Here is a 72,089-nt window from a genome sequence, read left to right as displayed (position 1 = left end):
GTGATAGTCACTTTTATACTCACTCTGCTCAGGTTTTGTAAATGAATGTTATATATTTTAAGTATAAATATGTTGGCAGTACTGTGACATGTGTGCTAGTTTGTGATGGTAGTTTGTGATTACTATGATATGTCACCCGGTACCAAATGGATTGCTTTTCAAAGGCAGTTCTCCTTTAGATTATAAATTCTCAGACAGCAGGAATTATGCTTGTCTAAATCACTAGCGCTTAGCATAAACTTAGAGCTTAGCTAGTAGAAATGGGAATGTTACCAAGGCTTGAGAGGAAGAGGAGGATTGATTGATGGACCAATTGCTGAGTTGAGCAACAGAGCTGAATTCTCTCCTAGAGCTTCTTGCTTTCTTCTTCATTTCTTTCCCAATGAAAGCGACTTCTGTGAATTTCAGCCTGTTCAGTTTGCTAGTAAACAAGTCATGAGGTGGATGCGGAATTGTATGTGCTGTTGGCTCATGGGGGAGTCATGGAACAGTGACAGCCATCAAATCTTAGTGGTCCAGTAGGTAGAGGACAGGCTGGGAGTCTCCCAGCAAAAGCAAAAGGAAAGAAATAGCTTCATTATCGATGTTACTTTAACATTCACCAAACAGCAGCCTCCTAAAAACTGGACAAATCTGGCTTAAGAAAGTGTGTGTGAGTGAATTTCAGGGCAGCGAAACCACGGTGTGTGACACTACAATGGTAGATGCGTGTCATTATACATTGGTCCAGACCATGGAATATACAGCACCAAGAGTGAACCCTAATGTAAACTACAGACATTGGATGATAATGTTGTGCCGATGTAGGGTCATCACTTGTAACAAATGTACCGATCTGGTCCCGATGTTAATAATGGAGGAGGCCATGCATGTGTGGAGACATGGGGTATGTGGGAAATCTCTGTACCTTTCACTTAATTTTTCTGTAAACCTAAAATTGTTGTAGAAAATACAGTCTATTAATAATTAAAAATGACATGTATGTAATTAACTGTGGACAGGATTTTAAATTATTTCTAAAATGTACATTGAGTTGGACTACAAAAGAAAAAAAGTGTGTGTATGTGTGTGTCTATAAGTGCACAAAGGATTCCATGAAGATATTTAGTTTATCCTTTAAAAATTTTTTTTTAAAAACATTTATTAATTTTTGAAAGACAGAGAGAGACAGAGCCTGAGTGGGGGAGGGGCAGAGAGAGGAAGTCACAGAATCCAAAGCAGGCTCTAGGCTCTGAGCTGTCAGCATAGAGCCTGACACGGGGCTGGAACACACAAACCACGAGATCATGACTTGAGCCAAAGTCTCACGCTCAACCAACTGAGCCACCCAGGCGCCCCTTCGGTTTAATCTTAAAACTGATTTATTCCCTGAATCCTGGCCTACAATCTTAGCTGGAGGACAAATTGTCCATTGCCTATCTTTTTGAATCTTAAACTTATTTTGCTGTGTATATATTTTACTTTTTAAACTAAAAATATGTTTAAATTTTATTTACATGGTATTTACCTTCTGGTACATTTTACTTATTTTGTCTACAAATAACTTTTCAAATTTTAATGTATTTAATAATATTAAGTACTTGGAAATTGTTTTGTTACCTTTGTAGGAGGAAGAGGATTATTTTTACTCACAAGAGACTTCTGAGGTGACCCAGTAACTGTCATTCAAAGTTTTCTGGTTAGGAAATTGGGGCAGAAAGAAGCAAACTTATTTATTGATTGACATACTGAAAATCAGCGAAAGGAACAGACTGAGATCTTGCAGCCCCCAAATTTACTGACTGGGTACATTCGGTATGGTAGCATGTTCTCCCAAACAGTATCAGTTAAAATGGGTGGCTGGGCTGGATTCAGGTGTCAAACATGATAGTTCTGAGAAGACACACCTTCAGAGAAGAGTTTAATATGTGGAAATATACCATGTTGTCTAAGCCCTTGGGTAGAAATAAATAACCTCTTCTACCCAGCAAAGACTTTGGATGAGTAGCGAGTGATCAAGGGGTTAGAATGGTACACTGAGAGGCCTGTGATCTTGCCTGTCAACAGCGGAAAGGATATATGTGAACAGACAATGAATCCAACGCGTTCAAATCTTAAGACTGATCAGTATACTTCACTTCAGCTGGAGGGCTGGTCTTTATTAATAAGCTAAGGTAGAAATGGCTGTGTGGTAAAAAGCAGATGAAGAACCATTCTTCATTTGCTGACAGCAGCATCCATAATAATGATGATTCTAAGAAGTAGTGAAGAATTAGTGTTCTTTGGGACATTACATTAATCATAGAATCGATTTCTCCTTCCTTCAGTAGAAAATGGCCAAAAGGCACCTGACATTACTTACCAGCTTCCCTGGAAACTAACTTGTGACTAGGACGTGCAGGTTAGGCCAAACCCCACTCTAACTAACCAACTTCTATCAAAAACTCTTCCTAGTGTTTTGTCGTATGGATTTTTGTCGCATAAATAATACTGAATTGTGCCTTGGATATTAGTTTTTGTGGCAGTTTAATCTGGGCATTAATAATGTTTAAAATGAAATTTTTATTCTGCAAATGATGAATTATCACAATTCTGTTGAAGACTGAGAGAAAAATCCTAGTTTTAAATTCTGAAGGGTAAAGGCGATTATTACCCTAGGTACTTAAAGCTTAAAATAAGCTGTTACAAAATGCAATATTTTTCCATAACTTTCCTGTTACAATTAAATACATATTTCTGTTCTCTTTTGGAGTTAGCTGACTGTGAGGGAGACCCAGGCTCCCATCACCTGCTCAGTGGCCAATATCTGGGTGATCAAGTCGGGAATTTAGGATTGCAAAAGGTAATATGATATCTCACTTGCGTGCACTCGATGCAAATTCAAAGAACACATCCCCTGATGGTGGTGGAGAGACCTGTTACAATTGGATTAGCAGCATTTGAAAATGTTGACTCACTGGATGCAAATTCACTAACACCAAAAGAAGAGATGAATTAGTAAGCAGTGCCTTGTGGTTGTGCTTACAAGCAGAAAACCCACCTGCCGTCCCTTGATGCATTTTGGGTTTGATGTGAAAAGCAATGGCTCAGTCTTTCAGGGGAAAGCTTCCAGGCAGCTTTTGTCTTGTCTTCTGGACTATCTCCTGAGAGGCAGTCTTGTCAGCCTCGAGTCAAATAAATCCAGACTTCGAGATTCAGAGGAGAAGATGAGCTATGTCTTTGCTCTCTTGGCATTCATCTGGGGACTTGTGTGAAAATCCTTCTCATAAGACGAAAGGGCCCTCAAGGTCTTTCACTAAAGGAAAGTAAACGGTACTCATAAAAATTAAATGGTAGCATTCCAGATAATGACAAAGGGGTCTCTCTCTCTCTCTCTCTCTCTCTCTCTCTCTCTCTCTCTCGTTTAATTCAGGAATTCAATGCTTTAGGTTTTAGTGATGCTCTGTGCATATATAGATCAAGGAGCTAACATATCAGAAAGTATGTTTTTGTCTACTTTTTTTTTAAGATTCAAATAGGGAAGTACTTTTCCGGGCAGACCAATACAAGTGTTTGTCAGCCACAATAAAAATGCTCAGATAATAGTATCAAACATCCAAGAAATGTCCAAAAGCAGTAACAACAGAAATAAAATTCTGGTGATTAGACAAAACAGACCAACGGGATTGTTGTCCTAAAGCCAGAAACAGAATAAAACTTAGATTGGTTGAAATTTTCTATGTAAACTGAGAGATAGACTGGCTTTCTGAAGTGGTGTCATAGACAAATACTCATTAGCCACTCTGAGGAGTAATCCTCCATAAGCTCTTTCCTTGAAAACTAGATACTATGCTGGGGCGCCTGGTGGCTCAGCTGGTTAAGCTTCTGACTTTGGCTCACGTCATGATCTTGTGGTTCGTGAGTTCAAGCCCCACGTCAGGCTCTGTGCTGACAGCTCAGAGCTTGGAGCTTGCTTCGGATATTGTGTCTCCCTCTCTCTCTGCCCATGCCCCACTCACACTATGTCTCTCTCTCCCTCTCTTTCAAAAATTAAAATTAAAATTAAGAAAATAAAGAAAATTAGAGATTGCAGTTCCAAATTCTACCTTCGCTTCTAAAAGAGTAGAGATAGGACCAGGGAAAACAAAATGCAGATGGGGAAGAGAGACTCACAAAGTCTCCTAAAAACCTTTTGCAAAACCTAATCTGCCAGACACCTGACAGCAGTGGGCTGGATGGGCAGAAACAACCTCTAGGTGACACTTTGTTTGTCTCCACTGGATGTAAGAAGCAATCAGCAAGGGAAAGAAAAACTAATCGGATGAAAAGGACCCGTAGAGACGACAGAGAAGTGATCCTTCTGGAAACCAAGGTCCCTGGCTAGCCATGCACGAGGGTCCTCCTCTCAATGCAGAGCTCTTAAGGACCAGCATCCTCGAGAGCTTGCAAGCTCACCACCTAAGGGCAGCCTACCCTGGTAGCCTTGAGTACTTTCCTTCATGCACACTCCACTGGGATTAAAGCTGTCAGTCCTGGTCTCCCTACTGTCAAAGAAGTTTGTTGCAGTGAATTGTTTCCTGTAATGACTCTAGGGAAGAGACTCTAGGGAAGAGTTTATTAATTCCATCAGTGCTTGGCACAGAGTCTAGCTAAATGAATTAACAAATACACACACAGACAGACACAGACACACACACGTGCACACACACACACACACACACACACACACACACATAGAGAGAGAGAGAGCTTATACATATATAAGCTCTCTAGAGTTTAGTGAGATGCCTGGCTCATAGCAATCACTCGATACCTTCTAAGTAAAATCGGACTTTGAATCATTATAAAGCTCTGATTTTGTTTGTTTAAAATTTATTTAGATCTCTTGCAAAAGGCAGTCAATTGATGGATTTTTTTCCCCTCTGGTAGCCCCAAAAGAACAAAATAATCTTCTACCTCATAGAAGTTTGAAATGATAGTTTGAAAAATCTTTTCTCAAGTATTTCAATTACACTTTTTTCTTTCTGGTTGTTTTTGTCTGGTTAACTTTTTCGCATACAATGATGATCACCTTTATTCAAGCTGATTGAATAAGGATATATACCAGTTCTGTCATCAACATCCTAAATTATCTTTAATTCATCTGCAATCTAACTAGACAGCTAATCTTTGACCTTCTCAAATAGAGAAGGTCAGTACACATAGGCCAAAATGATTGCTAACATCATTGTTTTTTCTTTGCCATTTTTAAAAATAAATTATATATATTTTTAGCTTCTAAGGAACTAGGTGATAATAATCAGGAGGAATATTGAAACTTTTTTTAAAAATTTAAAATTTATTTAAACTAAAAAATAAAAATAGCTCACCCATTTTTCCCACCACTCCCTCTCTCCCACGAGAGAACTTAGATTTTTGTACCTATACTTATATATACAAAATTTAAATATTTTAAGTTTTAATTAAATTAAATTTAATTAAATATTTTAAATTTTATATATGAGATAGGCCATATGGGATTTATTTTTTTCTGACTTATTTCACTTAGCATAATGCCCCTGAGGACCATCCACATTGTTGCAAATGGCAATATTTCCTTCTTTTTTTAATGGCTGAATAATATTTCATTATATACACATACCACAATTTCTTTACGTATTCATCCATTGGTGGACACTTGTTTTTTTTTTTTTCATATTTTGGCTATCTTAAACAATGCTGCAAAAAACATGGGGGTTCATATATCTTTTTGAATTAATTTTCCTATTTTCTTTGGATAAACAAATTGCTGGATCATACCATAGTTCTAGTTAAATTTCTACTTTATTCCATGGTGGCTCCACCAATTTACGTTCCCACCGACAGTGCACAAGGGTTCCCTTTTCTCTACATTCTTGCTAAATTTGATATTTCTAATCTTTTTGATAATAACCATCCTAATACGCGTGAGGCAATACCTCATTGTGGCTTTGATTTGCATTTTACTGATGATTAATGATACAGAACATCTTTTCATGTACCTATTGGCCATCTGTATATCTTCTATGGGAAAATGTCTATTAAGACCTTCTGCCCATTTTTTTTAAAATTTTTTTTAACATTTATTTACTTTTGAGACAGAGAGAGACAGAGCATGAATTGGGGAGGGTCAGAGAGAGGGAGACACAGAATCCGAAACAGGCTCCAGGCTCTGAGCTGTCAGCACAGAGCCTGACGCGGGGCTCGAACTCACGGACTGCGAGATCGTGACCTGAGCCGAAGTCGGCCGCTCAACTGACTGAGCCACCCAGGCGCCCCCTTCTGCCCATTTTTTAATGATTATTATCACCGTTTTTGCTATTGAATCACATGATTTCTGTATATATTTTGGATACTAGCCCCCTGTCAGATACATGGTTTACAAATATCTTCTCCCATTCAGTAGGTTGCCTTTTCATTTTGTTAATGGTTTTCTTTGCTGTGCAGTAGGTTTTAAGTGTGATGTAGTCCCACTTGTTCATTTTTACTTTTGTTTTTTTGCTTTTGGTGTCAGATTCAAAATATCATCACTAACACCTATGTCAAGGAGCTTACTGCCTATATGTTCTTCTAGGATTTTATGGTTGCAGGTCGTTTGTTCAAGTCTTTAATCTATTTTGAATTAATTTTATATATCGAGTCAGATAGTGGTCCAGTTTCATTCCTTTGCATGTGGCTGTCCAGTTTTCTCTGCACCATTTATTGAAGAGATTGTCTTTTCTTCATTGTATATTCTTGGCTCCTTTGTTGTAAATTAATTGACCATTGTGTGTGGGTTTAATTCTGGGCTCTCTATTCTGTTCTACTCATCTATGTGTCTGTTTTTATGCTAATACCACAGTTTTAATTACTATACATTTATAACACAGTTTGAAATCTATATTAGAGTCTAATCTCTATTGGATTATGTGATGCCTCCAGCTTTGTTCTTTCTCAAAATGGCTTTAGCTACCTGGAGTCTTTTGTGGTTCCATACAGATTTTAGGACTTTTTGTTCTATTTTTGTGAAAAATGCCATTGGAATTTTGATAGGGATTATGTTGAATAGATTCACTAGGTAGTATGGACAGTTTAGCAATAGTAATTCTTCTAATCCATGAGCATGGGATATTTTTTCATTTATTTGTGTCTCCTTCAGTTAACGTCTTATAGTTTTCAATATACTGGTCTCTCACCTCCTTGGTTAAATTTATTCCTAGGTATTTTATTCTTGTTGATGCAAGAATGGGATTGTTTTTTTTACATTTAGTTTTCTGATAGTTCATTATCGCTATATAGGAATACAACAGATTTTTGTGTAGTGATTATGTATTGTACACCTTTACTGAATTTTTTTTATTAGTTCTAACAGTTTTTTGCCGGGGTCTTTAGAATTTTCTGTATATAATATCATGTTCTCAGCAAATAGTGACAGTTTTACTTCTTCCTTTACAATTTAAATGCATTTTATTTATTTTTTCTTACCTGATTGCTCTAGCTAGGACTTCCAACACTATGCTGAAAGAAGTGGCAGACTGAACATCCTTGTCTTGCCCCTGATCGTAGAGGAATAGCTTTCAGCTTTTCATCATTAACGGGCTTATAATAAATGACCTTTATTATGTTTAGATACACTCCCTCCATATCTGCTCTTTTGGGAGTTTTTAATTATAAATAGATGTTGTATTTTGTCAAATGCTTTTTCTGCATCTATTGAAATAATCATGATTTTCCCTTTCTTATTCTTTCTTGTACCTTTCTTTTTTTTTTTTTTTTTTTTTATTTAATTTTTGGGACAGAGAGAGACAGAGCATGAACGGGGGAGGGGCAGAGAGAGAGGGAGACACAGAATCGGAAACAGGCTCCAGGCTCTGAGCCATCAGCCCAGAGCCTGACGCGGGGCTCGAACTCACGGACCGGGAGATCGTGACCTGGCTGAAGTCGGACGCTTAACCGACTGCGCCACCCAGGCGCCCCTCTTGTACCTTTCTTATTCCAATGCCTTAAAATCATGGCTTGGGTCCTTGGAAGCCTCTCTTGCTTGCCAAAGTAAATCAAATAAAAAAGAGAGACATATACAGTTGTGAGAATGTGAAGCCAGCAGACAACTACTTTGGAGTTTGCAAGACAAAATAAACCATACCTATTCTGGAGAGTGCATTTAAGGGTTAATTAGTTTAAGACTGAAGAGTGCTTGTAAAAGGCATTGTGGTACATGGAGGCTAATCAATAAAATATATATTTCATAAACATTTTAACCACCTAGTCCCAGTACTCCTCTCTACCAAAACAGTGCTAGTTTATTTTTGTATTATTTACTTGCATCTATCAGGTTTAATAAAGTACTTCTTTTATTGTTTCAGTATCAATATTTTATCAAGTTTTTCTTTTTTCAGCAAATACAAATTGCATTTGCACTGAAACATTTCTATAGCTCAATCTTTTTAAAAATAAAAATGGCAAAAGAAAGAGTTATATAGTCCCAATTTATCAAGAAGAAAATAAAACTCAGATGGCTTTCAGTCTATTATCACGTAAAGTATGAAATATCAGGAAATGGCTTGTGTTTTACACATGTTTACTTTATATTAAAATGAAATTTTCACAATGTTCTTTAAAATACAATCCAATTAAATTTTCAATGTCTCTGTTTTCACATTCCTGGATGGAGCTTTTGAAAAGCCCACATTGTAGTAATAACCATAAAACCACCTTGCTAAGGAAATGCTACCAAGCTTAGAAATAATATCTTTATAGTCTGTGTGGGAATACAGAAGTCTAGAATCTTCAGCAGGTGATTACACTGATTGAGTTCTCATTTCCTTCCTGTTGTGTCCTTTTTTATGGAGGACACATTCGGAATTGCACTTGGCTGCTAAGTGGGTAGAATGAGGGAGGCATGAATCTATTTGAGAAATCACAAATCACAGATTATTTGAGAATATTGAGCCTAGAGAGTTTGAGGGATTTTCCCCAAATCGTAGAGCTGACAACAGGTTCAAGTCCCCAGGTCTTCTTTGCAATAACTTCTACTTCCTTGATGATTTCTTCTGTTCGTGGGTAATTCTTAGCCTTCTGCTAAGACTGGGGCCAGTTTTTCAGGGACAGCCAAGACATTTTACTTAGACATGGTCAAGTCCATAGCAACTCACTTCTATATGACACTGGTTATATGGCAGATATCATGCTAAGAACTTTTATAGACATTGTCTCTTTTGCTCTTCATAAGCACCCTGTAAAGAGGGACTCCACTAGTGTACCATTCTACAGATGAGAAACTGAAAACCACAGAGGCCAGATAACTTGTTCAAAGTCACACATGTATGGAAGTGGTCAAACAGAAACTGAAACTAAGTCATTCTGATTTGAAAGCCCATGCATTAAACCACTTTACTACATTGCCTTTCCACACAAACAAGAACATGCCAAACAGAATGAAAATCCACATTATTATTTTAAAACAAGCACATTTTCATGTCTATTTTTAAAAGACAGGTACATGCGAACAATGGCAATATGAAGTGTTTCTGAAATATGAGTTCAAATTTTGGGAATGCACATCTCAAGAACTCAGTACTTTATTTATTAAATTTTTTTTTCTTTAATGCTTATTTATTTTTGAGACAGAGAAGGGGGGTAGAGGGAGAGAGAGAGGGAGACAGAGAGAGAGACAGAGAATTAGCAGGGGAGAGGCAGAGACAGAGGGAGACACAGAATCCAAAGCAGGCTCCAGGCTCTGAGCTGTCAGCACAGAGCCTGACAGGGGGCTTGAACTCATGAACTGTTTGAGATCATGACGTGAGCCGAGGTCAGACGCTCAATCGACTGAGCCACCCAGGCGCCCTGAGAACTCAGTACTTTAGTGTCTAGGGATGCTCATGGTGGTTTTACATAAATACACCCTTTCTGCAGGTAAAATATCAAATGATGTGTAAGACACATGTGTAGATTATTTTTGCACAGGTATTAGCTACTATTTGTAAAATCCTATTAAGAAATTGTTGCCAACAACAGCTAGCACCGGGGAGCTGAACCAGTTCTTTAGTCATGTCAGTGATGTTCTTGTAGCTGACAGAATATTTATTCCCAGAGGTAACTGCTATAAATTGCATTTTGCCCCTTCAGTTGCTACAAGCTTGAGATGGTGAGTAGGCGGAGAGGACAACCTGTAATTCAGGATGGTTTGGAAGCTAGTTGCCTAGGAAACTGGGAAAAGTAACATCATGCACACCAAGACTGTCAACAGGAGAAAGGATTTTTTTTTTGATCCATGTTGCTTTCCAAATACATATTTTGTGACTTTTGTGAGTCTGATTAGGGCCATTGGTCCTTGGTGGGCAGTGCACGCCAAGTGGGACAAAGGTTAGTCAGAAAGGACGGGAAATTCTTTATAAATATTGTGCTGACAGAATACTGAGGGGGAAGAGATAATGGTGTAGTTCAAATGAGTTTATAAGATGACAAAGTTATCAACAGGTGAATATTTCACACAATGTGACATGCAAGCAATTCTTAGTCATAATTTACATCTAAATTTATAGCAGTGAAAACTTACTTTTTTTTAACATAAAAGTTTTATTTGCTGCAACCCACTCTTTGCTGCTTTTATGCTACTTACACCAGAAATTTTGGTTTACAAGGGAGTAGTTATTTTCAAGGGTAGCACTTGGAAATTCACAAATATTTGATGAAAATAATTTCTTAATATTTTAAAAATATGCATATTTAATTTTTTGTTTTTAAATGTATCACACATGTACACATATACATTTTATAAGTGTGTATATGTGTGCACACTATTTAAGTAAATCATATGAAATTGCTGATTTTAGCCTATATTGGGTCTATAAAAATGACAATTTTATATATTTCAACTTATAAATAAATAGCAGAGATCACAGAAGGTATTTTTTTCTTGTCCTTCTTTTCTTGGGTCCCCATTCCCTCTTTTTTCACCTCCACCTTACCCCTACCCCATATCAGTACTACCCTACCCTTCTCATATATCCTCGCCCTATTCTTGCCTCACATGAATAACCTAGTATACATCTCTGGGCTCACAGAATCATGACCAGGTGCAAATATGCCTGTGCATCTATGTATGTGTTAGTGACAAAAACTTACGGTGTAGAATCTTAGGCTTCCAGATTAATTTTTTCCCATTGATATTTATAGCTAAATATTCTCTTTCCTGTATTTGAATACTGCTTATCTTCTCTTCCTTGCACTTATTCTTAATGAATCTCAGCCTAATTTTAAGTAGTTTCTTCACTTTTGACATTCATTCACTTGAATTCTATTTCTCTCATATGTGGTAGCAACAGCTCACAAATGACTCAAGCTGCAAAATGTGGCAACGTGTTGCACAGATGGATTAGTAATTATTTTCTGGTTTCCGGCTTTGCATCCACAGAATAACCTATTACTTTGTAAAGTAAAGAGTAAGGAAAAATGAAAAAGAAATACTTTGGATTATTCTACTGACCCTAGACCCAGAATTTCTCCTGCAAGGAAAAATGTCTTCCTCCAGCCATTTATCTGGTTTCCATCTGTCAGAACCAAGTTAATGATTGGTTAGGCAATGGAGTCATATGAAAAGACCTTAGAATTTATGTTATGGATGACACTGTTTGAAATCTTAAAGATGTACAGCTTCACTGAAGATGTGATAGGAGACCTGATGCTCTCACTGTCAGCCAAAGATGACTCTCCCTCCCTGCTACTGCAACTGCCATTGAATTCCATGTTCATCTTCAGAGACAGTATTTATTTTATTAGGCCATTGTGGCAGATTTCTGCTCGGTATGGTGGACAGATTCCCAAGATGCTGGCCAACTGGGCTATTCCATGACTACCCTACTCTGAGTTTTCTTACTAGAAAGTGAGTGTTGACAGAAGGAGAAGGAAATGAAGACTCAGTGGTTGGAGTTTTATGCCCTCTTCTCCAGTCTGCACTCACCCTCACCCCTCACATGCATCTGTTCCGGTCCAGGATGTTCTTTGGCCTCCACACAAATGCTACCACAAAGGGCTATTGCCCTTGGGCTACAGTCACTTCTCTTACTTGGAAAGGAAAGTGCTGTATAATGAAATAAAATGTGAATTCCTAGGAGTTTGGGGGTTGAAGTTCTCTTGGGATTAACTCAGAAGATGCCATTCCTGAGTTGTCATTTGTTTGCCTGATAGAGTTTCCTTGAGTGAGTCTTTTATCCTTAGCAGAGGATACCCTGGCCAGGGAGAATACGGATCATTCCAGTTCTTGTAGGTATGATTGAGGGCTGTTACGTATTTAGAAGCTGAGTCTGCCCTTTACCTGCCTGTCAAAAGGGCTTCAAAGCTGCTGCACCAGGAACTGTTTCAGATTACAGACTTCGGTAACTAATGACCCATGTCCTCCCTTCAGTCGTAAAATCCCAAAATGGTCCTAGGAGAGGAGAAGTAAATCCTGATGGCTGCTGAGAGGTCATCTTAGAACTAAATCTCAGGAGAAATGCTTTTAGGTTGAGAGAGAGAGGGCCCCCTCAAAAAAAGGAAAGGAAAAGAAAGGGGAAACATGAGACTAGTATACAGAAAGGTGTTTGCGGTTCACCCAGGTGTATTCTAAAGACCAAACCCCCACATCAGCAATTAGCAGGAAACCTTTGAGCTCTTCTACCTCTGGGGAAGCACGATGGAATCAGATAGCATGGGAAGCGTGGGCACACACACACACAAACACACACACACACTTCACCTGATTCTACCTGCCTGTCTCCATAGGAAAGGAGTTTCTGGGGGAGAGAGAATGAGAGCAGCTGACAGTCCAAGGAGGCCGTAATTTTAGCAGACCTACCAAGAACATTGATGTAGGAGGCTTGTTATTCTAAATCCCGGAAGCCTTTTTATTTTTTCTTTGGAAAGTACGTGAAGGGTTGTAATGCTGCTTTGCCCCCCAAACTGGACAGCGAGGTAAACAAGAGCAGCCACAACAACAGCAAGGAGCAGAAGCTCTCATCCTGACCACCATGGAGTTTCTTGAAAGAACTTATCTTGTGAATGACAAAGCCACTAAGATGTATGCCTTCACCCTAGACAGGTAACAGACATCTGTTTCTGCTTCACAATTTTCTGTCTTGACTAATCAGTAAACCCTTGGGTCCTACTGCTTCAAAATTGAGAACTTTTGCTGTGCAACTCAGAGGCATTTTGTAAAATTTGGTAAACTTTTGACTGACTTGTATAATTCAAATCCTGAAGAATTCATGATTTAATTCCTTAAATATCCTAAGTGCACAAAGGATACATTTTATTAATATATTTTTCATCTGTAGTTTATCTTCCAGAAAATAGGCATATATACGATCCAATGTGTTTACCTTTCTTTTCTTCAAGTTATTCCATTTTTAAAGTCCTAGGTAAATTTTACTAAATTACATTTAGAAAAAAATTAAGGCTTTTAAACTATGTGACTGAATTGTGATTATACTGATCTTTAAATTAATTGCTATTTTCTTAATCACAAAATAACATAATCAAATATATACAACTATAATAAATATAGCTGAATTTAATGTGATATATAGTTCTGGTTCCATTTAATATCTCCACATTACTACATGCAATATATTCATTCATTTTCCCCTTATTTAACTACTATTGATTAAATACACCTGGGTATATAAGAGGAAGAAGATATTCCTACTCTCAGATCTCTGTCCTCTTGAAATTTTGAGTCTAATGTGGAACCTATATAGGGAATAGGCAATTACAAAACATCATGCAAGTGTCATTCTGGTGGTGTTTAATGAGAATATCTCAAAGAAAAGGTATTAGCTAGGCTTTAAGGGTCAGAGAAAGCTTTTCAGAAGTGCTAGAGTAAGAACTGAAAAATAAAAAGGAGTTAGAGAGTAAGGTTAGGAAAACTCCACAGAGAAAATAGGGTTAGAGAGAGGGAGGCAAACCATAAGAAACTTTTAACTATAGAGAACAAACTGAGGGTTACTGGAGGGGAGGTGGGTGGGGGATGGGCTAAATGGGTGATGGGTATTAAGAAAGGCACTTGTGATGAGCACTGGGTGTTATATGTATGTGATGAATCACTAAATTCTACTCCTAAGACCAGTCTTATAGTATTTGCTAACCAGCTAGAATTTAAATAAAAATTTGAAACACACACAAACACAAAAGAGAGAGAGAGAGAGAGAGAAAATAAGGTTAGGGGACATTTTTCAGACTGAGATAATTGCCTGGAAAAAAACAGAGACATATAAGAATAAGAGTTTGGTGTATTTGAGGAGTTCAACCTGAATGAAGAGCAAAGAGAAACATGCTTAGTACATATGGATGAATGAATGGAAATATGAAATGAATTCATGTTAGGAGCAGAGCTTAAGAGAATACATACCCACTAATAATATGTATAATGTTTTTGTTTGTTTCGTGGAACCAAATTAATATTCTGAAGAGTAATAACATTGTGTTTGAGAGCATCAAATGTTTGAACGACAGTAAAGGGACTTTTTATAGGACATTTATAATTTTGGTTTAAAAATACATGATAGATTCTAGCACATCTATTATCTCACATTATAAAAATTATTTTTCTTAGAAAAATAATATTAGATGTGATTTATTAAGACCATAAATAACCAAACCTCATTTTAGGTCAGGCAGAAATTAAATTTTTTTTAACTTTATTCATTTTTGAGAGACAGAGAGAGACAGAGCATGAGCAGGAAAGGGGAAGAAAGAGAGGGAGACACAGAATCCGAAGCAGGCCCCAGGCTCCAAGCTGTCAGCACAGAGCCTAACGCAGGGCTTGAACTCATGAACTGTGAGATCATGACCTGAGCCAAAGTTGGACGCTCAACTGACTGAGCCACCCAGGCACCCAGGCAGAAATTTTAGACAACCAATTGTTAACACTATGGACACTATTAATAAAGCATCTCTATGTTATTAAAATAACACTATTTCCCTTCTCATTAAAATAGACCATTAACACTCTGTTACACAAATAAAGCCAATCATTTATAGTTACAGGGTCTCTTTCACTTCCTAAATGGGTATGATTTTCAGGATATGGTGATGATAAAAACTGTCAAACTCATTTTAATTTTGTTTTCATATAAAAACAGTTAAACCTGGGAGAGATGATTTATCCTGATTCCTGATTTATCAGTTAGGAACCTGAATGCCAAAGAGAAAAACTGCCTTTCTTAAGGTCAGATATCTAATTATGACAGAGTTGGGGTCTGGATCCATGCCTCCTGTTTGTGAATTCAGTGTCTGCTACCTCCTCCATATCTCCTGCACACACACTTTCATCTTGTGCCCTCCTGAATCCTTAATCTATTTCCTCCTGAGGTCACATAGACTTTGATTTCCTCAACAATCATTTTATTATTCGTAGTTCTGTGGGTCAGGATTTCCTCAAGGCCCCATATGAGGTCAGTGAGGTTTGCACATGAGGGTGCATTCTGCTGGTGTCTGAACTGTGCCAAAAGATACAAGATGGCTTTGCTCACATGTCTGGGAGCTTTGTGTCAGCTTTTGGTTAGTCTTCATTCTCCTTCCTATGGCCTTAAATATTCCCTCCCTGTAAAGGAGCCTGCTGTGGACTGGATATTTGTATCTCCCCCATCCCTCAAATTCATATGTTGAAGCCTGAACTCCCATGTGACTTTCCTGGAGACAGGACTTTTAAAAGGTGATTAAGGTTAAATGAAGTCATTAGGATAGAGCCCTGATATGGTAGAACTGCTGCCCTCATAAAAGAGGAAGAGACACCAGAGATCTCTCTCTCTCTCTCCACCACGTGAGGATGTAGCAAGGCAGCTATCTATAGAATAGGAAGAGAGCTTTTGCTAGAAACTGAATTTTCCAGCACTTTAATCATGGACTTTCAGACCATGAGAAAATAAATTTCTGTTGTTTAAGCTACCCAGTCTGTGTTATTTTGTTATAGCAGCTTAAGCAGACTAACAAATGGTCCAGCTTTAATTGGATGGGATTGTGGAGAGATTTATGCCTCAGGGCATTGTTGAAAACACTAATCAATAAATGATTACATAGGTCAACTGTTAGATATGATACCCATTTAAGCAGAGTATCCAGAAGCTTAACAATGAGACCATGGAAAGAGACAGTCACAGCAAACATGATTAAAAAAGATCAGCATCCCTGGGCTGGGGTGGGGGTAGGAGGTAATGATGACTGTGTGCATCCCCAAGGCTGCACCCTTTTGCAAATGATAACAGAAGCTGTACATGTAGGGGATGTCAGAGGAAATAGATTCCACTTAAGTAGACAAGTCATTGCTAAACAAATAAAAAAGCAAACAAGTAAACAGCAGCAACAACAGGCCCACAGGAGATCAATATCCAGAATTGCTATAGTGTATTATCTAAAACATCCAATTTTAGGCAAAATATTTTAAGACCTGCAAAGAAACAGTGAAGAATAACCATAAAAGAGCAAGTAATAGAAACTGCCTTTGAAAGGGCCCAGAAATGGAACTTAGAATTCAAAGATTTCAGAGCAGTCATTATAAATATGAGTAAAGAACTAAATGAAATCATGTTTAAAGAATTAAAGAGAGGTATGATGCAATGTTTCATCAAGGAGAGAATGTCAATAAAGAGACAGAAATCATAAAAAAGCAAAAGAACCAAATGGAAATTCTGAAGTTGAAAAGACAGCATTACCAACAATAGCCAAATTATGGAAAGAGACCAAATGTCCATCAACTGGTGAATGGATAAAGAAGATGTGGTGTGTGAGTACAATAGAATACTACTCGGCAATGAGAAAGAATAAAATCTTTCCATATAAAACAACGTGGATGGAACTGGAGGGCATTATGTTAAATAGAATAAGTCAGTCAGAGACAGACAGATATCATATATTTTCACTCATTGAGAAACCTAACAGAAGACCATAGGGGAAGGGAAGGTGAAAAACTAATTTCAAACAGAGGGAGGCAAACCATAAGAGACTCTTAAATACAGAGAACAAACTGAAGATTGATGGAGGGGTGGGAGAGAGGGGAAAATGGGTGATGGGCATTGAGGGGGGCACTTGTTGGGATGTGCACTGGGTGTTGTACGTAGGCGATGAATCATGGGAATCTACTCCTGAAGCCAAGAGCACACTATATACACTGTTAGCTAACTTGACAATAAATTACATATTAAAAAAAAGAAAAGGACAGTAAGTAGAATAAAAAAATTGTTAAAAGGGCTCAGCAGTAGATATGAGCTGGCAGAAGAATGAGTGAGCTTGAGGATAGATCAATAGATATGCAATATAAAGAACACAGAGAAAAAATAAGGAAGGAAATGTAACAGAACCTCAGGGAAATGTGGAAATCATTAAGTGCCCTAACATAAGCATAATGGGAGTACCAGAAGGAGAGGGAAAAAAAAGGAGGAGAAAAATATTTGAAGAAATAGTGGCTGGAATTTCCCAAAATTTGGTGACAATATTAATCCACACATCCACAATGGTCAACAGATTCTAAGAAGAATTAAGGAAAAATGGATCTACTCTGATATATCACAGTGAAAATGCTGAAAGGAAAACACAAAGAGAAAATCTTGAAAGCAGCAAGAGAGAAGAAAAAGATTCATCATGTTCAAGAGCATCTCAGTAAGATTCACAGCTGACTTCTAGCAGAAACAAAGGAGCTGGAAGGTGGTAGAATGTCATATTTAAAGGGCTAAAAGAAAGGGCTAAAAGAAAATGACAAAAAGGGCTGTCAACCAATCATCTTATATCCAGCAAAACTATCTTCTAAAATGAAGGTGAAATGAAGACATTCCCAGGTGAACAAAAACAGATGTTTTTTTGCTTGTAGACTTACATTTCAATAAATAGTAAAGAAAATTTTTCAAGCTGAAAATAAGACACCAGACATTAACTTGAATCAACACATAAAAACCAAATAGCATCAGTAAATGTAATTATAAAAGATAGTGTATTTACTTTTCTTTCTTCTCTTAACTGATAATAAATTGCATATATAAAATGTATATAATATTAGATGAAATGGAAAATTTATACAAAGATACAAACTACCAAACTAACTCAAGAGAAAATAGAAACTCTGTGTGGATCTATAATAAATAAAAATAATGAATTAGTAATAAGGAGATTTCATGCAAAGAAAATCCCAAACCCAGCTATCTTCACTGGTGGTTTTTACCAACATAAAAAGTAGAATTAATACCAATTCTTCACAAATTCTTCCAACAAATAAAAAAGAATGAGCATTTTCCAATTCATTTTATATTTCAATATTTCACCAATAGCAAAACACAAAACTATCACAAGAAAATAAAACTACAGGTCAATATACCTTATAAATATAGATTCAAAAATCCCTGCTCTTACTACTAACAAACTGAACACAGCAAGATATAAAAAAATTATAAACCATGGCAAAGTCAGATTTATCCCAGTAATGAATTCTTGATTTAACATTTGAAATATAATCAAAGTAATATACCATATTAATAGAATAAAGGACAAAAACCACCATATGATTATCTCATTAGATGCAGAAAAAGCATTCAACAAAATTCAACAGCCTTTCATTACAGTGTTCACCAAACAAGGAATAGAAGGTAACTTCTTCAACTTGATAAAAAGCATCTATGGAAAATCTGAAGCTAACATTATACTTAGTGGTAAGGCCTGAAAGCTTTCCCCTAATATCAGGAACAAGACAAGGATGCCCATTATCACCATTTCTACTCAGCAATTTATTGAGTGTTCTAGCCAAGGCAAACAGGCAAGACAGAAATAAAAATGAAAATAAAAGCCATCCAGATTGGAAAGGAAGACATAAAACTTAACACCACGTGCAGATAACATCAACTAGTATATAAAAATCCTAAGGGATCCACTAAAAATCTTTAGAGCTAATGAACAGGTTCAGTAAGGCTTCAGGTAGCAAGATAATATCCAAATAATAAATTGTATTTTTATATGGTAGCAATGACTAATCTGAAAATTCAATTAAGACAACAATTCAGTTTATAATAGCATGAAAAAGAATAAAATACTTAGGAATAAATTTAACAAAGTACAAAACTTGTACACTGAAAATAACAAAACACTGAAATTAAAGAAGATTTAGATCTTTATTTAGATCAATGTAAAGATATCCCATGTTTGTGTATTGAAAGACAATTTTAAGATGGCAATATTCTCCAATGTAATGTAGAGGTTCAGTGCAATCAGTACTAAAATCTCATCTGCCTTTTGAAGAAATTGACAAGATAATCCCACAATTCATATAGAAATAAAAGGGGCCTAGAAAAAGTGAAACACACTTGAAAAAAAATATTTGAAATCATTTCCTGATTTCAAAAGTTAATATAAAGCTACAACAAATGACAGCTAAATGTAAGAGCTAAAACTATAAAACTCTTAAAAGAAAACACAGGCATAAAACCTTATGACCTTGGGTTAGGCTATGGTTTCTTAATATGGCACCAAAAGCATAAGTGATAAAAAAATAGATAAATTACAGAGCATCAAAATTAAAATCTTTTGTTCTGAAAACAATACAACGAAGAAAATGAAAATACAAGCCACAAATTGAGAGGAAATATTTGCAAATTAAATATATCAGAATATATAAAGGACAATTACAACTCAATAATAAAAAGATAAATTGGCCAATTCAAAAATAGGCTTTGGATAGACACTTCTCCATGAAAATATACAAATGTGTAATAAACACATGAAAGATGTTTAACATCATTAGCCATCAGGGGAAATGCATGTCAAGACCACAATGAGATAGTACTTCATACCCACTAGGATGGCTATAATCAAAAAACCAAAAACAAATGTTGGTGAGGGTACAGAGAAATGATAGCTCTCAAGTATTGAATGTGGGAATGTATAATAACATAGTGTTTTGAAAAACATCCTGGCAATTTCTACAAAATGTTAAATATAGAGTTTCTTTATGACCCAGGAATTCTGCTAGGTATTTTTTCAATAAAAATGAAAACATACTTCCAAAAAAGCTTGTATACAAATTTTCATAGCAGCATAATTCATTATTATGAATAAAGTAAAAACCCCAAATCAAAACCACCTAAATACCCATCAAATGATTAAAGAAAATGTTGTATATCCATGCAATGGAGTGTTATTTGAAAATAAAAAGCAATAAAGTACTGATGTATTGATACTTTCTAAAACATGGATAAACCTTGAAAACATTATGCTAAGTGAAAGAAGTCATTCATAAAAACCACATGCTGTATGATTCCATTTACATGAAATGTCCAGAATGGGAAAATTTATGGAGGCAGAAAGCAAATTAGTGCTTGCCTAGGGTAAGGTTGTATGTAAGGAGATTGGGACATTGGGGAAATATTGCTAACGGGTACAAGGTTTCTTTTTGGGATGATGGAAATGTTCTAACTTATGGTGATGGTCGCACAACTCTGCAAATATGCTAAAACCCATTAAGTTGTATACATAAGTGGGTCATATGTGTGGTATATGAATTATACCTTAATAAACCTGTTTCAAAAAGGAGAGGGTAACTGAATTCCTGTTCTGGGATAAGAAATTACATCTGATGCTGCAAACATTTCTATTCTCCACTCCCTCTAGCTTTCCCCTCAAAACACTTCTTCACATCACTCATATATTTCATAAACATCGAATCAAGTATAATCTCAGCAAATATGTACTGATATTTACTGTGTTCAAGACAAGGTCCCAGGAGCTGAATACTTAGGACTCTTTCTAGTGCAGACAGAGCACAGTGGTTGATAAGGGGAAACGGGCCAGGAACAGCTAAGGGATTTATGACTGTTTTCTCCTTCTTTGACATTTATCCTCTCCTTAGGATTAGAGAATCAAGCCCCGGGGTCAATTAATACAAAACTGATGATTTGTATGATTTATTGTCATTGGAGTAGAATCTAGAATGATAGATGTGGACAAAGGGGCAACAAAAGAAAAGCCTGCTTTTTGTTTATTCAAGCTCTGTTATAAAAATGCTTAGCCTAAAAGTTATTTCACAGTAAAACTTGCTTTATTCTTTCTCAAGAACAATGACAATAATGTAGTTTGTGAAAATGGTAGACTAACTTAAAAATTCACATTTTTTGGTGAATTTACCTTGTTCCAAACACACTTTGAAATATTTATATGAATTAACTAAAATATCACAGCTGCCCTGTGAGAGAGGTGTTATCATTATCACCATTTTGCAGTGAGGAAATTGAGGCACAGAGAGGTTAAGTCATTTTCTTACAGTCATATGATTAGTGAGTGGTAAAGCTGGGAGGTGACTTAGCAATGGGATGTCAGAGCCCAAATTCGCAGCCCCCTCGCTGTGCTGCCAGTCACTCAGCCCATCTCTGCAACTGGTATTCCCTTATCCTAGCTGCTGTAACCAGAAATCCATGAGCCATCCTCCGGTCCCTCCCCTTCCTCATTCCCCCTTAACTGATGCTATTGATTAGTATGTCCTGTGGATCCTACGTCCCAAATAGCACTCAAATATGGCTACTTCTTCCCATTTACTTTGTCACCGCACTGGTCCAAATCATCAGCCTCTCTGCTTCAGCCAAACGTGGTCTCCATGTTTTGCCCCTTTATACTCAAACCTTCCAAGCATCACCCAAAGTGATCATTTTAGAAATGTGAACCACCTAATGTTACTTTCCTGCTCAAAACTTGCCAACTTCCTTCCTGTAGAATTTGAAGAAAAGTAAATCCTTTTTTATTATTTTTTAATGTTTATTTTTCAGAGAGAGAGAGAGAGAGAGGAGAGACAGAGACAGAGCATGAGCGGGGAAGGGGCAGAGAGAGAGGGAGACACAGAAACAAAAGCAGGCTCTTGGCTCTGAGCTGTCAGCACAGAGCCTGACATGGGGCTCGAACCCACTAACCGTGAGATCATGACCTGAGATGAAGTCTGGCGCTTAACTGACTGAGCCACCCAGGTGCCCAAGTGAATCCTTTTTTAATGGCTCAGAGTTGTGCATGAGCTAACATCTGCCTACTTCTCTGACATCATCCAATGTTACTCTTTCTTCACACCACAGTGACCACATATGTAGTTCCCTTTCCGTCAAGCCAAGCTTTTGAACAAGACAATCTCTTTCTTGCCTTTGTGCCCTTGCCCCAGCAACACCCTCCACTTGATGTTTCTCTTGCATGTAGGTCTACTCCCGGTTACCCTTGAACTCACCATGGCAGTATCTCTACAGAAGTGCACCCCCATTACCACTCTGTTTAAAGCAGCCCCACCTTCCCTCACCCAGTCACTGCCCATCATACCACACAGCCTCTGAAACTATCTGCTGGCTTACAGTTTGTGTCCCTCTGCTAGGATACAAGCTTCTTAGGTCAGGAGCTTAGTCTCAAAGACTATGGTGTCATTAGCACCTCTGATAGTGGAGGCATGCTGCAGGCATGCAGCACTTATCTGTTGAATGAATGAATGAATGAATGAATACATGAAGTGTGGGAAATGCATGGTGGGACCCAAGCTTTCATCTCCTGTTCTAACAGTCATAGTGACTGGAGGTTCTTGGGAGAAGTGATGTGAAAGTACAAAATGGGATTGATTTTATATGGTCAACATATGAAATAAGAGGGTGAAAAGTATTACCAGCTCTATTTTTAGAGACATAGAATAAAGGAGTTTAATGTCTATCATCAAGCAAAAATGAAATACAAAAGAAAAAGAGAGGCTTCCCCAAGATTACAAAACAAAGCTCCATTTTCTAATTCATATTTTAAGAAATAAACTCAAATTTGTAGGCTATTACAAGAAAAATTTGGAATATTTCCCTATTTCTCCTGTTTTTCTCCCCCATTTTTTTTCTTTGATACTACAGTAAATTTTTTTGCTCGGGTCTACTATTCCTATCCTTCTGAGCTTCAACCATCTTTGAATTTGTGGGAATCTATGGTAATTTATTCACAATTCGTTTTTTGATGCATCATAGCATTTGCTTTTTAGAACCTTCTTAAAATTCTTAGGATTCACATCATTTTTTATATCAAGAGCCTATTCTGCATCTATAGGTACCCAGGCCATTTTGCTCTAATGAGGTGAAGAGAAATGTATTTTAATTTTGGATTTCAAGTTTGGGGAGGATTATGGACCCTTTTAGGAGCCCAGAGAAGACTGTGGGATCCTGCATCCCCTCCCCCCACCATAAAACACACACAGACACACATATGAACACATTGCATCCAATTTCAATGGACCCTCTGAAGCCCACCTTTGGATCCCCTGCTTAGTACCTCGAAGAGCAATCTCAGCTCAGAGTAAATCCATATTGGTTAATCTCAGAGTCTGGGACAACAAAGCAGGGTTTAAAAGTAAGATTGGCCAGATTCCTTGTACTTTTCTTCTTGTGGCATTGCCCAGAGGCTGCACCCTTAGTGGGATTCCTGCCTTGGTCTGCCTTCTGCACTGCTCCAGAATAAGTTCTTTCTCCTGGTCACCACCTGGTTTTCTCTGACCACAAGATTCATGAAAAGTATAAAATAAAGCAAAGCTTCCTATGGCTTCAGCAAATCATATGGTCATATGAACAGTGCCAGAACAATTGGTGACCTTGTCTTGGTCATGTTGCCTTCTCTGCACAAAGGAAGGGAAACTTCTATCATGCTTCCTTTTTAGTTCTCATGCTCCTCTGAGTTGATGGCCATTGGTGACCCACACTGCTACATGACATGTTTTTTTTATTATTATTATTCTAAGGGTATGTATCACATTACAAAGGCAAAGACTTATAGATATAAATATTCTATGTGCCTATTGCCAAATGGCTCCTATTCTAAAAAAGGAGATTATTTGGAACTGTTCAAAATCCTGAATGCTATTAACATCATCAGAATCCCAGTTCTGCTGTTTGCTGGCTATTTGGCCTCGGGCAATTACTTAACCTCTCTGAACCTTAATTACTTCAGCTAACTACAAATCAAAACCACACTGAGATATCACCTCACACCAGTCAGAGTGGCTAAAATGAACAACTCAGGAAATTTCAGATGCTGGCGAGGATGTGGAGAAATGGGAACCCTCTTGCACTGTTGGTGGGAATGCAAAGTGGTGCAGCCACTCTGGAAAACAGTGTGGAGGTTCCTCAAAAAATTAAAAATAGATCTACCCTATGACCCAGCAATAGCACTGCTAGGAATGTACCCCAGGGATACAGGATGCTGATGCATAGGGGCATGTGTACCCCAATGTTTATAGCAGCACTTTCAACAATAGCCAAATTATGAAAAGAGCCCAAATGTCCATCAACTGATAAATGGATAAAGAAGATGTGGTTTATATATACAACGGAATACTACTTGGCAATGAGAAAGACTGAAATCCTGCCATTTGCAGCTATGTGGATGGAACTGGAAGGTGCTGAGTGAAATAAGTCAGTCAGAGAAGGACAGATATCATATGTTTTCACTCATATGTGGATCTTGAAAAACTTAACAGAAGACCATGGGGAAGGGAAAGGGAAAAAAATGATTACAGAGAGGGAGGGAGGAAAACCATAGGAGATTCTTAAATATAGAGAAGAAACTGAGGGTGGATGGGGTGTGGGGGAGAGGGGAAAATGGGTGATGGGCACTGAGGAGGGTGCTTGTTGCCCTGGGTGCAAGCGATGAGCCACGGGAATCTACCCCAAAAAGCAAGAGTCCACTTTACACACTGTATGTTAGCCAGTTTGACAATAAATTGTATATATATATAAAAAGAAACTATGGGATTGACTAAATGGTATCTATAATCTTTCCATCTATGAAATGCTAGAATTCTATTCCAGCCTGTAAATAATGCTTTATACATGAGAAGAGCTGATATATACTGCCTGCTTTAGGAAGTGTAAGTAGGTTCAACTCACAATACAGCTTTGATAGATTGGTAGAGAGTGTGTGCAAAGCTGTGTTAAGAAGGATTCTGGGGGTCAACAGGAACTCAACAGGAGAAAGTGCTGTGATCTATTAACAGTGCTGGTGTGGAGAAGAAAGGAAGAGTTTGGGCATGTGATAGTATTTGAATCTTCAGACTGGCTCATACGCACATACCTAACATTGCTCTTCACCCCTGCTTTTTAAAATTTGTAACACAGGGTCCAAAATCCTTTCAAAGTGGAGTAATTTGTAAGGAAATGCATCAAAATGTATCTGCTTCCTTTCTCCTGTTCCTTTAACATCTCTTAATCACTGCTGGTATAGCTTGGCTGAATAAAAAAGCAAAACCTTTAGTAGTTGAGACTTCAGAAGGAAATTTCTTGCTTGTTCCTTACACTTGATATTTCTTATAGAAGGAGCTGTGAACTGTAACTTCCTATCTAGTTAGCAAATGTCCTTCTATCAGTTCTGAGAATGGGTAGGGCTGTCAGTGAGGTATTTGTTTGCAACCGTGTTCACTTCTTGCTTCTGTCAAACTCATCCATAGTGTGGAACTCCAGCAGAAATCCTTGAATAAAAATCAATGTCCTGGAGAGAAGCCAGAGGAGCTGGACTCAGGAGCCATCTATCACTGCCACAGCAACTCCAAGGCCACAGACAACAGAGCAAGCGAGCAAGTCTATGCCAAGTGGAAACTCTGTGCTGCTTCAGGAATATGCTTCGTTTTCATGATTGCAGAGGCCGTGGGTGAGTATTATTCAAAAAGACTTCTCTGATTAAACTAGGAAACAGACAAAACCCCACATCATTGCAGGAGGGTTACATAAGTTCTTCTTTTAAAGAAAGATTTCATATTTTCTGTAAGTATGGAGTAACAATATGCTCATTGTAGATAAGTTGGAAAATATTAAGAAACAAAATAAAATTCATTACCATCCCACATTCGAATACTAACCTCTAATAACATTGTGGAGTATTTTTTATACAATATATTTTTCTATTCAGAACTCAGTTTTTAAAATATAACTGAGGGCATACTGAATGCTTTTGACCACGCCATCAAATATCCTTCAAAAACATTTTTATGCCTGAACAATATTCTATAATATGCTCCACTGTAATTTACATAACCATGTCTCTACTGTTAGAAATTTAAGGAGTTTTTTTTTCCCCCTGCTGTGAACAATGCTGCAATGAAAACTCGTGAATAAAACTCCGCCTGCCTCTCTGGTTAATCCCTTGAAAGAGATTCCTAAAAGTGGAAAAATTGATTGAAGGATATAAATATTTTTATTACTTCTTGATTCATACTGCCAAACTGCTACCCAGAAAGCTTAAAACAATTCATATGTCTGCCTGCTGTACATGAGCATTACTGTCCAAATCTTTATCAAAACTTATTTTAATCTTTTATTTATTTTTTAAGCTTATTTATTTACTTTGAGAGAGAGAGAGAGAGAGAGAGCACAAGCTGAGGAGGAGTAGAGAGAGGGAGAGAGGGAGAGAAAGAGAGAGAGAGAGAGAGAGAGAGAGAGAGAGAGAGAGAATATGAGAGTCCCAAGCAGGCTCCACACTGCCAATGTGAAGCCCAATGTAGGGATCGAACTCACAAACTGTGAGGTCATGACCTGAGCTGAAACCAAGAGTCTGATGCTTCACTGACTGAGCCACCCAGGTGCCCCTTAATCTTTTATTTATTTATTTTTTAAAGTTTATTTATTTTGAGGGGGGGGGGGGGAGGAGAGAACATGCAGTAGCAGGGTTGGGGCATACAGAAAGGGAGAGAGAACCCCAAGCAGGCTCTGTGCTGTCAGCGTGGAGCCTGACATGGGGCTCAATCCTGTGAACCGTGAGATCATGACCTGAGCCAAAATGGGGTTGGATGCTTAACTGACTGAGCCACCCTGGTTCCCCATATTTTAATCTTTTAAAAATCTTTATTCATGTATAGGTGAATATGCTTTATTTTAATATTCATTTCTTTGTTACTGTTAGAATATTTTTTGCAAGCTTATTAGTAATCTGTATTTCACTTTGTTGATGCATTTCCTGCTTGCCTCTTAATGTCTCCTGATCATTTGTTTTTTAGATAATTTATAATGTTCTGTTCTGATCTCTGAGAGCTCTTTATACTGTTAGGATATTGAAATTTTTATACTTGTTATAAGTACTTTTCTAGTTTTTTGTTTACTTTTTAGTTTTTGGTTTGATGTGGGTAAGTTTTAATGTTTTATATATGTAATTGTATGAAACATTCCATTTTGAGCTGATTTCTTTTATTGCTCTCACTACTTTAGTGCTTTTGTTCCTGCCTACTGAGAAGACAAATACCATGTTGTTGTTCAATTTTTTGCATGTAATTTCAAATTATTTTGTGAGATTAAATATTCTCTAAGGACTAAAGATTCTTTTTCTAAATAGTTAACAAAGTTTTCAGCATTATTTATAGAATAATTAATCACTCCTTCCATTGATTTTTGATGTTTTTTTCATCACTTATCAATATTTTATAAAGAACAGGGTTTGGTTCTAAGGTGGGTTTCATCAATCTGTATTGCTATTCTCTGTTAGTAGTAACATATTTAAATAATGTACATTTACATGTTATAATATCTGTTCTTTCCTTATTATTCCTTGTTTAATAGAAAAAAGGAAAAGGCTACTTATTTCTGTTTATTATTCTAATTGAACACAAGAACCATTGTATTCTGTTCCCTCCAAAATCAAATTATGATTTTACTGGTATGTAAGTTGATTTGGAAACAAAGATCTTTTAAAAATACTCAGTTTTCTCTTCTAGGAACATGGAGTTTCTCCATTTATCCAAATACTCTATGTCTCTCATCAATATCTTGCAATTTTAGTTTGCTTATTTGTTTGTTATAGTACAGGGACAGCCTGTTTCTTGCTAAGGTTATTTACATGTGTTTGTTTTATTATATTTCTCTTTTTTTCAATAAAAATATGTTTCATATTTTTACCATGTTAAATAATATCTTATGCTAAATCAAATCTTATGTTCAACTAGTTAACTGTTAAGTGAAATGCTTCCTGAGAGGTTAAGTATTTTCACTATGTTAATGAAGTGGGTTTTTTTCCCCTTAGTTTTTAAACGATAAACAAATAATCAAGGATGCTTGTTGACTTTTGTCAAGTACCTTTTCTTTTAAATATATTCTGTTAAAAATTTTTTTGACACATTGCTGGTGTGTGTTATATTCAGAGATTTCCTAATACAGTACAATCTCTGCATTTCTGGCATTACGATGATAATAACTAATATTTATTTAATACTTACTATGTGCCAGAAACTGTGATGAATGCTTTCCATCGTGTTACTTTACTTAATCCTGTTGAAATCCCTGAGAGGTAGGTCTATTATTATTTGTACTATGTAGATGAGGAACCTGAAACACAGAGAGTAAAGGTCTCTACTGGAGTACCACAGCTCGTAAATAAGTGGGCAGGCAGTCTGAATTCTGGGGCTCAAGTTCATAGGCTCTCATTACAGTGCCACTCAAATGGACTGTGGTGGACCATTCTTTCAACGCATTGCTCAATCTGGGCCACTCATATTATCTTTAGGATTTTTTTTATCTTTATTGATAATTGAAATTTAACTATAGTTTTCTGTTATGGGGCTATTTTTCTAAGTTTTTGAATTAGAGTTACACATATGAAAATGAAAAGTTTAGTTTTAATGACACTTTTTATAAGAAAATGGAAACCATTTTTGTAACATTGTAACTATCTCTTCCTTTTTAAGAACTACCTGGTAAGTTGTCTAGCTTTGGAGACTTTCTTGGAAATAATTTTTAACATATGTTTGTTTGCTTCTTCCTCATTTATTGATGTACTCAAAATTTCTACTTCATGAGTAAGTTTGGGTCATTTGTGTTTTCCAAAGTCAGCCATCTCAATGAAATTTTCCATCTTATTATCATACAATGGAACATGACAATTTAATACTAAAACTCTCTAACTTATTCTACTTTCTCATTTTAATATTGTTTAAATATTTTCTTTTCCTTGATTTAACTTGGTAGATGTCTAATTTATTGATATATCTATTTATCGAATATATTATTATCTAATTTTTTTTTATTTTTAATTCATAATTTTGCCTTTAAAAATATTTGTTACTTCCTCCATCTTTCTTCAATGTTGTAGTCTTATTGCATGTTTTAATATCTTGAGTTATATCCTTCTCTGATTATTTTTATCCCATATTTTTATTAATAATAAAATTATGTTTAGCTATGCAATTAGTCTAAAAGTTTTGACTTTATTATTTATTTGGCTTAATATTTATTTATTTTAAATTATTTGAATTTATATATTATTTTTGAGTTTATTTTATTTTATTTTTTAATGTAAAAGGAATACCAGAAACTACCTGGCATATAGTATCATAAGCTATGACTACCCTATTACCACTATTACCGTTATACTGTTACTAATTTTTTGCCTTCATTTTCTATTACACAAGAGGTGGACCAAATTAGTAATTATTTGAGACTGGAAGAAAACAGAACTTGCTAACTTTTTTTTGTTTGTTTGTTTTTCTCATTTTTGTTTGTTTTTTGTCTTTTGCACTATCATAGATAGCAATCAGAATTAATTGGTTTCTTTTTTTCTGCTTTTTGCATTTATATTTTTTTATATTTTTTTTATATGAAATTTATTGTCAAATTGGTTTCCATACAACACCCAGTGCTCATCCCAACAGGTGCCCTCCTCAATGCCCATCACCCACCCTCCCCTCCCTCCCACCCCCCATCAACCCTCAGTTTATTTTCAGTCTTTAAGAGTCACTTATGGTTTGCCTCCCTGCCTCTCTAACTTTTTTTTTCCCTGTCCCCTCCCCCATGGTATTCTGTTAAGTTTCTTAGGAACCACATAAGAGTGAAAATATATGGTATCTGTCTTTCTCTGTATGACTTAATTCACTAGCACAACACTCTCCAGTTCCATCCACGTTGCTACAAAAGGCCATATTTCATTCTTTCTCATTGTCAAGTAGTATTCCAGTGTATATATAAACCACAACTTCTTTATCCATTCATCAGTTGATGGACATTTAGGCTCTTTCCATAATTTGGCTATCATTGAAAGTGCTGCTATAAACATTGGGGTACAAGTGCCCCTATGCACCAGCACTCCTGTATCCCTGGGGTAAATTCCTAGCGGTGCTATTCCTGGGTCATAGGGTAGGTCTATTTTTAATTTTTTGAGGAACCTCCACATTGTTTTCCAGAGTGGCTGCACCAGTTTGCATTCCCACCAACAGTGCAAGAGGCTTCCCCTTTCTCCACATCCTCTCCAACACCTATAGTCTCCTGTTTTGTTCATTTTAGCCACTCTGGCATGAGGTGATGTCTGAGTGTGGTGTTGATTTGTATTTCTCTGATTAGGAGTGATGTTGAGCATCTTTTCATGTGCCTGTTGGTCATCTGGATGTCTTCTTTAGAGAAGTGTCTATTCATGCCTTCTGCCCATTTCTTCACTGGATTATTCATTTTTGGGTGTGGAGTTTGGTGAGTTGTTTATAGATTTTGGATACTACCCCTTTATCTGATATGTCATTTGCAAATATCTTTTCCCATTCTGTCAGTTGCCTTTTAGTTTTGTTGATTGTTTCCTTTGCAGTGTATAAGCTTTTTATCTTCATGAGGTCCCAATAGTTCATTTTTTGCTTTTATTCCCTTGCCTTTGGAGATGTGTCAAGTAAGAAATTGCTGTGGCTGAGGTCAGAGAGGTTTTTTCCTGCTTTCTCCTCTAAGGTTTTGATGGTTTCCTATCTCACATTCAGGTCCTTCAACTGTTTTGAGTTTATTTTTGTGAATTGTGCAAGAAAGTGGTCTGGTTTCATCCTTCTGCATGTTGCTGTCCAGTTCTCCCAGCACCATTTGTTAAAGAGGCTGTCTTTTTTCCATTGGATGTTCTTTCCTGCTTTGTCAAAGATTAGTTGGCCATACTTTTGTGGGTCTAGTTCTGGGGTTGCTATTCTATTCCATTGGTCTATGTGTCTGTTTTTGTGCCAATACCATGCTAACTTGATGATTACAGCTTTGTAGTAGAGGCTAAAGTCTGGGATTGTGATGCTTCCCACTTTGGTCTTCTTCTTCAATATTACTTTGGCTATTCGAGGTCTTTTGTGGTTCCATACAAATTTTAGGATTGCTTGTTCTAGCTTCGAGAAGAATGCTGGTGCAATTTTGATTGGGATTGCATTGAACGTGTAGATAGCTTTGGGTAGTATGGACATTTGAACCATATGTATTTTTCCAATCCAGGAGCATAAAATGTTTTTCCATTTCTTTATATCTTCTTCAATTTCCTTCATAAGCTTTCTATAGTTTTCAGCATACAGATCTTTGACATCTTTGGTTAGGTTTATTCCTAGGTATTTTATGCTTCTTGGTGCAATTGTGAATGGGATCAGTTTATTTATTTGTCTTTCTGTTGCCTCATTATTAGTGTATAAGAATGCAACTGATTTCTGCACATTGATTTTGTATCCTGCAACTTTGCTGAATTCATGTATCAGTTCTAGCAGACTTTCAGTGGAGTCTATCGGGTTTTCCATGTATATTATGTCATCTGCAAAAAGTGAAAGCTTGACTTCATCTTTGCCAATTTGGATGCCTTTGATTTCCTTCTGTTGTCTGACTGCTGATGCTAGAACTTCCAACACTATGCTAAACAACAGCGGTGAGAGTGGACATCCCTGTTGTATTTCTGATCTCAGGGAAAAAGCTCTCAGTGTTTCCCCATTGAGGATGATATTAGCTGTGGACTTTTCATAAATGGCTTTTATGATGTTTAAGTATGTTCCTTCTATCCCAACTTTCTTGAGGGTTCTTATTAAGAAAGGATGCTGAATTTTGTCAAATCCTTTTTCTGCATCGACTGACAGGATCATATGGTTCTTATCTTTTTTATTAATGTGATGTATCACATACATTGATTTGTGAATGTTGAACCAGCCCTGCAGCCCAGGAATGAATCCCACTTAATCATGGTGAATTCTTTTCATATGCTGTTGAATTCGATTTGCTAGTATCTTGTTGAGAATTTTTGCATCCATATTCATCAGGGATATTGGCCTGTAGTTCTCTTCTTTTGCTGGGTCTCTGTCTGGTTTAGGAATCAAAGTAATACTGGCTTCATAGAATGAGTCTGGAAGTTTTCCTTCCCTTTCTATTTTTTGGAACAGCTTGAGAAGGATAGGTATTATCTCTGCTTTAAATGTCTGGTAGAATTCCCCAGAGAAGTCATCTGGGCCTGGACTCTTATTTGTTGGGAGATTTTTGATAACTGATTCAGTTTCTTCGCTGGTTATGGGTCTGTTCAAATTTTCTATTTCTTCCTGTTTGAGTTTTGGAAGTGTGTGAGTGCTTAGGAATTTGTCCATTTCTTCCAGGTTGTCCAGTTTGTTGGCATATGATTTTTCATAGTATTCCCTGATAATTGCTTGTATTTCTGAGGGATTGGTTGTAATAATTCCCTTTTCATTCAGCACCAGGAGGAAGGCAGGCCCGTCAGAGGGATGGATCCACAGGAGCACAGTGTTGGGCGTTTGCGGGGTGCAAGCAAGTTTGGTGACAGGAACTGGTTCCCTTTGGAATTTTGGCTGGGGGATGGAAGAGGGAGATGGCACTTGCCAGTGCCTTTGTTCCCCCTTGAGCTCAGTTCTGTCTCCCGGGTCTCATCCTCTCACCCTCCCCGCTCTCCGAGAGCAGAGCTTTTGACTTGTAACATTCCAGATGTTAAGTCCTGCTGGCTGTCAGAACACACTCCGTCCAGCCCCTCAGCTTTTGCAAGCCAGACTCGTGTGCTCTGCCTTGCCAGGCGGGCTGCCCCTCCACTGCCCCAGCACCCTCCCACCAGTCCATGTAGCACGCTCCACCTCTCTGCCCTTCCTACCCTCTTCCGTGGGCCTCTTGTCTACGTTTGGCTCCACAGAGTCCGTTCTGCTAGTCTTCTGGCAGTTTTCTGGGTTATTCAGGCAGATGTGGGTGGAATATAAGCGATCAGCAGGACGAGGTGAGCCCAGCGTCCTCCTACGTCACCATCATCTCTCTCTCCCCCCAGAATTAGTTGGTTTCTTAAACCTATGGAGTCTAATGGCTTGTGTACTCGTATTCAGACTTTTATTTATTTTTTAAATGTTTATTTATTTTTCAGGGAGAGAGAGAGAGAGAACATGCACAGGTCAGAGAGGAGCAGAAAGACAACAGAACAGAGGATCTAATGTGGGCTCTGTGTTGACAAAAGAGAGCCAACATGGGGCTTGGACTCAGGAACCATGAGATCATGACCTGAGCTGAAGTTGGACCAAATGAGCCACCCAGGCACCACTTTTTTTTTCTCTGAATTTTTTTTTTTTTTTCATTTATTTATTTTGAGAGAGAGAGAGCGCATGAGTGGGTAGGGGCAGAGAGAAAGGGAGAGAGAGAATCCCAAGCAGGTTCCATGCTGTCAGCACAGTGCACCACTCAGAGCTTGGACTCATGAACCATGAGACCATGACCTGAGCTGAAATCAAGAGTTGCGTGCTTACCCGACTGAGCCACTAAGGCACCCCTTTTTCAGACTTTTATACTTTTGAAAACTGGAAAAGAACTTCAACTCATCCAGTCCAAGACAAATCCAGGGTTGGCAAATAATTTTCTAGTCAAAGATTATAAAATTAATTGACACCATACAATTTCTAGACCCACAATAAGTCTTTTGAAGGAACCAACTTAATAGCTTGATGAGGTTGCAAAGAATTTACTTTTAGTAGTTCCAATTAGAAAATTCACTTGGAAAAGCCGCTGACACACATGCCAGATGTGTATTCTTTTTAAATTATTCAAATTCATAAGATCATGGACAATACTCTGTTGCTCATATAAGAGATGGACAAAATGGAAACAGAATCCATTCAAAATATGATTGGAGGGGCACCTGGGTGGCTCAGTCTCAGTTGGTTGAATGAGACTCTTGATTTCGGCCTGGGTCATGATCCCAGAATTGTGGGATTTAGCCCCATGTTGGGCTCTGTGTTGACAGTGCAGAGCCTGCTTGGGATTCTCTCTTTCCCTCTCTCTGTGCCCTCCCCAGATTGCATAGGTGCTCTCTCTCTCTCTCTCTCTATTTCAAAATAAATAAACTTTTAAAAGTGTGATTTTAAAAGGTGATGTTCTGGAAATTCATAGCTTTCCAGATAAAGTACTGACACCACCCCATGCAAACACAATTCAGTTAGATAAACTGGCTCGTTTTCTCCATTACTTTCTTCCTCTGCTTTCCCCTGAATCCAGGTAGATGGTGAAAACAGATGGCATCTTCTTCCCAGTATGTCTAATCAACAGTCTGAAATGAGATGGTCTCCCATTCATAAAACTTACTTTTCTCCTCATACCTTTCCTATGCCCTGGCATTCTGCTTTAAAATGACATATTTCTAGGAGAGGAGGGAAGAAAAATTATTCACTTGGAGTGAACAAATCAATCTCCCTCTTCCCTCTCATTCTTAATAATTAATTCATCTATGAGTTCTAATCTGGATGTTGTCAGTAAAGGAATTAAATGGATACTCACAGAATCATTTGGAGTTTGAGCTGCATTGATTTTAGGTTGATTTTCCTAAAACATTGCTCTCATCATGTTAATTCTGTCTCCAAAATTCTTTTGTGGCTCCTTCTTGCCTAATTCAGTGCTTCACACCCTTCTCCCTATCCTGGCAAGCACAGGAAATTTTACTGATGACTGGGGTACACCCACAAGGGTGTTGTAGCAGGAAGAGGCTGCTTCAGAGGCTTCCTCTGTGCTAGGTCCCACTTGGCTGCCCCATGTGAAAAGAGATCAGTATGTTCGAAAGCTCTGGCACCCTGGACAAAATGAAAAATTCTTACTTTGACTTTCAAGTCATTCCACCATGTGGCTGCCAAACTGACTATTAATCCTTTACTGCTTCACTACATGACTCTTCTGTTTCAGCTGTTTATTCATTCTATCCAAAATAATCGTGGCACCTTAAAGTCTCTGTAGCTTTTGCTTATGTCTTTTTATCTGAATGGAAAAGGCCTCTCCTCATGCCCCACAATCATCAAAACTCTGCTCATTATTCAAGACCCCAACCAGACCTCACCTCCTCCCTAAAGCCATTCTCAATCAGGTCAGAGAATGCAACTGTTATTCTCAGGTTACTTTTGGGAATCTAGGATGTCCACATTCAGGATATAGGATTTGAGACAGGACTTGAAGTTTGTGTAGGAATTGAGGGGTGGCTAAAAGAGGGAGGTAAAAAGAAGGCCTTGCAGAGAGAGGTCCCTGACTATTGCTGTGGTCCAGGAGGTAGTAAATATCAGCCTTGCCTGGAAAGAGTTTAAGTGGGTAGGTCTCAAAAGGACAGGAAATCTGTATTCTTAGAAAGTAATTCAACTGAGGGGCACCTGGGTGGCTCAGTCAGTTGAGCATCCAACTTTGGCTCAGGTCATGATCTCAGGGTTCTTGGGTTTGAACCCCACATCATGCTTTGTGCTGCCAGAAAGGAGCTTGCTTCAGATTCTCTGTCTGTCTGTCTCTCTCTCTCTCTCTCTCTGCCCCTCCACTGCTCGCTTGCACACACACTCTCTCTCAAAAATTAATAATCATTTAAAACAATTAAAAGAAAAAAAAAGAAAGCAACTCAAGTGATTCTTGATGCCACTGTAGTGGTAAATATTGCCTATTCAGGAAGCTTCTTCCTACTCACTGTGCTAATTCCATTTCTGGTCCTCCTGGACCAAAAACCTCATGCTCACAGGCAAGGCTGGGTATGAGATTCCAAGCTGGATTATTCTGTCTCTGGGTCTTTTTATAGGGAGGATAGATGGGGGACTCTCTCTATCCTCTGCAAATACTATGCTGTAATGCTATAACCCTGGAGCTTCCAGAGGCCAACCTTTCTTGCTAAGGGTAAAGTAGTCTATCTTCAGTAGGACAATAAATAACAATAGTTAGTGACAGAGCAGAGTCCCTCAAACATTATTTGAACCTTAGGATTAGCCTGCACTAGATCCAACCCCACCCTGATTTGTTCTCAGTTATTTGACCCAATAAATTATCATTTGGTTGTTGTTGTTGAAGCTAGTTTGAGTTAGGCATTTATGATTTACCATTAAACCTATCTAAGAATCTATCTAAGTCAGCGATGTAAGATAAAACACAGTGAATGGAGAATAAAACTAGACTGGTAGTTGGGGGTTCAAGACAGAGGGTGAAGCCTGGCTGGGGAATCCGGATTAATTCTATAGGCCTTGTGGAATAAGCTGGCATTTAGAGCAGGGGAGAACCAGGTCATAGGGCTGTGTTTAGAGAGAGAACTGGTCATGGAGCAGATTGGAGGAAGGAATTAAGGAAGGCCATACGCATCAGCGTGTCCACTCCTAATGGGCCTTTGAGCCTGTTGAATTGGGACTCTTTCTGACTACTTGTGAAAATTACTAGTCATGGAAAGGCCCTAACATGCACATGTACGCATGTATCCCTATTTGAAAAGGCAGATGTACAGACACTGAGACCTCACAGAAATCAGCTCAAGTATGGCTATTACTGGCAGCAATTGGGAATGGTCAGAGAGAGATGCCCCGATGCAGGACTGTTTAGAGTGTAAAGAGTGATGGAGAATGCACGACATTGCTAGATTGGAAAAAAGCTGGGGGCTGGCTGGGGAAGACAGTAAGTAGCTCGGCGTACAAAAATTCTCTTAGAGAAAGCTATGGCTGGGGGGTTTGATACCCACGAGGTTTACTGATAAGGGCGCTGGCTTCATACTATAGTCATGGTGTCTCAGAGCCTTAGGCTACTTATATTCTTTGAGGTTCTTGGTATTAAAAATTTAAGAAGTGTCAAAACACACCTATGTAAACTGTGGTGTGTTTTAATTACTTGTTAAATAATAACTCCATGTGTTTTTGATATGCCACATTATATAGTATAATAATGCTATTCATAAGATAGTTAAAGGATTTTAGAAACATGAATTAATAGCATACAGTAGTTGTCCAGTAATAGGACACAGCCTGATGTTGTCAGAGAGACATTTGCTTCTTTCGATTCCTGTCTCTGTCTCCACACAAAATGTTATGTGTACGTAATGCACACCTTCTGGAGCTGAGGTGAATATGAGACCCAGGCCCAGTGGCTCCCCTGATGACCTCCTGTCCTGAAACCCCACAGGCCCTAATAAGAAAGTGTTTCTAGAAGGTAGTCCTTAGTGCCTCTTCTATCTTGTTACCAGTGCATTGCTTTCTACATCTTGCCATATCCATAAATGAGTGCTCCTGTCTTACTTCATGACTTCATGGCATTTTCTTGGCTATCACTGTTGTGTCTTAACCTCCAGTTCCTTCTCCCTCTAGGTCAGCCTCCACACTGCTGGCAAAGATGTCTCTCTTAAATACAAATCTGAGCATGTCACAACCTTATGCCTCAATATCACATTAGATTCCCATATCCCATATCCTTATCCATAGAATAGCATTCAAATTCTTTAGCATGACATAATTTCCTATAAGGGGGTCCCCCAACCCACTTTTCAACTCTCATTTCTGGTTTTTCCTCCAACATTCCACACCTCTTGCTATTCCACAAAAGTGCCATTTTCTTTTTTTCTGTTTTTGCTCCTGTTCTTACCTCTTCCTGAAAAACCCTTCCCTTCTGGCACATTCTTACCCTTCTGTCCTCTGAAAAGCTCCTCAATGCTGCCAAGGAGGGCAGCGTTCTGATCCTCTGGCCCATTGTACATGTCTTCAATACAGAGAATGTTAACAGTGAGACCACTGAAGGGAGGGACTGTGATTTGTTTAACTTGAGCAGCACAGCAAGGGCTCAATAAATACTGGCTGGATGACTGTGTTAATTGTTGGTAATACCCCATGCTTTCAGAAGCAAACACAAGTTCAGTCAGAAACTACCTCTTGCAAACAGTTTTATCCATAAAATTCATCTCAATGGCTCACAGTTTTCTGGACTATTCTTATATATAAGCAAGGATGGTTGCAAAAGAGTTCTCACTTCCCAGACCTCCATCTAGGTATGTTTCTTCCAAAGTAAGCCCTTTTTCTCTCTCAGTTGCCTCCTCATTCAGCTGAGCCTGTTGAAGGACCCCTATAGGACTTCATTTCCTTGACTTAGGCTACAATTTGAGCCCAGCACATGGAATCATCACCACCATTCGTTGTTGAGATTGCGGCCGACTATTTATCTATATGTAGTCATTCTCTGTGTAAGAAATAATGCATTATTAACACGGCTTTATTATCAGACCCAAGTTTGGCAGATAGAACAACATTAGAGGGTAATTGGAAGAAAAGCTGATTTGTTAGCAAAATGTTGCCTTTTGGCTAATGAATCATTGTGATTTTTTGCACTGATAGCTCAGTAACAAGCTTGAAGACTACTTTGCTTCAGACCATTAAACTTTGACAAACCAGTGATTAACTACAGCTAGAGCCAGTGGTCTGTGGGGATTATTGCAATTATGAGCCATATCTATAACTTTTCAAAATCATTAGTTGAGACAAGGTGGGTTTGATGATGGAGGGGCTACTGACGGATAGGCTCCATTGCCTCGTCGTACACAGGCAATAAACAGCTGCTGGAAGACAGTCAGTCAGCAACAGCTCTGTTTTGGGGGAAGCTCTAGTGAGAGCAATAAAGACTGCTTTCAGAGAATGAGCCCTGTTTGGGAAGGAAGAGACAAGAATTTCTTCTGACTTGTAGTTCGAGGCTGGAGGTCTTTTCTCTAAGGAGAACTCAAAGGCAGTAGAGAAGGCAAACCAAACAGACAGAAAAGCAAGGTGGGACCACCATGGCTTGGGTTCTCTTCCTATGCTTTATTGGATTGTTGTTACACTCAGGGGCCCCAGTGGAAGGTGCCTGCCCTTTTCTTTACTGCTCCCTACTATTCATAATAGGGATCTTGAAATAAGGTGAATAATATAAATTAGTAGGGCAGAAGGAAGTGGTAAAAGAAACTGTGGTAAAATTGCAAGTCAAATACAAACACAGCTGTGGGCTGTGACTCCTGGGTTACAGGCAAAAGTCCAAGTCCTCAGCCTTACGTGTAAGACTCTTCAAATCCAGCCCTCACGTCTCCAGCCTCATCCTTTTGTATTTTTGAACTCTTATGTCCCAGTCCAACTGTGATGTTCTCTAAATGTGATGTGACCCACACTTTCCAATCTCTGTACCTTTGATCTCCCAGGAATGGCTGCAACCTTGAAATTCATTTCTATTTGTTCAAATCCTATCCACTCTCTGGGTATCTGTTTCTTATAAAATTGGGAAGAAGAGGTGGATTAAATCAACATTAAGACCCTTTCTCTGATCAAGTTTTGTGAGTCTGTGGCATATTTCACCAACTACGGTTAATATGCATGTGAATCTACTTGCATTCTGGGGCCCTTAATCCCATGTAATGTTCTGTATCCCCCAGGTGGGCACATTGCTGGGAGTCTTGCTGTCGTCACAGATGCTGCCCACCTCTTAATTGACCTGACCAGTTTCCTGCTCAGTCTCTTCTCCTTGTGGTTGTCATCAAAGCCCCCTTCAAAGCAGCTGACGTTTGGATGGCACCGGGCAGGTATAGTTCACCCACTGAGCATTAATGTCAAGGTAGTGCTGCAAGGTCAAACCAAGGATAAAGACAGAAGAGACAAAGCAAAGCCTTGTTCAGAAATCCCTTAGAGGCACGTCTGATGTTCAGGATAAAAAGGATGTGTGTTCTCAAGGGCACTTTGGCAACAAGCCAGATTAATTGCGCTACCTCTATTTCAGTGGAATAACAGGAACACAGGTATCACTTCCGCAACCGCCCTGGCCCAAGGGTAACAGCCACGATACCATTCATCAAGTTACTCTGCATCTGGGAGGGAGGATGGGATAAAGCATCTACCATTTTGCAAAGTCAGGCACAGAGAGCCCAAGAGAGCTAGAGAGATTGAAGAACTTCTCACAGGTAAGTAGAGAATAGAACGTGAAGGAGAATTTAGGGCAGAGCAAGGGTGGCCGACATGCTGACACGGTGGCCAGCCTTCACTGTTGCCTCTAGATACAGACCACAACTTACACACTGACAAGTGTGGGCTGTGGTTTTTCAAGTTTAGAATGGTAGGAAGTTCTCGTTTCACGCGAAACAATTTATCATAGCAAGTGTTTTGGATCGCCTTTCCTTTAACATTCGGCGGTGGGGGGAGAGAGAGAGATGAGACAATAAACATCAATAAAAAGAATTTGTGACAATGTGACCTGAAGATGCTTTTCAGTCCCTGAACAGTGCTCCACTTGGGAAACATGTATTTTTGGCTGAGCGCCTGTCATTTGTACGCATTTTTACACGTACTCTCCCCTTTCTGGTACTATTGGTCAAAGCTCTTTGGTAAACATGGGATGTTTTATAAACACAGGCACAACCCAGAATTTAGAATACTGCTTGTACTTTCTCATCTTGGTGATGGAAGCTCATGAGCATTGACGCTGTAGAAAATCAGGGCTGTTCAGTAGCATTCTCTGCTTTAAGACAAATGTTCTATGATACAGAGTATGATGTGGCCATAGAGCACTTTAAATGTGGCCACTGTTACTGAAGAACTGGATTATTTTATTCTATTCTATTTTATTTTATTATGTTATATTTTAGAGAGAGCACATACCTGCATGTGAGCAGGGGAGGGGTGGAGGGGGAGAGAGAGAATTTTAAGCAGCCTCCATGTTCAGTGCAGAGACCCCGACGTGGGGCTCAATCTCATGACCACGAGATCGTGACCTGAGCTGACATCAAGAGTCAGACATTTAACTGACTGGGCTACCCAGGCACCTGGAAGAACTGGGTTTTTAATTTTTTAATTTAAATGGATACAGCCACATGTGATGATGGTTACTGTTTTAGGCAGGACTGCTTAGACACACAGGTGAAAATGAACTAGCTTGTCAAATAGGTAATTTCATGGATGACTTTGTTTAGGAAGAAGCTAAGTATAAAAAGTGAATTTATTTAAAAAAAGTGTGAAGTGGCTAATAAGACAGGTGTCATGTGGACAGGTTGCATGTAAATGATTGAAGTCTGGGATACAATAGCCCCACACTGGGAAACAATACTTTACATTGTTCTGCTTTGACAGGGGAAAGATCAAAAGTAGGGAAAGTCCCCGGCAACGGACTCTCAGAATACTTCTGTGCCCTGGAAGGCTTTTAGTACCTGCCTACTAGGTTGAGTTAAAGATCAGGGAGAGGTGTTAAGGAACTCCACAGTGAGCAAATGTGCTTTACTCAGCCTGCAGACTGAACACTATCTTATCTTTAAATATTAATATACATGTCTCTGCTCTGATACTTCTTTTCGATATAGTTGCTCTTAAAATGCAGTTAGAGTGTTGATATACCTCTGAGCTTGCCTCCGTGTTTATAATATGTTGGGTTGGCAAATGAAACTCATTTTCATCATGTACCCTCCGAAGCCCTCCCTTGTTACTATTTTATTCCACACAAGGTACCGCTACTGGCAAATTGTAAATGTTTTATGGTGAAATTAAGAGTTTCTAAATACATTTTACTCTTTGCCTCTCATTATTTCATCTCCTAATAAGTTTCAATCATTTTAGCACCTGTTTAAATTAAAATCCCCGAGGAAAATAGCAATGGCAGATAGCAATTAATATGCTTTAAAAATTTGCTAGAAATTACTTACTAATATGGAGCATAATGAACTCAGATGCTGGTGTTTAATGAATGCAACACTAAAGTGAATCATCTTAGTGCTAAAATCCATCCACACATTTGGAACTTGTTAGTTTAGAGCCTTTTTTCTCAGGGGGACAGGTTGGGGGGAAGCAAGGAACATCAATGTCTTATGACTCTCGGGAGATCAAGGTGATCCACAAATTCTTTGTGTGTGGGTGTCTGTGTGCTCGAATCCCTAGAGATCCTTGGTGCCCTGCTGTCCATCCTGTGCGTCTGGGTGGTGACGGCTGTGTTGGTGTACCTGGCATGTGAGCGCCTGCTGTACCCTGATTACCAGATCCAGGCGACTGTGATGATCATCATTTCAGGCTGTGCGGTGGCAGCCAATATTATGTAAGTCACCCCGCCCATAAAAGCTTGTTTTTAACCCTGTGTGGACATAGACAGTGGGGTTTTTCTTGATGTTCGTTTTTGCTTGATTTTTCCATTTGTGGAGATGGTGAATTGAATAAACTGCCAATGAGGAAGTGCAAAGGCCGGGATCTGAATCTAGACCCAAGAGGCCCAGGATTGAGCTCCTAGCCAGTCTGCGCTCTCATATGTATTGATGGTTCCATATGGGAAATGACTTACTCCTATTTATTTAAAAAATTTTTTAAAAAACGTTTTATTTATTTTTGAGAGAGAGAGAGAGAGAGAGAGAACATGAGTGGGGGAGGGGCAGAGAGAGAGGGAGACACAGAATCTGAAGCAGGCTCCAGGCTCTGGAGTGTCACCCCAGAGCCCGATCCAGGGCTCAAACCCACAAACCGTGAGAGATCATGACCTGAGCCGAAGTTGGACACTTAACTGAGCCACCCAGGTACCCCATCCGATTTGGTTTTTGTTACATGATCACATTATGGGTTCCCAGAGTGCTGGGTTGGAAGGGATCTTAGATTTTGTTTACTCCAGTCCCCTTTCTACTTTTGAATTCTCTTTTGCAACATCCCCATAAAATAGTCATTAGTGTCATATATTTTAACAGAACTAGTAACAGGGAATTTGTTCCTCTCAAAAGCAGTCTATCTTATCTTTGTATCATTGTAAGACTGCCTGAAAACTCCTTCTTAAGCTCTATTAGCTAGTCGCTGTCTTTAGTTTCCACCTTTTGGTCCATTCTCTTATCCAGGCAGTCTTAATTCATTCTTATGAGACATGTGATGTTACTGGACATGTGATCATTTCTGTATTGGTCTGCTCTTACCCAAGTAAGCTACTTGATTGTTCATGACAAGGGTGTGGGGTGGGTGCTGTTAAGGCCAGGCCTTTGGTCTTTTTTGGTTGATTTACTCCTTCCAATCTGATAGCCTGATTCTGGGCAACCCGAATTAAAACTGCATCATCTACCTACCTACCTACCCTACCTATCAATTATCTGTGGTGAACAGAATAATGGCTCAAAGATTTCTTCAAAGATTTCCATATTCTAATCCTTGAAACTTCTGAGTATGTTAACTTACATGGTAAAGGAACTTTGCAAATGTGATTAAGTTCAGGATGGATCTTGAGATGGGGAGATTATCCTAGGTTATCTAGACAGGCCAAATGTAACCAGAAAGATCCCTGTGAGAGGGACACTTGAGGTCAGAGTAAAGGGAAGATGCTGTATTGCTGGCTTTGAGGACAGAGAAAGGATCCTGGAGCTAAGGAAAGTAAGTGACCTCTAGAAGCTGGAAAAGGTAAGATAATGAATTCTCTCCTAGAATCTCCAGAAGGAATGTAGTCCTGCATACCCATTTTAGAACTATAATACAATATATTTATATTGTTCTAAGCCACAGAAGCTTTGTAATAATTTGTTATAGCAACAAAAAGAGACTCATATACACTATCTGTGTATCATCTATCTATCTTGTGATGCAACATGATACATGCTATGAGATAGGCTTATACCTGAAAGTGAAGAAGAATCACATTTTAAACAGTGTCTTTTAAGGAAGGCACAATGCAATCTCTGATATTAGAGGAAAATCTGAATGTGTACATCTTGAAAACGCTCCTCAGGTCACTCTAATACCCATACCTTTTGCCTGTGTCAGTTCCTCACCTCTTAGTGTGCAAACTGTTGCTCGAAATATCTAAGCTAACCAATTAGAAGAGTGGTATTTGACGCTATTACTGAGTAGATCCCTATTTCCATCCAGCTAACTTGAAAATGTGTTTCATATTGGCACTGGAGAAAAAGTGTGTAGAGTTCAATGCAAATCTATCAGCACAAGGAGACAAATAAGGCAGAGCACATGTGCTGCTGACTGGGGTCAATAACATTATCTTTGCATAAAGAGAACAATATGTCCCCAAGACAGCAGGGACAATGAAAATATTAATAATTTCCCAAGAGGCATATGTCACATAGGTTGTGTCGATGCTACATCAATATGAAGGATACAGCTAGCTAACTTCCCCATAAATCTAGAACCTTGATAATCGAGTTTGACTTTCTAAATAGATGCCATCCAAATTTTCTTCCTACAGCAACTGCTTTTGAACTTTGATCTTAACATTGCAGGTGCTTTTCCTACTTAGAAAGATAAGGAAATTGAAAAGTGGTGACTTCCCTGTGCAAGTAGGTAGTTATTTATAGAAAAAGATATTGAGTGACTATAATGTTTCTCCTAGAACTGGGATTATAGTTTCAAGTGCTGCTAGATGCTGTGTTGTCTGAATACAGAAATATCAGAACCATAATTTGGGAATAAATCAAATCCTTGCAGACTCCAAATCAGGACAGAAAATTCTAACAAAAGTTGCAAAGGGATTCTAGGATAAAGATTACTGACAGAGCCTTGAGGCTATTGCATGCTAAGTTTTCTCTGCCTGAAATATTCCCTCCTCTCCAGCCTGTAATTTAAATCTAACATAATCTTTCAAATCCAACTCAATTACTTTGTTTAACTAAATCAGACTTCCCTGTTATATTATCTATAGTACCTGTTCTTACTAGAACATTTTAATAATGAAAATTTTCCACTTATGGGTGTCTTTTTAAAATCTATGCTATCTCCATCATACTTAAAGCCACACCAGGGAAGGTTCACGTCTGTTTCATTCACCTTTATACCCCAAGCATTTAACAGTGGCTGGCACACAAGAGTCCTTAAGTTGTTTTTTTCTAATAAAATGAGTAAAAGAATGAATGACAAGGTGATGAGCACACATGGATAGATCTAGAAAGAGAGTATGTTAACTGCCAGCCATATTAAGCTGTCTGAGGATTCATAAATGGTAATTATTAATTAAGGGTGAATTTATGTCCAAACACTGACCATCTAAAAACTGTGCATTATGTAACGATCAAATATTGCTGGATAGCAGTCATTCTACTTTGTGGATAATGACCTTGGGTTTCACAGACACTTTACCAGCAAATAGACTGGGATGTGTAGTACTAAATAATATTTTTTTAAAACTTTTGTTCCAAAATAAAATCAGGTGCATAATTTATATGCCTAATACTTATCTCTTTGACTTGGGTAGGAGATGTTAAATTTTGTAATATGTTATCTATAGAGAGAGAATGAGGCCACAGCTCATACTCTTAGGACTGTATATACATATGTGTTTATATATATATATGTATATATATATGTATGTATATATATATATACATATATATATACATATATATATACATTTGCATATATATACATTAATATATATTTACACACATATATGTGATACATTAATATATTTTAGTCTTGTTAATAGCTAATATACACAAATGCATCATTGGCCATTAAAAATTATTCAAATTTTAAATTCTCATAGAAATAAACAAAATTAAGTAAAATACAATATTTTTAAAAATCCAAACTTGATGAAATTTTCTTATTTTGTTTTACCCCTTTCTGCTGCTTTTTGTATTTGAAACCAGTACATTTAATTAATCTCCCACCAAAGCTCAGCTTTAAGCTTAGCTCAGTGCCTAGCATTCAGTAGATGCTCAATAAACATTTCCCCTCCTTATTGTCAAATAGTTTCATCTAGGAAGTGATGCTTTCCGGTTTTAACGTGAACCAGAGTAGCATTAGGTAGATGGAAGAGAAGACAGGTGAACCTTTGTTGTCTGTCCTTGTGTAAAAATTTAAAACTTGTATGATACATTTGTTTTCAAAATTAGTCCAAAATAGTACATTTTACAGCATTAATATTTCAACTATCTTCCATCTTGGATAACACATGCTCTTGTCAACTGCTTCATTATGCCGCATAGGTTTTCAATGGCTAATCTCATGTGTGCCAAGAACATGCTTTTCTCTTTCAGACTAAGTGTGATTCTGCACCAGAGACATGCTGGACACAATCACAAGGAAGTGCAAGCCAATGCCAGTGTCAGAGCAGCCTTTGTGCATGCCCTCGGAGATCTATTTCAGAGCATCAGTGTGTTAACCAGTGCACTTATTATCTACTTTAAGGTGAGTATGTTTGAGTTGAGTTTACTCACTGTCATAGTAAGTTTATAGATTAGGTACTGCAGAAGCTGACCTGCCAGTATTAACCTAAATGAGGGTGGCCAGCCTCTATTTACCTATACCAACTACTTTGCAAGGTTTAAACAAACAAACAACACATATTCAAAGCCTGAAACCTTAGACTTTCCAGATTCATAAGTACTATGTCTCCAAATGTAGGGCTGCCAGTCTTCCAAGAAAGTAGTTCCTTTTGTCATGGAGTTAAGATGAACAGCAATGGAACCATGAATACCTTAGGATTCTTGGGTTGTAAGCAACAGAAAGGATGTCTAGCTTACTTAAGCAAAAATATATTTATTAGTTGAAATGTATTGGATGTACTCTTGGATAGAAATCAAGGTAGAAATAAGGACAACATTAGGTATCTTAGATTTCAGAAACTATCCAAATTCTGTCCCAGGTACCAGTGCAGAAATGACTGCGAGTCAACCAATTTTTTTCCATTTCTTGGCATTCTGCTGGAGATTCTCTTTCTCTGGGAAAGAGAGCCCACCAGACCTAGCTTGGGTCTTGTACCTGCTGCTTGGCTGGGGAGGAAGAGCACCTGATTGACTGTCCCACCAATATCACCCCCCAGTGGGGGAAAGATAATTCTCCCCTCGCCCCCGACAAATCAGGGTGTTAATGGAAAGTTGAGATGGATCTTGGATGAAACTCTGACCCTAAACAAACATTTACTATAGATCTGTGTTTCTTGTACCAAGAACTAACAGAAGTGGGTTGGGGTGTAGGTGGGGGAAATGGAAAAGAAGAGCATTTAGCTCTGTTGTTTGCACCTTGATTGTCCAGTTATCAAGGACTCTGTATTATTTTTACTAAAAAATGAAAACACATAAATAAAAATTATAAAGACATATCTGAATTCAATTGAGCAAATATTCACTGAAAGCTTTAAGTTTAAGGCAAAATCATTCACACTTGTCCTGGGTAGTGGAGTTTGAGAGTTTCTCAGAGGTAATGAGGCATGGACTTTTCTGTGGGACAAAACTTCATCAAAGGCAGAAGGACACGTATCTCTTCTGGAGCTAATGGCTCCAGTGGTGAGACAGGGCAAGAATGAGGCCTCAGCTCATACTCTTAGGACTTAATCAAAGATGCCTGTCTCAAACATTTCTCCAAAGAAGACATCCAAATGGTCAACCAACACATGAAAAAATGCTCAACATCATTCATCATCAGGGCAATGCAAATCAAAACCACAATGAGATACCACCTCATACCCGTCAGAATGGCTAACATTAACAACTCAGGCAACAACAGATGTTGCCAAGGATGAGGAGAAAGAGGATCTATTTGAACTGCTGGTGGGAATGTAAACTGGTGCAGCCACTTTAGAAAACAGTATGGAGGTTCCTCAAAAAATTAAAAATAGAACTACCCTACGGTCCAGCAACTGCACTATTAGGTACTTATCCAAGGGATACAGATATGCTGTTTTGAAGGGGCACATGCACCCCAATGTTTATAGCAGCACTATCGACAATAGCCAAAGTATGGAAAGAGCCCAAATGTCCATTGATGGATGAATAGATAAAGAAGATGTGGTATATATATACAATGGAGTATTATGTGGAAATCAAAAAGAATGCAATCTTGCCATTTGCAACTACGTGGATGGAACTAGAGGATATTATGCTAAGCAAAATTAGTCAGAGAAAGACAAACATCATATGACTTCATATGAGGATTTTAAGATACAAAAAAGATGAACATAAGGGAAGGGAAGCAAAAATAATATAAAAACAAGGATAGGGACAAAACATAAGAGACTCTTAAATATGGAGAACAACAGAGAGATGCTGGAGGGGTTGTGGGAGGGGGGATGGGCTAAATGGGTATGGGGAATCTACTCCTGAAATCATTGTTGCACTATATGCTAACTACTTGGATGTAAATTTAAAAAAAAAAAAAGATGCCTGTCTTGAATATGTGCCATCCTGAGGAGGGAAAGAAAGGAAACAACCCCAGTCTGCCATGACCAAGCTCCAGCTGGGCCTTGGTCATGTGCAACCTCTGGGCAGGTGATACCCTTTCTTCTCATTATAAGGAAGGCTGAAAAGCCATTGACTATTATATAAATGTGTGCATATTTTCATCACATACTCTGTGCTTCTATTACCAGAAAAGTCAAATCAGGCCTTTGGAAAGAACACTCAAGGCCCCTCTCCTTTATGTCTTAAATTTAATTTTTAAATTTCTTCAGCCACTGATAGTTTAAAGCTTAAAAGAAGGATTGAATCTTCAGGAAATCTTGCCTCTGAGTTGGATGTCAAGTTTCCGGGAGGTGAAAGGGTGATAGAGAGAAAAAGAAGCAGGGAGGTTTACTCATTTTATTATAAATCAGAATTTCTGCATGGAAGGCCTGAATTCAGTTAACCTAAGTCCCTATATTTTCTAGCCAGACTATAAAATGGCTGACCCAATCTGCACATTCGTCTTTTCCATCCTGGTTTTGGCCAGCACCATCACTGTTTTAAAGGACTTCTCCATCTTACTCATGGAAGGTAGGAGTGATTTCATTATTATTTCCAGGATCGGTGTTTCTCTTCCCTATAATCACAGAAGGGAATGGCATCAAGGCAAATCCACTGTTAATTTGCATTATAAGGAAAATCTAAATTTATAAGGATTTTTTGTGAAAACAAATATTATGATTTTTCTTCATATGGGAACAAAAAGAATTGCCTTCTCTTTTTTCCTCCAGCAACTATTAAATGATATGGCATACGATAAAAACAATATGTACAAATAATAAGGATAGGCACTGAGGGAGATATTGTGAAAATATAAATTTCTCCCTAGATATATGGAAAAGGCCTAAGAAAAATTGAATAAGCTATCTCTTAGGCAGCATTATAGCTACTATGAAGGGCTTGTCTAAAACCCTTGTTAGACCAGGCCAGCACTCAAACTTCAAGGCATCAGAATCACTTGGGGTCTGTTAAAACACAGATTTCTGGGCCCATCCTGATAGTTCCTGAACTGGTGGGTCTGGGGCAGCAGCTGGGAATTTGCATTTCTTTTTCTTTTTTTTTTTTAATGAAATTGCCAAATTGGTTTCCATACAACACCCACTGCTCATCCCAACAGGTGCCCTCCTCAGTGCCCATCACCCACTTTCCCCTCCCCCCACCCCCCATCAACCCTCAGTTTGTTCTCAGTGTTTAAGAGTCTCTTATGGTTTGTCACCTTCCCTCTCTGTAACTTTTTTTTCTCCCCTTCCCCCCGCCCCTGGTCTTCTGTTAAGTTTCTCAGGATCCACATATGAGTGAAAACATGGTATCTGTCTTTCTCTGCCTGGCTTATTTCACTTAGCATAACACTCTTCAGTTCCATCCACGTTGCTACAAATGGCCAGATTTCATTTTTCCTCATTGCCAAGTAGTATTCCATTGTATATATAAACCACATCTTCTTTATCCATTCATCAGTTGATGGACATTCAGTCTCTTCCCATCATTTGGCTATTGTTGAAAGTGCTGCTATAAACATTGGGGTACAAGTGCCCCTATGCATCAGCACTCTGGGAATTTGAATTTCTAACAAGACGCTGATGCTGCTCGTCCAGGGACCACACTTTGAGAACCACTAGAATGACCTTTTCACACTACTGAAGGATTACTACACAAAAGGCACAAGAATGGAACCTAGAAAAGTCCATCAGAATTAGAGGTTTGCATCATATCAAGCAGTTGGATGATCAAGAATATCCAGACATTGGCTTGAACTTTTCTTTTTTGTCCAGCACATTTTGACGTAAGGCAGACAGAGTCTCAGAGTGCACGTGCCTTCACAAAAGCCCACATTTCCTTAGTGTTCACTGCTGAGTACACGTTTAAGAGTTTTGTTCCTTTGGGCACTATAAACGTTGGAGGATGATGATGCTGACAACGGTGAATCACAAGATGGAGTCAAGCGTCACTAACAAATGAACGTCCTCTCTCTGAAGGTGACAATATTTGGTTTGTCAAGTCACAGATGCATCCATTTCCTTTCCTGAGGGCCAAGCACTGAGCTGCAGCTGTTGTTCCTATTAAGGAACTTTGCTGACTTACAGGTGGATAAAAGGCAAATGGGTATCCATCGGAGATGAGTATTTTCCATCCCTGTCTCGCAGCATAGCTCTTCTCAGGTGATTATCTCTTCTTATTTAAGGAAAATGTAGCTAACTTAAAACAACCTTCGTAAACATTTATTTTTGAAAGAGAGTGTGAGAGCGAGTGGGGGAGGGGTAGAGAGTGGAAGACAGAGGATCTGAAGCTGGCTCAGACCTCAGGAGCTCTGAGTGCAGTGCTCCAACCCACGGATTGTGTGATCATGACCTGTGCCGAAATCAAGAGTCGCTTAACTGACTGAGCCATCCAGGTGCCCCAGGAAAATGTAGCTAATTATTGAAGCTGACAGGTAACTCCTACCTGGAAGATGCTTTTTTTTAATTTTAATGTTTATTTATTTTTGAGACAGAGAGAGACAAAGCATGAACGGGGGAGGGTCAGAGAGAGAGGGAGACACAGAATCCGAAACAGGCTCCAGGCTCTGAGCTGTTAGCACAGAGCCCGACGCGGGGCTGGAACCCATGAACCGTGAGATCATGACCTGAGCAGAAGTCAGACCTTAACCAAATGAGTCACCCAGGTGCCCCATTTTTTAAACTGGGTTTTCAAATTACATTAGCATACAATAATACTTGTACTTAATAAAGTTTTATAAAAATATAGAAAGGAATAAAATTATAAAAAGTCTTTCCATTTTTTTACCTTTGAATTTTCAGTCCCATTCTTCAGAGGTAATACCTACTGATAAGTCATCCCAAAATATCTGTGCATTCACACACACACACACACACACACACACACACGTCTTTTTTTATACAAACAGAATTTTGCATTGATACATAATTTTGCTCTGCACCTTGCTTTCTTTACTTGGAGGTCTTTCCATATGAGCATATATAGAGATACACCCTATTCCTTTTCATGGTACAAAGTATTACACTGTATGCATGTACTTGCTTATTGATGATATTACAAATTATGGTGTAATTACCATGTGCATATATATATATATATATATATATATATATATAGTGCTTGTATGTCTGTGGCATAACTCCTAGAAGTGGCTTTGCTATTTCAAAAGTTATGTGCATTTAAAAATTTGATAGATGTTGCCATTTCTACCAAAAACGCCATATCAATTTCTTTCCCACCAATAGGATTTGACATTTCCACACATCCTCACCATCACTGAGTATCATCAAAACGTTGATTCTTTTCTAATATGATAGGTGAAATACTATATCTTATTGATTCCATATGCAATTCTTTCATTATGAGAGATATTGAGTGATTTTGCATATATTTATTAACTTGGGTAATTATTTTTTAAATACTAATTAGCTATTTTCCTGGATGCATTGATATTTTGCAGGCTCTCCCTCAGGAAAAAAAGTTTCTTGTATATGATGAAGCACTGAAGCCAGTGGGAACATATCTTCTTGTTTGTTGATATTATTTTACAGAGTAAAATAAGTAACAGTGGACTTGTGTTCTCCATAAAAGTAAAGAGATAACAGAGGCAAGAGAGAAGGGGGTAGTGGAATAGTGCGATTTCATCTCAAGGGTCCTAGATGAATGACAATAGGTCTTCAAAGGGTCAAATGAAACTCCTCAGAGGTGACACATTAGGCCTATTAGTCAGCTTTGGGTTGGTATACTTAGAGTCGACTATTTGCGTAACATTTCACACTGAGAGCCTGTTCTTTAGAGTCTGACATCTCCCTTATCTATATATCCTAAGCAATGCTTCTTAACCTCTCTGATTCCCAATTTCCTCTCCCCAGTGAAATAGGAATTGTAACATTGATAATTAGCTCTTAAAGTTCTTAGAACTACTAAGTAAGATAATCACTATGAATACAGTACTTAGCACAAACCTTGACATATGGCAGTTTCTCAATAAAGGTGTGTTATTATCATTATAATATAACGATGTTACAATATAACAATGCCACCCACGAATCCATTCTATGGCTACTCTGAGAACTCTTTCAATTTGTTTCTAATGCCTGAGTTCACAGAGTAAAAGAACATGTTGACCAGCTCTTTGTTACCCCATGAAACAATATGAAGTGGGATTAAACTAAACTCAAACTGTACAGAATTTTAATATTAGCCTCAAGGAGGAAGTCTCCATGAGCAAGGTTCTTAAATCCTGAAAAAAGAGGGTTAAGGATTCCCTATTCCTTTAGTCCTTTAAAGTTATTCTTGGGGCACCTGGGTGGCTCAGTGGGTTAACTGTCCGACTTCAGCTCAGGTCATGCTTTCATGGCTTGTGAGTTCAAGCCCCGCTTCAGGCTCTGTGCTAACAGTTCAGAGCCTGGAGCCTGCTTCGGATTCTGTGTCTCCTCTCTGCTCCTCTCCTGCTTGCACTCTGTCTCTCAAAAATTAATAAACATTAACAAAAATTTAAAGTTATTCTTGACTAGCTGCTCATTATAATCATTTGGGAAGCTTTTTAAAAATACTTGTGCCTAGGCCCCCCATACCCAGAGATTCCAATTTAATCGACTGGGGTAGGGACCGGTTTTGTGTTTTTTAACATGCAGCCAAGCTTGAGAACTACTGCAAGGCACAGCTGCCCAGTGGCTCTTAATGTTAGTGCAATGGTTCTCAACCTTGGTTGTATGTTAGAATCACCGAATGAGCTATAAAAATACTGATGCTTCATCTTATCCCCAGAGGGTCTCATTATTTGGTCTTGGGTGTAATCTGGTGATCAGGATTTCTAAAATCTCCTCTGATGATACTAATGTACATTCAAGTTGGAGAGCCATATCAACTATATCGAAAGTGTGTCGATTTCAGAGCTCATCCATAGAAATTTTCTTTAGGGGGACTGGAATGAATATATATATGTATGTATATATATATGTGTGTGTGTGTGTGTGTGTGTGTGTATATATATATATATATATATATATATATATATATATATCACCAGGTGTTTGTATTGTGTCTATACGATTGAAGTAGAAGCTAAAAGGTGGTCATCCTTAATAATCTTTTCATCCTCTTTGGGTTAGTTGGCAGGGATTTAGTTATTGCATCAAATAGCCTTATCATTGTCATTCTGGTTGAGTTGATTTAAAAAAAATAGCTTTATCATCTTTATGCTGGTTGAGTTGATTAAAAAAAAAAACAACTTATGTTAAACTGATGTGTTTTCCAATCCTAACCACCCATTAACTTGCCCTCTCTCTAGGCAAGGCTAGGACCCTTAACACTTCCATATCCTCTCATCTTCCAAATGACAGTCCTTGTAATGTTTGAAGAAAGTGATCCTTCTTCCCTTAGCCTTCACTTCTTCAAGCTAGAGAAACCCCAGTTCCTTTAGTCCAAAAGAATAGCTGATTGGCTGCCAGGGTCCCTCCCTCCCTGTGTGCCCCATACTATTCCTTTAGAAGCAAAGATGGTGTCAAACTCTGATCTTATATGACCAAGACAGTAAACCCTGACTAATGTACCTAAATAAATAAGAATTCTATAAATAGATGGTATTACAATGTTAGGATCATCTATTAACTCAGTTTAGTTAATGACCTGTCAGATAACTACTATTATGTAGCATTGCAGTATACAAAGAACAGATATTTTCCCATTTTCTCCTCAAAGAATTTAGTGTACATATTGCTCTTATCACCCCTCTTTTACTACAGATGTGCTGAGGATCAGAGAAGTTCCATGATTTGGGTAAATTCATGGTAGTTGTGGTCAGAGTGCTAACCGGGAATTATTTGATTCCAAATCCCACGTTCCCTCATTTTGCTTTTTAGAGCGTATGCAAAGATAACTGGAAAAAGCTCAGTTGGTTTAATAACACACCCTGAAAACCAAGAATGATTACTATTGTTGGTTATTGCATAATAAAGTCTTTCATGTTGAACCCTTTGAAAGAGTCAGGTGAATTTAATTTGTAAACATCTGAAGTAAGAAACCAGAAAAGCGGAAGACAAGTTGATAATCCTGGGGAAAATTTTGCAGCCCCACTTAGCCATGTTAATGAGCTGTATTTAGTTAAATAACAAAGAGCCTCCCTCCCTTTCCCCTTGTCAGGTGTGCCAAAGAACCTGAACTACGATGATGTGAAAGAGCTCATCTTAGCAGTGGATGGAGTGGTGTCTGTGCACAGCTTGCACATCTGGTCTCTAGCAATGAACCAAGTGATTCTCTCGGCTCATGTTGCTGCAGGTCAGTGAGTTTTGTAAACACCCTGCTAAAATTCAGTCCTTGCCCTGTAAACTCAATAATTTCCCTCCTTTCTGTACAGCTGCCCTTCGTGTCTGTTGCCTGTCAAAACAACCGTGGAGTGTTTCCTATTACCAAAGCCCTTTGAAAAAAGCCCTTGTCAATGTTATCATGGCAACAGTGATACTGAGGACATCCCTTGAGGCAGACTGCAGAGGGTAGTGGGTAGAATGAATGGCTAAAATGCCACCCAAAGTTCAAGGTCTTCAACTCGGAAAATTAGATCTCACCTGTTTGACTTGGTGCCCGATGAATTAAATAATGGGATGAGCTCAACAATAAACTTCATTGAATTATTTCCTGTGTCTGAGATGCTCTGCCTATTACAGAAGATTAAAAAAATGAAGGAGACCTAGGTCCCATACTTAAGATTCTAACAGGTTAAAAGATGTGCTAGTAGGAATTAATGGTGATTCCCTCACTGGATGGTTAGAAATTCTGTAACCATGTGAGATAATTCTTAGGATTTGGGGTTTATTCTAAAAAAGTGCTTTCTCAACTAGAATGTGATTTGTGCACCATGTGTCCTAGAGCTGGGGAGATAGGCAGTGGGGGAGGGGAAGCCTCTCACTGCTTCAGGAGACAGCTCAGGCCAAATGATATGTTAGGCTGCTAAAAAAATAATTCAAGAAGTTACTTAGAGGCAAGGTACAGGATCACTGGCGACAGGCATTTGAGGACTATGCTTTCTCCGATATCCTCGGCTTTGCTGAGAGGCTCAGATGTGGCTACAGGTAATTTATAGCATCTACTACACCAATATTTCACTGCAGATGTAAGAATCTAGTAAACAATCAGGTTACTATGGAGGGAATCTTACAGCTTCCTGATATCTTTTGGGACAAGAGAGAAGATGGCAGTGAGGTTCCTGCTCAAAGAAGAGTCTGTAGGGAGCTCTAAATGCTTCCCTGTTCCTATCACTAGTCTTGGTATAAATGCTGATTAGATACAAGAGCTTCAACGCAAAGATCTCTGGGGACTGGTGGGAAGGGCTGTATAAAAAATCAGAGCTTTGTCTTGGCTTTTTTCAGGCCTTATCTCCCCTTCCATGGTCAGGTTCTAGGAGGGCCAGACCCAACAGAGAACTGTGGGCAGGAAGAGTTTCCATAGTGATGGGTACTTTGCTGCACTAGAATTTCCCCCTGTCTTGTCTGTGTAGATATAGCTGATTATCAGAGCCAGAGCGCTTCCCCTGAGTGCTCCGCCTATGGCCCTCCCCACCAGGTTAAAGACAAAGTGCTTGAGGCTGGAAGTTTAGCCGTCACCCATGTGTGTACAATCAGTGCCCCTCTCACTGTGGTTCTTTCTCAACAGCAGCCAGCCGGGACAGCCAGGTTGTTCGAAGAGATATTGTAAAAGTCCTCAACAATAGCTTTACTGTGCACTCACTCACCATTCAGATGGAATCTCCAGCTGACCAGGACCCTGACAGTTTTTTCTGTGAAGAACCCCGGGACTAGTTCAGTCACAATGTCAACTTCCAGAGTTCAACGGCCTACTACACACTGCTCTGCAGTTTCTAGAATATAAGGAATAAAGAACCAAAGGAAGAAGTTTGAGAAATTCATGATACAGTACAGTGCACATTTTATTCTTCTTTATTTAGCTCCATCCACCATGAATGAAGATGCATATAGATTCATTAATCAATTGGATTCTCAACTCATCAGTAGCTGTGTTCAATCACAGGAATGTGTGTATGGACTATTCCTGACTGGGGCTGAAGTAACAGCTGTTTGTAACCATAGGCAATAAAAAGTTCATCTCCCTTCAGTGATGTATCCTGAGGATGAGTGGGTAAAATTGAACTTGGGAAAGTCTTATTAGGAATCAGTGCCCAGGAAAAGTCACAAAATTCTCCTCAAATGGGAGAAAAAAGCAAACTAGGAAGAGCTTAAGTTAAAAGAGATGCTGGAAGCTTAACACCCCACTAGAACTTGACTCTCTGGCCAGTTTATAATAGGATTTGGAGCAGTTTCTTTTTACTCCCTATCAGCATCACCATTCCCTAAATGGGGTAGAAATGTCCTCTTTCCTTCTCACAAATTATGTTTTAACATGTCTAAAACTATTGAATGGTATTTTGCTTCTCTGTGTAAAAGCTCTGGACAAATGAAAAATTATGAAATTGCTGCTTTTTGAGTGTTTTCACTTGGTGTGACCTAATAACAAAACAAGGAGGCACAGAGCATCAGAGTTCTTATTCCAGATCATATGGAAAATAATTTAGTCAAATAATTAAGAACTCCCAGGTCTTAAATAATATTTATGGAATACCAAGTATTGTCCAGGTATTGTACTAGGCTTTTCAGATGTGTCACCTCATTTCATTTGAGTGACAACTTTGGAAAGTTGCAATTAATACCATCGTTATATAGACAAGGACATAGGCTCACAGAAGTTAAGTAATTTAACCGATATCATTATTCATTCATTCAAAAACAATTTTTCAGAGCACCTGGGTGGCTCAGTCAGTTAAACATCTGACTCTTGATCTTGGTTCAGATCATGATCTTACGGTTCATGAGATGGAGCCCTGGGTCGGGCTCTGAGCTGACATACTGGAGCCTGCTTGGGATTCTCTCTCCCTTTCTTTCTGCTCCTCCTTCTCTCTCTCTCAAAAATAAATAAATAAACTTTAAAACAATAGATAATCTTTCAATACAGGTTATGAGCTAAGCATTGGTGAACTATGTCAGTATGGCCTTTGTGTTCATGGAGCTCCTCCCCTTTTGTTGGGAAGACAGGCATTCCACCAATAAACACCAAGAATGTACTACAAATAGTGGCAAATGATGAAAGGAGAGAGGCTGATTTAGGTTGGTGGAGGTCGATGGGGAGCCTCTCTGAAGAAACAGCACCCAAGTTGAGACCTGAACAGTAGGTGGTAGCCAAACGAATTGTAAGAACATTCTAGATGAAGCAAGAGCATGAATGGATACCATGAAGAAAGTACTTGGTGTCTGGGAGGAAATGAAGATGGCCATTGTGGCTGGAGGGCAATAAGTGAGGGGTGAGTTAAAAAAACATTGAGGACATGAAGCAGGAGAGAATGACAAGTCCGGCTGGCAAGGCAAAATTCTCTCATTCTGAGTCATTGATTGTATAATACCATGCTTCTAGCCCTGATTGTAACTCAACATCACTTGTAGAGAGTAAAATAAAATAAAGATGTGCAGGCCCACATCCTGGAAATCCTGAATCAATGGATCTGATTTGGAACTTAAACTTCTGTACTTTTTTTTTTTTTTAACATACCCAGAGATGTTTTAATTTTTTTTTTTTTCAACATTTTTTATTTATTTTTGGGACAGAGAGAGACAGAGCATGAACGGGGGAGGGGCAGAGAGAGAGGGAGACACAGAATCGGAAACAGGCTCCAGGCTCCGAGCCATCAGCCCAGAGCCTGACGCGGGGCTCGAACTCACGGACCGCGAGATCGTGACCTGGCTGAAGTCGGACGCTTAACCGACTGCGCCACCCAGGTGCCCCCCAGAGATGTTTTAAAGAACAGCCAGGGTCTAGAAGAACTTCAATCAAAAGAGGTCACTGAGTATGGGAATTCAGACACATAACCAGGATACCTACAATAATATCTTGAATTGCAAACACATGGATGGGGCACAGAAAAAGTGATGGGCATTGCCGTGTGGGCATGGCTGTTGAGGCTTCATGTCATTGAGGTGACAGTCATGTTGGACTTTGAATAGATCTGGAGTTTCTGTAGACAGATGAAGAAAAGGGCATTCTAGACAAAGGGAAGACTGTATGGAAGGCATACTCAGGGTTACCTGTTAGTTTTTAATTTGAAAAGCAGAATATATGTGGCAAAGGAAACTTTCAACTCTGATTTTAAAACTATATACTTTTTACCACTTTACCATTATTAATATTGTAGAGAATAAGAGTTATGTCTCTGATGATTTTTATGTCACTGTCAGCATCTAGCAGGGTGCTGGAAACCTAACAGGCATTAAATAATTGTCGAGACAATGACTCTGGGGCCGTTCGTGGGTCTTGTCATTATTTTTCATTTACATTTGTATTTTTCTGGAAATTTGGGGGCCAAGAAAACATTGACTTTGACTGAGGAGGTCACATCTGTGCTATCTCTGCAAATCAATCAGCACTGCTGAAATAGCTACTTAGCATTCTGCTGACAGCTCGCCCTGCTCAGTGGAGACAAATAGACTTGTCCCCCACCTCAGTGAGCACATTTAGGCAACCAGAATTAGAGCCACTAAGGTTCCTAATGTCTCCTGCCTCAGCTGGCTCTCCAAATTCGAGGGATAGTTCATGCCAAATCATATCTCCTGTCTCAAAGACCATTGAATGGTTTTGCTTTTCCATATTTTGTGTAGGACAGAGCCCTTAAGACTTGGCAAACACACAAATTCTGGTGTAATTGTTCACTCTGCTTTCTTTTCAAAATCTCATTTATCTTTTATGTCAGAAACACACTGAATGCCAGGTAATCATAAGGTAGGGGGATTTGTATGTCAACCAAAGGAATTGCCCCATGGCTCCTAGCCATTTCTTCTGTCTCCCTGAAATTCTACTTCTTTTGTTGGCTAGATTGAAAACTCTGGATGGTAGATGTTTTGGGGATAAAGTGCAAGACAATCTGCAATGGGGATTTTAAGGATTTGCAGATGAAAGGGCAGATGACACCAAGGGACTTTATGTGCCATGTGTCAGTTTTGAAAGTCTGCTTCCCCCTTTGTCTCTTCCCTGCAGTTCAGGATCATGAACTCTAGGCCACTGACATTACTGGAATAGTGTAGTGGAATTCTTTACTTTATGCCATTGCATTCTCTCTGCCTGTCAAAACATCTTTCAAGTCATTCAAAGCAAGACGCTTTATTCTTCAGGCCAGCTTCACCGCCATCCTCCACATCTTTAATATGCTTCTCTGTCATCCAACATCCAGTCAAGATTTATCTAGGACTCTATGGTGATGTTAGGGCCCATAAAAGAAATTGATGTGTTCCATATGTTTGGTTACAGATGGGAAATGGGAATGTCGAAGGACACGAAGGAGAGAATGTTTGCACTTTGAACATCGTGTTTGTAGTTAGATTGCCTGAATTTGAATCCTAGCTCTTCCCATTATTAGCTCTGTGGCTTCAAGCTGGTTACTTAAATGCTCTGTCCCTCTGTTTGCTGATCGGCAAAAGCTCGCTATTCAGATGTGTGAGAATTTAATAAGTTAGGACACTTAAAGACATTGGACTTGTGCATAGCATGTGGCTAACACTCAGTAAATACTAACTTCTATTTATTCTTATTTACAAAGGGAGTGCATATGAATGTGTGCATGAACACAGATTTATATCATCCTGGCTTTTAAAAGGCTTTGAATCTTCAACACAACTCCCACAAGAGAGTGGCAGAATTATTGGTGAGAATTGAACAGCCCTTTCTCTCATGGAGCAATTGATGCTTGCTGAGATAAAGGTGTCTACTGAGAACATTGCCTAGTGAGGGAGGCATGGAGTCATTAAAATAAGTCCCTTTCTGACACACTCTGAAAACTTCTACTTTTATCTTTAAAGTAAACGCCTAATTAGTCACTCAAAGTACATTTATTAATAAAATACAGCTGTCCAGTTCAAGAAGGCAGAGTCACAGATCTCCCAGCCCTCTTCCCCTGCTCCTGAGATGTATCCCTTCCTTGGTTTCTTTTTCTCTCCCAGCCACAACTTGGCTCTAGCCATGTGTGTTTCCTCCTTTTGGTTTCTAAATTGTCATTAGCATGTAGGCACCATTTCCTTACCTGTTAAGTTTGGCAGAGCCAACAAAGACCTTTAGCACTCAGGTGTCCCCAAAAAACACCTGGCACGTGCATTTTATAGATTCTTGGAGAACACGGCTCTCTAGCTATAGCTCCACCCCGTGAACTATGAGCCAGAGAATCCTACACAGAGACAAGCCTCATTTTCTGCCATTAGGTTTAAAGTACCTTCAGGAAATGATTTTCTCAGCTCATCTCCCCGAATTCCCTGTTTTGGATCACAGGGCAATCTGTTTAAATGACTAATTAGAGAAATCATTAAAGGCACCAAGCAAATGTCTTTGAATACCCACATCCCAAGTTTTACAAGTCCTGCTTGATGTGACAGTGATAAAACCACTTAACAGTCCAGCACAGGCGGATATTTAAAAAAAAAAAGAAAAGGTGACCATATGTAGCTCAGTTTCTTAACTTTCAGATTTCACACTTAACGTTTGTCATTCTGTTATTGGGCACCTGTTTGAATTCTATTTTAAAATGTTAATGTATGTTGTTTAAAACAAAATCAGGAAAATGAGAGAGTTTGGTTAAGTCATCATCTTTTTGTCACTAAAATCATGGCATAAAATATTTCTCATAACACCAGTCAAGGCTGTAATGAGAATATATTCTTCCACTCTCAATCTTTTATTGGAGGATAGAACCCATTGAGGAAACAGATTGGTCTAAGGGAGATGGAAGATGATCTAAGAATCGTGGGCACTGTTGAAATCATCTTGGTCATTGGTATGAAACTCCAGTGGGGAAAAAGATGGCGGTCAGAGACAGTAGTAGCCCTTGACAGTTGTAAAAAACAAACATACTTGTGCTTCTTCACCCATAAAGGCCAGGAAGCGATGAGAGATGTTGAGCTGAATTGCACTCCTTTCAGGTATGTCAATCAAGCCCTAGGAGACAATGTTTCAGTATAATTGCCCTATATTTCCTTTCTTCAAAGGGATACCCATTTGCTAAAAACATAATTATCCTATTTGAAGCCATTGAAACCATGTGGTTGTTGTACACAGTCCAATGGTCCCTTCAAGTGTTATTTTCCTAGATCGTAGAGTTTAGAAGGTTTTGGGGGTATTACAGAAGAAGAAAGGGCACCAGCCGTACTGAAGAGATTATAAACCACGGTGAGTTAGCTTGTACAAAAGAATCAGGATCAGATGTGACTTTGGGATCTTGTTCAAAGTTGAACAGCATTCTTCAAATGGGAATCTGTAGGCACTTAAGAAGCTAATGCCCTGTTTCTTTTCCATCCTCTCTTTTATTTTTTCAGAGATGAGAGTGGATTTTATCTGGCATGTACAGGAAAATGATGAACAGTAATTTCTGTTACTGTCCCATTCTCCACTCCACATTTGTCTTTGACATGAAAGAAGGCTATAGTCAAAAAATATGAGTACCCTATGTTGATATTTCTTTAGAGAAATACTTTCTATGAATAATTAATGGCCTAGACAGATTTTTCTAGTTTCCACTTTCTCATAGAGTTCAGCACCTTGTATGAATTTGGATGGGGAAAGGACAGTTCAGATTTCCTCGGCTCCATGAGCTCTGAATTCATAAACAAGAAGCAGATTCTCTTTCTATTCAATCTCTAATCCTTTATAAATATAAAGACATAAAGAAGATTTTTTAAGATCTTAGATTAGGTCATCTTTAATGTTGACTAAAGGGAAAATTCTGAGGGAGGCAGTATGATCAAACGCAGTTGATGAAGACATCTCCTTCTCCTCTTCTCCTCCTCTTCCTCCTTCCCCTCCTTCTACTCCTTCTTTTCTTTCCCTTCCTCCTTTCTTCTTCCCCTCTGTTTTCTCCTCCTCTATTATAATTATTATTTTCATAGCTTTTAAACACTCTGGAATTTACCATTTATACCCCAATGATGGAGAATGTTTTACTTAAGTACAAACATTTGCACAATAGTAGAGACACTTCAATATACAGAGTTTGAAGAATATGACTAATCTCCTACCCTGAGACTTCATTTTATTAATTTTTAACTCATACAATTTATTTTCCAACTCATTTTACTAGTATTTATTGATCAACTACATGTCAGACACAAGGTCAGAGAGTACAATATTGCTTTAGATATGTTTATGTTACTCTAGAAGACTTCCATTTCTATCACGAGTTAAGAAATGACTGCATTACTAAATGCTGAAGGTCCTAAAAAAATTTATACTCAAAGGCTACACATCAACTCTGAGAAGTAAACGCACCTGCATGGCTTCTCCCCTGGAAAATATATTTCATAAAGGTATTTCTCAGGTGCAGTCAAGTCATGAAATTAGTCACATTTCCTGATGAAATCTTACTGATTGTTCCAGAACTTGAAGTATTTCACTTCACTTCTTTCTCCAGTTACTGAGATATCAGTGTGTCTCATTGTATAATAGCAAATATTGGGCAATGACTTGAGGGTTAGATGAGCTTGGAATGTTAGTACTGGAACAGGTAAGATTAAATAGGAAAAAAATTAACAAGAAGGGAAATAATGTGCATGCTGAAGACAATATGGCATTGATGAAAGAAATTGAAGAAGACACACACAAATGGTAAGATACCATCTGTTCAGAGATTGCGATATTGTTAAAATGTTTATGCTACCTAAGGCGATCTACAGATTCAATGCAACCTCTACCAAAATTCTAATGACATTTTTCACAGAAACAGAAAAAAAAATACTAAATTCATATGGAACCATAAAAGATCCTAAAAAGCCAAAGCTATCTCGAGCAAGAAGAACAGAGCTATAGGCATCACACTCCCTGATATCAAAATATATCACAAAGCTACAGTAATCAAAACAGTATGGTATTGGCATAACAGCAGACATATAGACCAATGGAAGAGAGATCATAAACATAAAGCCATGCATTTATAACCAAATGATCTTTGACGTGGGTGCCAAGAACACATAATTGGGAAAGGACAGTCTTTTCAACAAATTGTTTTGGGAAAACTGGATATCCACATGCAGAAGAATGAAACTGGACCCCTGTCTCACACAGTGTACAAAAATCAACTCATAATGGATTAAAGACTTAAGGGTAACACTTGGAACACTAAAACTATTTGAAGAAACCTAGGGGAAGAGTTTCTTGACCTTGGCCTGGGCAATGATTTTTTAGATATTACCCCCAAATCACAGGCAACAATAGCAAAATAGACAAGTGGGATTACATCAAACTAAAAAGCTCCTGCACAGCAAAGGAAACAATCAGCATAATGAAGAGACAACACATGGAATAAAAGAAAATATTTGCAAACCATAAATCTGATAAAGGGTTAATATCTAAAATATATATGGAACTCAAACAACTCAATAGCAAAAATCAAATAACATGATTGAAAAATGAGCAAAGGGTCTGAATAGGTATTTCTTAAAAGAAGACATGCAAATAGCCAACAGGTATTTGAAAAGGTGCTCAACTTCACTAATCACCAGGGACATGAAATCAAAACCACATGAGACATCACCTCACACCTTTTTGAATGACTATCCAAAAAGACAAAAGATAACAAATGTTGGTGAGGATGTAGAGGAAAGAGAACCCTTGTACACTGTTGGTGGGCATGAAACTGGTGCAGCCATTATGGAAAGTAGCATGGAAGATCCTCAAAAGTTAAAATAGAATAACCCTATGATCCAGGAACCCAATCCCACTTCTGGGTATATATCCAAAGGAAATGAAATCAGTATCTTCAAGGGATATATGCACTCCCATGTTCTTTGCATCACTATCAATAGCCAAGATATGGGAACAACCTATGTTGTCTGCTGACAGATAAATGGATAAATAAAATATGGTGTGCACATGTGCACATACTCGCGTGTGCGCACGCACACACACACACACACACACACACACACACACACTGGAATATTATTCAGCCTTAATAAAGGGAAATCCTTCCTTTTGCAACAGCGGGGATGAACCTTGAGGACATTATGCTAATGAAATAAGCCGGACACAGAAGGACAACTACTACATGGTGCCACTTATATGTGAGATCTAAAAAAGTTTAATTCATAAAAGCAGAGAGTAGAATGGTGGTTACCAGGGGCTGAGGAGTGGGGAATGGGGAGATGGTCAAAGGGTACAAAGTTCCCATTAACACAGGATGAATAAGTTCTGGATCTGATGTACAGCATGGTGACTATAGTTAATAATACTATATTATTTATCTGTAATTTGCTAAGAGAGCAGATCTGAAGTGTTCTCATCACACGTACACACATACATGGTAACTACTAAAGTGATGTAAATGTTAATTGGCTTGATTGTAGTAATGTTTTCACATAGTCAAAAAATCAATGTGCACATCTTAAATATATACAATCGTTATTTGTCAATTATACCTCAATAAAGCTGGAAAAAAAAGAAAAAGAGAATGGGGAAAGCTGACAGGGTGAGGTGGGGTAGGACTGGGAATCTTGAATTATACAATTTATTAAACAAAAAAGTGAATGGAGCCCCTGGGTGGTTCAGTCAGTTAATTGTCTGACTTCAGTTCCAGTCATGATCTTATAGCTTGTGAATTTGAGCCCCACGTCGGGTCCATGCTGGCAGGGCAGAGCCTGGAGCCTGCTTCAGATTCTCTTTCTCCCTCTCTCTCTACCCCTCCCCTGTTCATGCTCTGTCTCTCTCAAAAGTAAACATTAAAAAATTATATAAACAAAAAAGTGAAGATGTCAAATAGGCAGTGCTTATATGAGTCTGCATTTCAGGAAATAAATCTGGGCTACAGTTACAAAAGTAGTGGTTTTCTGGCTCCACATGGTTATACAGGAGGCTATACAGGATGGCCATGAAGGCCATCTTATAATGGTGCCATGTGGAACATTTAGTCTTTGTGGTAAAGGGGGAGAGAGAGGAGAGATATGCTTGTTTTTAACCACATCTTAAACTTGTCACTTGCAGTGCCTTTAAACTGACACATCTCATTTCTGCCTTGAGTCCACTGGCCAGAATTCATCCCAACCCAACTGAAAGGAATCTGGGAAGTATAGGGAAGCACGTGGATTATTTGTACTAACGGTCACTCACTCAGAGAGAGGAGACAATTGCTAGAGTGGTATACGTGGATAAGCAGGAGAGGAAGGATTCTGTGGTGCAAGTGTTGGGACTGGCTCTAGGGGGGCACTGGCTAATTTACCTACAAACCCGAGATTGTACAAGAACAGAGCTCTGCGGGTTGGTGGGCAGATGTGGTGGAGGCAGCCTGGCATGTTCTTCTGGTTGCTTCAGTTTTCTAAGTGAAGGAGGAAGAAAGGTCATTAATAGAGTGTGACAATGGAGGAGGAGGTATTGGGGATTTAAGGCAAGAGGAGGAAGAGTGAAATAGTCACCAAGGACAGGGAACAGTGGAAGGGCAATGATGAGAGAATGACAGTGCTAAGCCTTTGTCTCTCAGCTCCCAGCTGTCTACACTTGGCTTCACGATGCTGGGGTAGGGATGGCGTTAACTACACTTCTGCTTTGTGGGCTGCTTCCTGTTCAGAGGCCCTGGAGGGGGACCAGAAGCCTGCAGGGAAGAAAAGGAGACTTTCTTCTTGTTAGCTTCCTGCCTGATTTTCTCCTGATCAGTGTCAACCAGCAATGCTTCTTTAGCCTGGCTGTGGCAGTTCATTCTGGTTGCAGCGGTATTTCCAGTTTACATTTTATCCACCACTCACAGAACCAGCCTCATCACAGAAACTCAGAGCAAAGCAGCAGCTTGCTATATTCCTTCCTCAGGGGTCTAGACCCCAGCTGCACCATGGCCACCCCAGGCTAAGACACCAGCATCAACTGCTCAGTGCCTCCATCTCAAGGCACAGAGTTCTAGTTTCTTGGGGGTTTCCTTCTCTAGGTCTGAGCTCTATTAGTTTCCCAAGTCCTAAAAGTGTCAGCTGCTTATGGGGTTCTGTGTTTTATATTTTAGTGTTCTCTTTTTGCCTTCCAGTTCTTCAATACCTAGTTAATATATTTATATGAACCATAAAATAATAGAGAATAACTAATGTGGTCTCATTGGACCCTGATCGACACAATGGCTGTCTGACCACGAGAAAGCTATTCGACCTACCTAAGCCTTCATTTCATCACTGATAAATGGCTTAATAATACCCACTTTATTTTGTTAGTCATGACAATTAAATGAGTTGTGAGGATTAAAGTACTTAGCACATTGCACTACTTGGAGTAAGTTCTCAATAAGTTTTAGTTTTTTGAACTAAAATATAAAGTTTACTTTTTTGGGGGGGGGAACCTACTTAGATGGTTCCTTGTCCGGAAAGCTTTCCCTGACAGTCTACCCAATGCCAATCTCCATCTTCAGTGCTATACTTCCAACTAGATACCTGCTTGTGCTTTTGCCTTTGACTCTCTGTATCGTGTCTGTGGTGTTTATATTTGTTCCCCTCCCTGTTAATCATATTTATGATGAATAATAACACCTAGCATATGGCCTAACACAGAAAAGTCTTCAGTGAATTACCTTATTCAGAGTAACATACCCTTGTCCAGCAGACTTTAATGGTTATTAATTAAGATGGCAAAACACTTAATTCTTTCATATGTTTTCTTTTAAACACTAAATATGTGCACTTAAATTCTAGCCTTGGATTCATTCACTCCTGGTTCTAATCCAGTACATTTTTCTAGCTGTTTTGACTACATCATGAAGTAATATTTCTCACAATAAAATGGGGATACCGACACCTATACCACAAGGTTGTTGTGATCATTAGATAACTAATGTGACATCCTCATTGTGGCCTGCACATAGTATGGACTGAGAACATAAAAAATTTCCTCTTTCTGTGAACTAGAAGCCTGCTTTAAAGATAAACTTGTTGGGGCGCCTGGGTGGCTCAGTCAGTTAAATGTCCAACTTCGGCTCAGGTCATGATCTCACAGTTCATGAGTTTGAGCCCCACGTTGGGGTCTGTGCTGACAACTCAGAGCCTGGGGCCTGCTTTGGATTCTGTGTCTGCCTCTCTCTCTGCCTCTCCCCCACTTGTGCTCTGTCTCTCTGTCTGTCTCAAAAATAAATAAACATTAAAAAAATTTTAAAATGAACTTGTAAATAAGAACCCTGATGCAGTGTCATAGAAGGTATGGGTTCTTTATTTTAGAAAAATTAATGTGGACACCTGGGTGGCTTAGTGTTGAGCATCTCACTCTTGATTTTGGCTCAGGTCATGATCCCAGAATCTTGGGATCAAGCTCTGAGCTGGGCTCCATGTTAAGCGTGGAGACTGCTTGGGATTCTCTCTCTCTCTCTCTCTCTCTCTCTCTCTCTCTCTCCCCCCCTGCCCCTCTCCCCCACTCGTGCTCTCATAAAATAAAATAAAATAAAATAAAATAAAATAAAAAAATGAAAGATTAATGCACTCACTTAAAGTATCATATGATCAAAATATGCCAGAAAAAAATCTCTGGCCCATATCAGATGACCTTTAAAAATTAGATTAGTTCTGTTGAGTAAACTATTATTTTAAGGAATTGGTAGAAATAAATAGGAAGTGGAAAAATAGAAGGGAAGAAGGAGTTTCCAAACAAAAAGAGTGAGGCAGTTACAGTGCAAACTTGTGGGATCTGACAACATTTGGAAGAATAGATGGAGAGCACGGAAATATGGGGTGAAGGATGGGGTGTGGGGTAAGAGAGAAGGCTAATAGGTTGGGGATAACAAAGGAAAACTGCTTTCTAAGTTACATACAACCTGAGCAGGGGACATTGAAATAATGTGATGCAAGGAAGACGAGATGGCATTTCCCTCCATGATTACTGATGTCAAATAGATATTAGGTATTTGAAACACTAATGCTGATGTAGGGCAGAATTTAAGTCACCCTAAAATTGTCTTTGCTTTTTCATTCATTTGTTTATTTAATGACTGTTTGTTTAGTGGTTGCTGAGTACGCGCTAGGCTGTGTGGTAGGCATGGGATCCGAGAGAACCGTGACACTCACTCTCTAGTGGGGAATATGGACAACAGACCAATCAATGAAGACTTTAATGAGAAATTTTCACATAACAATAAATGGTGTGAAAATAGATAAAGAAAACTTCATTTAAAAAGGAGTCAGAAAACCCTGAAGTGGGAGATCGCACACACACGTGGTCCTCACTGCAGCCTGCATCACCAACAGGAAGGAGGAAGATGAAAAATATTTCAACAAGGGAGGGCACTTCTCACATAGGCATTCATCTCCTGCCTTTACAAAAAGGCAGGAAGATCCCTCCCTGCCCCAGCAACAACACACTACTGACCACCTGCGGCCAATGAGCAGCTGCACAACCTCAAACTATTGTTCTCCAATCAACTTTTGTTCAGAATAACCCTCCCCAAGTTTCTCCTAAAACCTAATAAAAGGTGACCTTCCCCTTTCTCTTCAGACTCGCCTATGTTTCACCATAGTTTGCTTTCCCTGAATTACAATTCCTCTGTTATTCTCAAATAAACTCTTTTTTTTTTTTTTTACTTAAATAAGATTGATCTTCACTCTGTGTAAAGTTAGCAGTGGTAAGAAGAAAACCAAATCAGATGATACAGTAATGAGTGAGATGGCATAGAGGGAAGCAGTTATCTATACAGCATGGTTACATAGGTCCTTTACGTTAGATGACATATGGGATGAGCCTGAATGTCCAGAAGGAGCCAGTCTTGCAAAGGAGCAGAGGAAAAGGGAGGCCAGCTTGAGCAAAGGCCTGAGGTAGTAAGAGCTTGACAGGCTTGAGGAAAAGAAAGGCAGTCACTGTGCCTGAGCCTTGTGAGCAAGGCTGGGGGAAGAGGGACAAGTGGGGCTGGAATGGGTAAGGTCTCTGAAGGCCATGGCAAGGAACTGAAATTTTAGTAAACGCGAATCTCTCCACTGGATAGAAGGGGAAACTGCAGAAGCTTGGCAGGCTGCAGTTGGGTAGGTTTGTATTGTTTTGGCAAAACACATTTTCAAATAAATTGATCAAAGATTGACCAAGTACCCTAAAACCCCTTATAAAGAAAGTCTTTGTTTTTAACACATACTCAGACTGACACACACACACACAGTAAAGCACCACTCTCGGGGAAATATAACCCATGATCAGTGTCAGGAGAATCACCAGGTGGAGGTGGGGGGTGACATAAGTAGTCAATCACATCTCCATGCTCCTGAGATGCGTCTCTTGTTTGGAGTCCCCACCATTTAAACAAGATAATTATAAATAAACCCGTACTTGGCTATCTTTCCTTTTTGGCTATGATGCCCTGGCTTCCTCCTCTGGGTCTGCAGAAGCTGTCCCTTTTCCTTCATACAGACACCAGGGAAAAGCTATGGTACCCAGTTGATCCTTACCATGGACTTTAAGACCCATATCCTATCCACACCTGATCTGGGACAATCTTGGCCTCCCTCCAGAGAAGGAATTTTAAAATTTATTAACCAAGTACATAGGTACAACACTTATTTACAAATCTTGTGCCTTTTTAAAAATTAAGTTCTGACAATATACATTACACACAGGATTAAAACCTAGACTTCTCATCTGACATGATTTCATTTTCCAGTTTCATCCACTATCACTCTTCCCAAGCATCCTATACTTGTGGCTCACTGAGCGTCTCAAATCTGTTCCCAAGTAGGCCATACTTGTTCATGACTCTGCACTCTGACTCACTTCCCATACCTAAAATACCCTCTCTTCTCTCCTCCTCCTCCTCAAAATCTCGTATTCCGCAAACTTCAAGTTCTAAGATAAATACATTTCAGGGATGTAATGTACAGCATGGTGACTATAGTTAACAATACTGTATTGTATATTTGAAAGCTGCTAAGACAGATCTTAAAAGTTCTCACCATAAGAAAAACAATTTTGTCAGAGTAATGGATATTAACTAAACTTACTGTGACAATCATTTCACAATATATACATCTATCAGTTCATTATGTTATACCTTAAATTTATACAATATTATATGTCAGTTATATCACCATAAAACTAGAAGAAAATAAAAACTCCTATTCATCCTCTCAGCCCTCGCCAAAGATCACATCTTTCTGAAGCTTCTCTGACTTCCACCCTCAGAAGACAGCTCCTCCACCTTCTTTACTTATTCAACACTTTGTAGGCGTTTATTATATTCCACAAAAAATATTTCTTTACAAATCTGATTTTCCCAGTTAGGCTTCGAGTCCCTCAAAAGCAGTGATCTTTATCTTGTTTAGCTTTTTGTCCTCCCCTAGAACCCACTCTTGTGCCTGACATCCAAGTAATCACAGGATTGCTTGTTGAACAAATAATTATTATAATAATTATACCATATTATATTATATTACATTATATATCCTACATTAAAATATAGGAGTGGGTCATGAATCCCTGCTTGAGCCTCTAAGGAAGTGGGGTGCAGGTAGCAGATGAGAATAAGGGGTGGCAAAAATAACAAGAAAGGTGTTGACAGAGCCAATTCTATCATTATAAGTCATTCATAGATAACTCTGGAGCTGTGTAACTACAAGTAAAATGAGGATAAGCATCTTCTTGACCCTTTTTACCCCTGCACTTGTTGTGGAGATCAAATGGGAAATCATAGGAAAAAGCACTTGTAGACTGTAAACTATCATATAATCAGCAGTTGTTTTTATTATTATTATTATTATTATTATTACCAACTGCCATGAATTCTGCATGGTATTACCTTGTAGAAATTGTATTTTGTAGATTTACCTCTTTTCATGGGAGTATAGCTGCCCCTTCTCCCCTCAGTGTTCAACACATCTAAAACACACACAGTCATATACACACTGACTATTTGCTTCTCTGAATTGTGGAGAATTGCTTATTGAGGTCTTCCTGTAAGACCACTTAACCATGAGGTTGCAAATACATATCCATTTAAGCTGCAAAATAATTCTTTTGGTAGTAACAATTGTTCTCTGTTCAGCAAACATTGACTGAGCAGCTCTTATACGCCTGACATTATATCTGAGAAACTTAAAGTAATTTATGGAAAATGAGGCAGAGATTCTGATCTGAATTTTCCCCCAGCACTGTAAGTCAAATTTATAAGACAAGGTTTTAATAGGAAGGTCTTGCTTAGCTTATTGGGGAGTGTGGACACAGTTAGCCTTCTTGGAATGCCATTTACTTGGCTTAAGCAGATGATAAAGTAAAGAAAGCAAATGCAGGATGCATTTTATGACTTAGAATTAATATGTTGGAGGAGACAGCTTCTGTACTGGTGTTATGTTGGAATTAAGGACACCCTTGACCTTCCAACAATTTTTGGAAAGGTTGGAGGTCAAGGACTGCATGGTTCTAGAAGGCACTATTGGCCTGGAAAAAAGCCTGACCATTTTCCTAACAAGAAAGGGAATCTGTCATCTATTCCAGAAGAAGTATTATTAGAGTGGCAAAGCCATAAACTCCCAAATGTGTTTAGACCTCTTAAAGTGAGGGTTTGGCAGTGGTGTTTATTCAAATTAGGGATTTGATTTATTATAAGGGAAAAGTCTCTGTTTTCCAGTGGATCAATCCAGCTGACAAAAGTGAGATGGGGCAGAAGAAAAAAGCAGCAGGCTGATTGATACGGGCTCCTATACATCACACGCCTCTTTATGAGAAATTAGCATCTTAGACAGGAGGGCTTGGAGAATTTTAATGTTAAGTTGATTAGAAGCCAAATAATTTGGTTTAGTCAGAGGCCCCACAGGTTTCTTGGGAGCCCTGATTGCTCTGGTCCAGATGGTCTTTTTTGGCTGTGCTATTCCCAGCCACACACCCCGCCAGCTCTATGCTCCCAGCTCTTCTCAGAGCCAGAGAGGCTGTCCCCACAAATGCTGTAACTTCTCAGTGCTCAGTGAATACTAAATAATAAAAATAGCATTAATAGCTCAAGCTGGCATATCCCTTCAAAAGTCAGACAGAGGTAAGGTACCATCTTG

The 72,089-nt window shown here is 38.7% G+C and overlaps 1 protein-coding gene across 2 annotated transcripts; it reads left to right on the top strand.

Moving 5' to 3' along the window:
- The first annotated feature begins 12,959 nt into the window (after positions 1-12,959).
- On the top strand, positions 12,960-56,386 carry SLC30A8 (solute carrier family 30 member 8). 2 transcript variants are annotated; one of them, XM_049632985.1, is made up of 9 exons: positions 18,591-18,620; positions 19,461-19,502; positions 25,395-25,596; positions 39,322-39,468; positions 41,804-41,957; positions 45,871-46,021; positions 48,477-48,582; positions 54,193-54,327; positions 55,699-56,386. In XM_049632985.1, exons 1-9 carry the CDS (start codon positions 18,591-18,593, stop codon positions 55,842-55,844), a joined length of 1,113 nt encoding a protein of 370 aa, XP_049488942.1. In that variant the 3' UTR covers positions 55,845-56,386. The 2 variants fall into 2 exon arrangements, with proteins under 2 accessions (XP_049488944.1, XP_049488942.1); XM_049632987.1 differs by lacking the exons at positions 18,591-18,620; positions 19,461-19,502 and adding an exon at positions 12,960-13,030 and having other exon boundaries at positions 25,397-25,596.
- The last annotated feature ends 15,703 nt before the right edge of the window (positions 56,387-72,089 follow it).

Source organism: Panthera uncia, chromosome F2 (assembly GCF_023721935.1).
Source record: "Panthera uncia isolate 11264 chromosome F2, Puncia_PCG_1.0, whole genome shotgun sequence".
NCBI classification, from domain to species: Eukaryota; Metazoa; Chordata; class Mammalia; order Carnivora; family Felidae; genus Panthera; species Panthera uncia.
Note: the sequence above shows the minus strand (reverse complement) of the source record. Positions and strands in the feature narration are given on the sequence as shown.

Bases quoted from the DNA above. Each gene is read 5' to 3' on its own strand.
- SLC30A8 (XM_049632985.1), top strand. From the start codon at position 18,591: ATGGAAAATCTGAAGCTAACATTATACTTA. The intron at 25,597-39,321 runs GTGAGTATTATT...TGTATCCCCCAG, and splicing joins CATGATTGCAGAGGCCGTGG to GTGGGCACATTGCTGGGAGT. The intron at 46,022-48,476 runs GTGAGTATGTTT...TATATTTTCTAG, and splicing joins CACTTATTATCTACTTTAAG to CCAGACTATAAAATGGCTGA.